The following is a 72,089-nucleotide window of genomic DNA, read 5'->3' on the forward strand; positions in this document are numbered from 1 at the left end:
ATTAGTTGTAATTTTCTTGACAATCTATAGATAAGTAATAACAAACATACCATGGAAGAGTTGACAAAGAGATCAAAGCCTCTTATTTTGAGAAAGTGCAGAATGATCAAGACGCTAAAATGGACTTTCTTGGAGCTTGGTGTATTGTTTGATGGGTTAAACCAAAGAGAAACAAAGGATGACAAAACTGATTTTCATTATATATTTATTTGAAAAGGCTCAAATATGCCATAAAACTATCAGAAATGGTTCATTTATGCCAATTGTCAATAATTTGGCTCAATTATGCCATCACCATTACCAAATGGCTCATCCATGCCATTTTTCATTAACGTCAGTTTTACAATACTAGATATGACATGTGATCTCCAATTTTTCATGATCAGTAACTTCAGGATGAATATGATCATACTATAGGCATAGAAAGAACTATATTTTGTATACGGAAAAGGCTCAAATATGCCTTCGAATTATCTTAAATGACTCATTTATGCCACTCATCAATAGTTTGGCTCATTTATGCCATCGACATGGACCTCTAATTGGAGGCCACATGTCATAGTTGGTATTGTAAATACGGAAGAAGGCTCAGGTAAGCTTCTTCTTCCTGTATTCTCTAGAAAAGAATATAACTTCTTGACTGCTTAGTGAGTTGGTGTCTATGGTCATTAAGCTCTAAGTCATAAAGGAAACTAAAGAATTTGAGAAGGAAAACTTGTATCAACCATAAATCTGTAAATGGTAAACAATCTTCCACGCTTCCCACTTTATAAGATCTTGGTGAAGGTATTTTTTGTTTAAGATTATGACAAAAGGGCTTCACTTCTGTTACTGTTGTTGACCAAGGTAGTTTGTAATAACTGTCTAAATAGGTTTCATAATGACAAAAACAGGAAACAAAGAAAAATAGTCATAGATGTTGAGGATGACATAACATACACCAAAAGTTGCATGTTTTATATTCTATAAGGTGATAATTTGGATGGCTAATGTTAATTTAGCTTATTTTGTTTGCAGTTAAACAACAACAACATACCAAGTGAAATCCCACAAAGTAGGTCTGGGTATTGTGGAATTATACAGTAATGAAAATCATGTTGTCACCCGAAATGTAAAACATTAATCAGTATACCAGTTTTTGTTTATTAATCAAAACTAGAAACAGAAATGTAGAAGAAGTATAAAATCTTCCGAGCCCACAAGTTGCTTGTGTATCCTTAAGGAATTATAACCCCCTCACTGTTGCCAAAGGAAATAGGTTACTTTCTCCCAGGATAGAACGGAAGAATGTTTCTGTAGTAGCGGCAATACAAACCACAGAACTCCGGCGATAACGGAGCAAATAACAGGACACTTACAGTGGATTGGTGAAAAAAAAAATGATGCAGAATAATTGTCACGACCCAACCGGGGGGCCATGACGGGTACCCAGAGCTAACCTACCGAGCACCTCTTAACATACTTCTCATAGTCATAACTAGATGGGCCACGAAATGTAACTCATAATATAATAATCTGTAAGGGCATGAGGTCAAAAGATAAATGCATATCTATATATAAACATCATCAACTTTGCCCATATGTGATAACGTCCAAATCTACTCCTCAAAGAGAAAGTGTACACGGTCATATGCAATATAATTTACCCAACTATGAGTCGGGGTCGATCCCACAGGGAACAATATGCTAGGCGATTTAAACAAGTTAGGAATTATCACTTTCTACGCTAAGCCAAACACTAGATAATAATTTGGTTTTTTTGATAAAATTATAACTAATGCAAATATATAAACTAATCTAGAAAGCGAATAAAATGATCAATGGCCACAAGCTTGGATACAAGGAACTCTCAAGTAACGATCCAATATATTTTATGATTTTACAACTAAGAGCGGGTTTATGTTAATAGATAATGGTTTCTAAAATCTCATTGAAAGTCTTCCAACCAAATCAATGAATTTCACTCTAAGATTTTCCAAGCCTTAGAGTGTGATTTCAAGCACAACTAATTGAATCTCAAGTAACTTTCCTTGTAACACCTCGTACTTTTAACGTAAGCTTTAACCATGATCCTAGACTTGGAAAATCAGATAAAGAATGTGAGAATTGGAATTTTCCTGTTCAGTTGTGAGATAGTGGTTTACGCCCATGAACAGTGGACGTATTTCAATTTACAGGCCGTAAACCAAGTCGTAAACTGAAGCCAAGAATTTCTGAACATTCTGGAATTTGGCATTTTGATGTCACATGGTTAAATACGGACCGTATTTCAGTTTACGGCCCGTATTTCAAAACTTATTTGGAATTTCGGAAAACTTCCTTGATTAAAGTTGTAGAGCTTTGAAATACCTTTCCAACGGTATATTATGGGGGTCAAACGGACATCTGTGCAAAGAGTTATGACCATTTTACTGAAGAGACGCAGTGCAGTCCGTATTGCAAAATACGGCCCGTATTTCAATTTACGACCCGTAAACTGAAAATACGGCCAGCACTGTGCTGGACGTAAACTACACTTTCCCAGGACAGTATATATTCGTCCATACCAGTTCAAGTCATTATTTTTCATTCCTTCAAGCCCTAGAACGACTTCCTACCCCCTTCCATCATCAAGAACACCAAGGTAAGCCTACCCTAATTATTCCAACTCAATTCTAATACCTATCCTTGTAATCTAAACAAAAAATTATCATTCTAAAATTAGGGTTTTCAAGAAAACCCATCTCAAGGTTCAAGAATTCAAGATTTTGGAAATCTTCTTCGAAGCTCAAGTCTTTAATTCAAGTTTTGGAACAATTAAGGTATGTAGAACTTCCATCCACGTGTGTGAATCTCTATGTTCTTCCCCATGCTCTGTTTCTTGATATCCATGAAGTTCAAACCCTAGGGCATTAAACCCAACATATTGGTAGCCCGTATTTATGTATTTATGTACATGAATTTTGTATCTATATTCGTTATTGTATTCCTAATTTTCCATTACGGTTATTAGGAACCCTAGCTTAATCCATGAATCATGAATTCTTCCTCATGTGTTCTCATTATGTTTATATGAAACTTTATGATTTTATGTAGCAAGTTACAAGCATGTTTTCAAGTCAATTATATATATATATATATATATAATTATGAACTATTGTTATTACTCATGAATCAAGAACATGTTTGCAAGACTATGACAAGTTATCTCATGAAACCATATTACAAGATATTTCATAAAACCATGTTTACAAGTTATTTCGTGAAATCATGATTACAAGTTATTTACAAGTTATTTCATGAAAATCATGGGCTTCTTAGCCAACTATATTATGTTCATGTTTTTGGGAATTGCTTAGTTAACCGAGAAGGCTCAGATAGCCTGAAACTACGTAGCCACCGTAGGATAAGGGTTGTCAGCAAGGAGACAACACCTTCATTATGCAGTTTGGATCCTTACATGCTTATTATTACTTAAATCTCATATCCCTGGCAAGGTTGTGAGTGTTCTGCTGGTAGGACGCAAGTACTAGACCATGTTATCGGTTATACTATAACATTCCCCACGTTACAAGTAGTTTTACACACAAGTATTTCTATTGATTACTGTTTTAAGACTTCACTCACGTTTCATGTTCATGTTCAAGTTACATTCAGTTTCAATTCATATCCTATATCTATGTTGTGCCATGTTCTTCATTTCAGCAAGTTTTACATACTAGTACTATTCACCATGTACTAACGTCCCTTTTGCCCGGGGCCTGCACTTCACGATGCAGATACCGGTTTTCAGGAGCATACATCTGCACAGTAGGATCACTTCAGATATCATCTTATTGGTGAGCCCCACTTCTCTCGGGGTTCAACATGGAGTCTGCATTAGTATTCAGTTTATGGTAGTCCAGGGCCATGTCCTGGTAGTTAGTATTCAGACATGTTTTAGAGGTTTCATAGACATATGTTAGTTCACAGAGTCAATTATGCTTTTATGTTTGCAAACTATTGTGTTTCCATAATATTTCATGCTATGAGATAATTTCAAGACTTTATTCCGCAAATTACATTTTCATGATTTATTTAAATTGCATCATATAGATTATATTGTTTTGATGCCCATGTTGACAAGCAAGCCATGAGGTTCGCTCGGACACATGCAAGCAAGGCCCGAGTGTCGTGTTACGCCCAGGCCATGGTTCGGGGCGTGACATTCCTATTCCTAGCTCAAGTTATTAGATGGGTTTAATGACCCAAATTCTTGTTAATTAATCTTTCTCAACCTAGATTTCCTCTTCCGAGCTCAATCAAAGTAAATGGGCGAGTCTTTTATCTAATCCCTTAAGAAACATTAAAGAATAAAATTAATTAAAATAACAAAGACCCACTTCAATAGCAATAAAAATCATTCAATACATAATCATAACAAAAGTTTTAATCCAACACTTGATAATGAATAATATCATAAACAAGATTCAAGTGAAAGAAGAAAATACTACACACTTAAATATTCAATACAAAACAAGGAATTGAAGAAATGTTTAAAAAATATCTCTTAAGGTTTAAAAAATATCTTTTTAAGGTGTTCCAATCTTCTCCTCCAATGGTGTAGATGAAACCCTAACTCTCCACGCTTGAAAATATGGCCAAAGATGAATATAATTGCTCCCTTGTCTTCCTTTTGTAGTTCCCCAATTTTTCCAAGTCCAAGAAATGACAAAATATGCCCCAGATTTCAATTTTTGCAGTTCTGCCCCGTTTTTGCAAATCTGTCGACAGTTTTGCAAAACTGGACAATTGTTTGTCCAATTTGGCCTCTTTTTGACTTTATATTCACTTGGTTTCTTCCGATCACTTCTAAATCACATAAAACCTGTAAAATAGATGTAAACGATGTTAAATGCACTATTTTATCAATCAAACATAGCAAAAATATAAGATTAAAGAAGAGATAAATTGGTAAAATACCAACTTATCAAACCCCCAAACTTAAACTATTGTTTGTCCTCAGGCAATTCAAAACATACAATCTCCTTCTAAGGAATCAACTCAATAGTGCACAAACATCATACCAAGTCAAAAAGTCTACTTTAAGCACAGACGCATGACTTTGATTGGTACCAACAATTAATCCAAAACATATGAATCACCAACTTCTTCGCAAAAACTTCATTTTCATTTCAAGTGCTCAAACACCAAGCTAATCAAAGTAGTAATCAAGTCATGACACTAAAGCTTCAAAATTTGCCCTCATTATTACAAAACAACTTTCTTTTGTTTATTCCTCTCAATTGGAAAATGGAATAAATTCACAACTTAAATTCTCATGTGCCCTCACACTCAAGAGAGAATCTCACAGTTAGAAAATGTAATTCAAACCACAAATGGGATATCAAATAGAAATAATTAACTCTTTCTCTCACACAAAGATGGTCAAATGCACACAACTAGTACCATAAGCTTGCTTTTCATGTATTTCTCCACTCATGTAGGCACACTTGGTTCAAAATCAATTATGACTTAAAGGGTTGTAATGTAGGCTTTTGGTTAAGGTAGGGACATAATTTGGAAATAGTGACTCAAAAATCTCCCTAAGCACTACAATTTTCAACAATCAAAACACACTACCTTTAAAACTTTTCCACCATTTTCTTCATCTTTTCATTTCACCACTTAGTCTTCCCATTATTCATAACTCTTTATTCTTCTTTTATTTTTCTTCATTCTTTTTGTTGTCGTTTGTTCTTTGTTTTCTTTTTTTTTTCTTTTCAAAATTTCAAGGAAGACCACTATTTTTTTTCACCTTTCAAGCAACTTCCACATCACACTTTACCAACCATCACCCCCAAACTTAGGCTTTTAGACTATGTTTGCACTTTCTACGCACTTAAGGAGGTAGGGTATCAAAAGATGGATCACTGAAGAACGGGGTAAAGCTTGTAATATGGTTGTTAAAGAAAAGGTTAAAGCCTCAAAAGGGTTTGACTAGGAAAAATATGCAATGGTAGGAAATTTAAAGCACAAAAACGGTCCAAGGAAGGTCTAACCTCATTTTTCAAATCAAGTGTAGTCTAGGATTTCGCCTTGAACCACATTCCGGGCAAGTTCTAGGCCACAAGTAATGCAAAAGAACTCACAAAAACCTCACCACACATGGCACATGCAAACTCAATTGAAATATGTATCCAAGAACCAATTGAACAAAATGAACTCAAAAAGTCACTCATAGGCTAAAGAGACTAATTAGTGAAAGTAAGAGCAAAAAATTAAGTCTAAAAGTCACAACAAGAATCCTTACTTCAATCGTATTTTTTTTCTTTCAGAAATCAAGAATTCATACACCAAGGATTAAATAAGTTGGTACCAAGCAAGCCAAAAGTTAGCCAAGGGGCAAAAAAATCACATCCCAACACCATTTTTACTCCTAAACTATCTAACTAAGAACGGAAATAAAATAATAAAAGTGACTAATCCACAACATGCCAACAAAAAAAAATTAAATTTTTTGAGAAAGTTCCATTTGTAACAACAACTATCCACAGCCACACCAACAATCACAAAACAAGCCCGGCAAGAGCACATAATATCCATACATAAGACAAAAGCCTGACAAGGGCACAAATCAAGCATAACCAAAATATAATGTGCTACCACATGCCACCCCTAACTACAAACATTGCAGTATCTTCACTGCACATAATCAAAACAAAACATAAAATAGTTTGAGGGTAATAATTTTTTTTTTTACTGTCACGACCTGCGAACAGTACCTCCGACTCGCAAGCATGACCTGCGATTCGCAGTTGATGTCACCTGACTTTTTTTTTTACTGTCAGCACCTTCGACTAGCAGGCATGACCTGCTAATCGCAGGTGATGTCACTTGATTTTTTTTAGGCATCTAGAACCATATTTCAGCAGTAGCTACTGGTTTGTGGCTGCACTGAAAACCCGACCTGCTCAAAACAATTCCAAAAATTCTGAAACTTTGCAGATTAGTCAAAAACAATAAAATAAACTATTCAAAAAAATAAAATTTCAAAAACGAGTTAAAATTTTGAAAAAGGTGGGTTGCCTCCCACCAAGCGCTTAAGTTAACATCGCGGCACGACGGTTATCTTTACCACTTTTCCCTCCACTTTGAATCAAGATTATGATGACGCTCATGGGGCGGTGGTAGAAAAGCAAAGAGGCCAACTCTCGGGTGTCGCATTTTGCACTTCTTGGCTCGTAAGTGAGGCATACCATTTTGTCTTCTTGGCATAACAAACTTCAAAATAAAAACGCTTTGATCTTCATCTCCAAAATTCTCCATAGTCTCGGTTAGTTCAACTTCCATATCACCCACCAAGCGCAACGTTGAAAAATGGTTAGAATGAGGTCTAACATGCTCAAATTCCAAACTTGCATGAATTTTGACATCCTCACCCAAAAATGAACTAGAGTCTTCAAAAACTATTTTATGAACTTTTTTATGCAACTATAGTATCATTTCTTCAACTTCGGCATCATTCACTATTTTTGAGTTAGTCGGTTGGCAATTCACCATTAGCTCATGAAAATTAATCTTGACCTCTTCTTCATTGGAAACCAACTCAAAACCACAATCCATGGCCCTTTGATAATGAGCATCACATGCCTCAATCTTTGCATTCAATTCGGCCTCCAATTTCCGGATAGCAATTTCAAGTAGCTCCACTTCTTGACTTTGCTCAACATGCATTTTTAGAAATTCTTCCATCATCCGTGAAATGCCTTCACGGTGATCTCCATAGGCTTCAAGTTGTTGAGCTTGATTCATTAGCCAATCTTGGCTCAAAATTTCCATTTTGTCAAGTTTTTCTTCATTGTGAGAGTCGTCCAACTCTTGTAAAAATCCATCCATTATGAGATATACCTTTTGGATAGTTTCATCATCTCCACGTTAAACTTCTTCCCACAATTTGGTCAAGACTTGCCCATAGTTTTCATTCCTTCCCATTATGCTTATCAAAATTTCCTCAACTTCTTCTTTTTGACAATTGGAGATTTCTTTTTCAAGATTTTGCTCTTCTTAAAGTTGAACCACTTCTTCACTTTCACATCTTTCGTTGTGGACACAAGAATTTTTGGGCTCATCTTTCAAATTTGAAATCTCTTCTTCAACCAAGTCATTTTTAGGAGTCGACACTTCCATGACAATTGAGGAATTGGCATCCTCAAATGAATCATTCATTCTTTTCTTAACTTCTCCATTTTCTAAAATGGATTGTTGGACGAGTTTTCGCTCTTCCTCCATCTTAGCTTCCCAATCTAAGTATGTTTGGAGCATTGCCATGATGCCTTCAAATCCGGCACTTTGTCCTTCACTTGTCATGTCATTGTCCCTACCAAACTCAAAAGCACAACTAGCATTTTCGTTAGAACAACTTGGGGGAGGGGGAGCAAATAATTGGGACAATCACCCCAATGTCCACTTTGACCACCACATATATTATAAATATTCCCATCATAGGATTGAGACGGTGCACACATCTCTCTACCAGGAGCATTTTCACAATCTTGCCAAAAGTGGGGTCCTCCAAAATATGGACATGGGTCATCAAAATATGGATTGCAACCATCAAACCCATTTTCATTCCAAGATGCCATAGAGACAAAAGTAAAAATAAAATAAAAACTAAACACAAAACACAAAAAAAAAAAAAAAAAATCACAAACACATTTTCACAAATATTCACAAGTTTGGATCAAAGCAAGTAAGCTAAAATCCCATACTAACCCAAATACGCTAAATTGTTCCCCGGCAACGGCGCCAAAATTGATAACGTCCAAATCCACTCCTCAAAGAGAAAGTGTACACGGTCGTATGTAATATAATTTACCCAACTATGAGTCGGAGTCGATCCCACAGGGAACATATGCTAGGCGATTTAAACAAGTTAGGAATTATCACTTTCTACGCTAAGTCAAACACTTGATAATAATTTGTTTTTTTTTTTTTGATAAAATTATAACTAATGCAAAAATATAAACTATTCTAGAAACCAAATAAAATGATCAATGGCCACAAGCTTGGATACAAGGAACTCTCAAGTAACGATCCAATATATTTTATAATTTTACAACTAAGAGCGGGTTTATGTTAATAGATAATGGTTTCTAAAATTTCATTGAAAGTCTTCCAACCAAATCGATGAATTTCACTCTAAGCTTTTCCAAGCCATAGAGTGTGATATCAAGCACAACCAAATGAATCTCAAGTAACTTTCTTATTCCTAGCCCAAGTTATTAGATGGGTTTAATGACCCAAATTCTTGTTAATTAATCTTTTCCAACCTAGATTTCCTCTTCCGAGCTCAATCAAAGTAAATGGGCGAGTCTTAGGGTTAGCTAATCCCTTAAGAAACATTAAAGAATAAGATTAATTAAAATAACAAAGACCCACTTCAATAGCAATACAAATCATTCAATACATAAGCATAACCAAAGTTTTAATCTAACACTTGATAATGAATAATATCATAAACAAGATTCAAGTGAAAGAAGAAAATACTACACACTTAAATATTCAATACAAAGCAAGGAATGGAAGAAAGGTTTAAGAAATATCTCATTAAAGTGCTCCAATCTTCTCCTCCAATGGTGTAGATGAAACCCTAGCTCTCCAAACTTGAAAATATGACCAAAGATGAATATAATTGCTCCCTTGTCTTCCTTTTGTAGCTCCCCAATTTTTCCAAGTCCAAGAAATGAAAAAATTTGCCCAGATTTCAGTGTTTGCAGTTCTGCCCCGTTTTTGCAAATCTGTCCCGTTTTTGCAAAACTGTCTAGTTTTGACAGTTTTGCAAAACTGGACAGTGTTTTGTCCAATTTCGCCTCTTTTTGACTTTATTTTCACGTGGTTTCTTCCGATCACTTTTAAATCACATAAAACCTGTAAAATAGATATAAACGATGTTAAATGCACTATTTTATCAATCAAACATAGCAAAAATATAAGATTAAAGAAGAGATAAATTGGTAAAATACCAACTTATCAATATGTACAAGCCGACAAGGCTGCCAAAAATGGTATACAAAGATATGAACTGATGAGGCTACAGAACATCTAACTACCTACATATGTCTACGAGTCTCTACATAGAGTGCATAACATCATAAGAACGGGGCAAGACCACAAATATGTACTCAAAAGAACAATACCACTAGACTGTAACTCCGAAGCAAATGGAGCGCTCCTGAGAAATCGCTGATGCAGCAGCTAAGGATCTGATCCATCTCCCTGCTTACCTACGGGCATGAACGTAGCATCCACAAGCAAAAGGATGTCAGTACGAATAATGTACTGAGTATGTAAGGCATGAATAACAACATAATAAAAGTATGAAATAAGTATGAGATAGGAGAAATTACCTGTACATCTGATTGCCTCTTGAGGCGGATGTCATCCATGCTTAGCTTCTAAAAAAAACATTTTTCATACATACATATATATATATTGCTGTGGAACGTGCAACCCCATCCATATATCATATCATCCTGCGTCCGGGGCATCCCGTGTCCGGGGTAACATCATAACTTACCCACTGCAGTGGTGTGCACATCTACGTACCGAACCCGGCTGACTATAGCGCGGCTCGGTGTGAGAAAATAGCTACATATATATAAAGCATGCATGAGAGCCCAAATGAAATGGTACTACTCTATCGGAGTGACGTAAGGTTGGTAAACCTCCGATTTCTATTATGGAATCATCATCATCGCTATATCTCACCTTGAAAGAACAATTACTATAAGATGAGCTCAACAACAATGAATAAAATCAATAATCATGGAACAAGCTCAATAATATCACGGGAACATCAAGAACTATAAGCTTTGGTATCTTTAGAAATGGAATCATCATTATCATTATCATCATCATCATAGAGAACTTTTATCAACAATACCATAGGAACTTTGAGAATTATGAGTTTCTAGCAATTTTAGGAAATAGGACATTATAGATATCATGTATGGGTTCACGATAAGGGAATCATGCATTTTAAAAGAAAGGGTTAGCCTTAACATACCTCGTCGTCTCCTTAACTACTCAACGTCTATCCTCCCAAGCTCGTAAATCTACATTCAAGATAATTCGCACTTCGGGTAAGTCATTGAAACACTTTATGAGGTCAAACTAGACTTAATAAATGAGCTAACGAAATTCGGGCAGCATTTCCCCTATACCACTTACTTGCTCCAAATCTTAAAACAACGCCCAAACACAACAACAATATCAACAATACCATAGCCAAGAGATTATATTCAAATTAAACTTAAATCATTCCACAACTCTCTTTAAAAATCAACCCATAATCATCAACTTCAACTTAATACCGCATGACTTCTCTATCCCCATTCTCTTGACTTTAAGACTTACTAAATCTCCAAATCAACTCAGCATAAGCACTAAGATGAAGAACATACCTTTTATTTGAAGAACTTCAACTTGTTTCAAGGCCAAGTTCACCACAACTCCATGTAGAAATAAGAGCAAGCACCTTTCTATAAACTAGTTAAGGCTTTAGGAGTTTGATCCTTTCTTAATTTGATTTGGGGTAGTTATGGATGTTAAGGGAAGCTTGGAGAGGCATTAGGGATTTATTTTTGGGTGAAAATGAAGCCTAGGTCAGGGAAATAGCTATTTATAGGCTTAGAAAAAAAATTCACCGACTTCAAATTCTGAAAATTTCGGGCAAAGTACAAGTTATTGTTCCTCTCATACTTCAAAGTACGGGTTACTATTCATCCCGTACTTTGGAGGTAAAAAATTTTCAACTTTCTGAAAAATTTAGTAAAATACGCCCAAAATGTACGGGACTACATTTTTGTATGGGCCGTACTTCACAGAAATGCGATCTGTCAATTGTATTGGAAAGAAGACTCACTGAACTTCAATTTACATAGGTTATGGATTCCGTAATTCCTCATATTCTAGGAGATATGCCTCTTTGAAGTTGGACCAAAAATCCTGTCCAAAATTCTGCCTAGTTTTTCCAAATTTTCAACGAACCTAAGTTCTTTGATTCGCTTGATCCCAAAACCTTTAAATACTTGTCTAACACTTTTTAAAAGTCTTCCTTAACCTTACAGGGGTATCATAGCCTCTCTGGACGCACGTTAGTTTGCTTATGACGACGCGAAAATTTATGAGGTGTAACAATAAAATTGCAATGCAAGAAGTATCAGAAATATTTTTCATTGTGAGTGCTGAAAATGAGGCGAAGCCTCTGGAATTTATAGCCAAGATTTTTGAACGGAAATGTCTGTTCCGAACAGGCATGGTGCCTATTCGGAGAAGACTTGCCTTTTCTTTTTAGAAAAATGGTCGTTGGGGTGAAAATTAAATTAATAAATTAAATCTCACGCGGAAATGATATTTAAATAATATCTGAAATGAAGATTAAATTATGAGTTTGGAAAAATAAATTTGGTCCAAAAAGATTATCAATCAATCAGATCATTTGACCAAATCAAAATCCAAATCCAAATCCAAATCCGAAGCCGAGCGACGACGACGGCGCGAGGGGAGGTCCTCTTCTTAATCCTTTATGAGCTAGAGGATGTGCTTTGATATATAAACACACAACTCTCTGTTTCCACTACCAATGTGGTACAAAGTGCTTTTCTAAAAGGAACTTTGCTCAAATTTTCAATTTTCCCTCTATTTTTCTTCCCTTCATTTCTCATTCACACCAACTTATCTTTAAAGCTTGAGCTTAAAATCCCAACAATCCCCCACATGAATAGGGAATGGCTATAATGAAAATAGGCATGAAAAAATTGTGTGATTTGCAAATAAGGATTAATCGCATCAGGATAAGTAGGTTTCTCTTTGAACTTTTCGTAGTGAACATATATCGGGTATACTCGGTCAATCGGTAGACTTGATATCTTTGAACCGTCGAGCTTTGGTGTATACCTAGACAACATATGTCACATAATTAATCCTTAACCGTCTTTGGTTATCATTGTTGTGTTCATTTCAGCTGTGAACACCGCCTGGTTTCATAAATGTGTAGAGAATTGACCTTACAAAACTCTCTTTGAAGCGGTTTCCACTTCTCACTTACATAGGTGATTCCTAAACGTGTAATCCTTTAAAAACACGATTTGATAGACCCTGTATCAAACTTAGAAACCATTAAAAAGCCTTAATACTTTATCCTTGGTACTGAACATTGTCTTCATCATGAGAATGGACCAAAGTTGTGGTTTGACAATGTTAAACCGTCAATCAAAACTTTGTTTGATCTCTTTGAACCTAGAGCTTGGGATCTCTAATATTTTAGGTAGACTTACCGCCATGATGGCTTATCACGCCAAAAAATATTTTTCAAATATTAAAATCGGCCATAGTCTCATTCCCTTTGATGATGTTTCAACTGCCTCTCTAGCTAGGCCTTTTGTAAGTGGATCCGAAACATTATCCTTTGACTTGACATAGTCAATTGTAACAATTCCACTAGAGAGTAGTTGTCTAACGGTATTATATCTTCGTCGTCTGTGACGAGATTTTTCGTTATACATAACGCTTCCAGCCTTTCCTATTGCGGCTTGACTATCACAATGTATGCATATAGGTGCCAAAGGTTTGGGCCATAATGGAATGTCTTCTAAGAAATTCCAGAGCCATTCAGCTTCTTCACCTGCTTTGTCCAATGCTATGAATTCAGACCCCATGGTAGAGCGGGCAATGCACGTCTGCTTAGACGACTTCCATGATACTGCTCCTCCACCAATGGTAAAAATATATCCACTAGTGGATTTAGTTTCGGTTGAACCGGTGATCCAGTTTGCATCACTATACCCTTCAATTACCGCGGGATACTTGTGATAGTGTAATGCATAATCTTGGGTATATTCCAAATACCCCAACACTCGTTTCATTGCCATCCAATGAGTTTGGTCAGGATTACTTGTGTATCGACTCAGTTTACTTATAGCACAAGCTATATCAGGTCGTGTACAATTCATTATGTATATCAAACTTCTCAACACTCGAGCATAATCCAATTGAGACTTGTTTTTACCTTTATTCTTTACAAAGGAATGGCTTAGATCAATTGGAGTTCTCGCGACTTTGAAATTCAAATATTTGAATTTTTCAAGTACCATTTTAATACAATGAGACTAAGACAATGCTAAACCTTGAGGAGTTCTTTGAATTTTAATTCCTAGAATTAAATTAGCAACTCCTAGGTCTTTCATATCAAATTTGCTAGCAAGCATGCGCTTAGTAGCATTTATGTCGGCAATATCTTTACTCACTATCAACATATCATCTACATATAAACAAACAATGACTATATGATTTGGAGTGTTCTTAATATACACACATTTATCACACTCGTTAATCTTGAACCCGTTTGCCAACATTGTTTGGTCAAATATTGCATGCCATTGCTTGGGTACTTGTTTTAGTCCATAAAGAGACTTAACAAGTCGACACACCTTCTTTTCTTTTCTTGGAACTACAAACCCTTCAGGTTGTTCCATATAGATTTCTTCCTCCAAATCTCTATTTAAAAAGGCCATGTTAACATTCATTTGATGGATTTGAAGATTGTACACGGCGGCTAACTCTATTAGCACCTGAATGGATGTAATTCGCGTTACCGGTGAGTATGTATCAAAATAATAAAGAACTTCTCATTGTCTAAATCCTTTGACAACAAGTCTTGCCTTATATTTGTCAATAGTGCCATCATCCTTTATTTTCTTTTTGAAGATCCATTTGGAACCTAAGGGTTTATTTCTCGGAGGAAGATCAACCAATTCCCAAGTATGATTGTTTAATATGGATTCTATTTCACTATTGATTGCCTCTTTCCAATATTGTGATTCTGAGGAAGACATATCTTCTTTAAAAGTCCGAGGCTCATTTTCCAACAAAAATGTTAGAAAAATCCGAGGCTCATTTTCCAACAAAAATGTTAGAAAATCTAGTCCAAAGGATGTAGACATCCTTTGACGTTTGCTCTGTCTTGGATTTTCCTCACTGTGAATATTGCCATTTACTTCTTCCCGAGGTCATTTAGATCTTATGCTAGACGTCTCACATTCATTTTTATGCGGATATATATTTTCAAAAAAATTCAGCGTTGCCTGATTCAATTACCGTGTTCACCTGAATCTCGAGATTTTCTGATTTATGAACCAGAAATCGATATGCTTTACTATTCGTTGCATATCCAATAAAAACACAATCAACTATTGTTGGTCCTATTTTTACCCTCTTAGGTTTAGGAACTTGCACTTTTGTCAAATACCCCCACACTTTGAAATATTTCATGTTAGGATTTCTTTCTTTCCATTTTTCATATGGGATGGATTGTGTTTTGCTATAGAGAACTCAATTAAGTATTCTATTGGCAGTAAGAATAGCTTCCTCCCACAGGTTCTGTGGTAAACCAGAACTTATTAATAATGCATTCATCATTTTCTTTAAGGTTCTATTTTTCCTTTCTGCAATCCCATTGGATTGAGGCGAATATGGAGCAGTTGTTTGATGAATAATATCATATTCCAAACAAATTTCTTCAAAAGGAGATTCATATTCACCACCCCTATCACTTCTAATCATTTTAATCTTTTTATTTAGTTGTGTTTCCACTTCATTTTTATATTGTTTGAATGCATTAGTCGCTTCATCTTTACTATTAAGTAAATAAACATAGCAATATCTTGTGTTGTCATCAATAAAAGTTATGAAATACTTTTTTCCACTGCGAGATGGTGTTGACTTCATGTCGCAAATTTCAGTATGAATTAAGTCTACATGATTTGAATTCCTTTCAATTGACTTTAAAATGATGTTTACCATACTTTGATTCCACACATATTTGACACTTGCTTTTATTACATTCATAGGCAATATTTCTAAATTAATAATTTTTCGCAACGTTTTGAAGTTGACATGACCCAAACGTGAATGCCATAAAGAATTTGACTCAAGCAAGTAAGAAGAAGCAACATTTTTATTCATTTCAATCGTTGTTATATTGAGTTTGAAAAGGCCCTCATTCAGGTAACCTTTTCCTAAGTACATATCATTCTTGCTAAGTAGAATTTTTTCAGAAACAAAAATGCACTTAAACCCGTTTTTAACGAGAAGTGCTACAGAAACTAAATTCTTGCGAATATCTGGAACATGGAGAACTTTATTGAGCGTCACCACTTTTCCTGACGTCATCTTCGAGCAGATCTTTCCAACTCCTTCAACCTTGGCAGTTGACGAGTTTCCCATAAAGATAGTCTCGTTTGGACCTGCAGAAGCATAGGATGAAAAGAATCCTTTGTTAGAACATACATGAAGAGTAGCCCCAGGGTCAATCCACCACAAATCGGAATATTTCAATGCTCAAGTACCACAAATTTCGCAATATCAGGAGTTTCCTCGGGCAAGATGGGAACGTCCTCATTGATGAACCTTTGTAGGCTAAGGGTGGTCAGATAGAAGAACATTTTCTGCTGCCATCTTTTGAAGTCAATACTGGTAAATTTTCTTGGCTTCTCTACCTTAGCAAATGCCAGTGCCGGAGTCGTGCTACTTGACAACGCAGTGGTGGCAGCATTCACAGAATCAGTTTGTTGTTCTGCTCCGATAGTCATTTTTCTAAAAAGAAATTGGCACACAAATGATATTAGTAAATCAATGAAGTTTTTAATCTTCAAATCGAATACAAACTCGATGAAGATTTTATATCTTCAAATCAAGGACAAAAAACTAGATTAAATCGATGAAGAGTTTATAGCTTCAAATTGATTACAAATGTTACACCTCGAAAAAATTTCACGTCGTTTACATTGTGAGTAAACTAAAGCCAGCTCGGAGAGGTCATGGAACCCTTATAACGTTAAGGAATACTTTTAACAACTAAGAAAGTGTCTAAAGGTTTCGGGATCAAGGGAATCGAAGAAAATAAGTTTGTCAAAAATTTGGCAGAATTTTGGACAGAAATTTTGGGTCAACTTTAGAGGGGTATATCTCCTATAATACGAGGAGTTACAGATTCCATAACCTATGTAAATTGAAGTTTAGTGTGTCTAATTTCCAATGCAACAAACTGTTCGTTGAGCTGACATCGGAGGGGCAATTCGCAGAATTGCCCTTCTTTTGGGGTGGTCTTTAAATTTTGCCCTTCATATTTGAAATCTTTAAATTTTGCCCTTCGCTAAATCCCATGGGTTTCAGGTTCGAACCCCCACACAGTCAAAATTTAAAAAACAAATCGCAAGGCAAAGTTTAAATTTCGCTATGCCCCCATCGGCATACACTTGTGAAAGAATTAGCAAAGTTATGCCGGACCCGGCATACTTATGCCTTATGGAAGACTTGGCATAAGTATGCCGGTTCCGGCATAAATTTGATAATTCCTTCACAAGTTTATGCCGGATCCGGCATAAAAGTTTGCCCATTAAAAGTATGCCCCCATCGGCATAAACTTGTTAAGGATTTACCAAACTTATGCCGATGGGGGCATACTTATGCCTTATGGGCAAACTTTGCCTTGAAGCATATATATGTATTTTTTCAAGCATATATACCAAAGTTACATGGAAAAGAATTATTCTGCAACCAAATGTCCATCCCATCTACAAATTCACACTTTGGCTGGCAATACAAGGTAGATTAGCAACTGTTGATAGACTTCACAAATTTGGCATTCAAGTGCCACCTGATTGCATCTTCTGTGGGCAGACCCAAGAAACATTTTCCCATCTTTATTTTGAATGCTCCATCACAAAAGGGTTGTGGTACAGATTGTTGGTATGGCTGGGGTACACTAGAAGAATAGGGGGCTGGCAAGATGAAATCAAATGGATCTCACACATTGCTAGACACAAATCAGGCCACTGCTCCATTACTTGCTCCATTTTTGGTATGCTAGTGGCATTGGTTTGGAGAGAAAGGAACCTACTCAGATTTCAAAACACTCAGTTTCTTCCTGATAGACTCTACAGAGAGATTGCACAACATATTCACATCCAAGGCAGGAACAACTTCAAATGGCAGAGAGCTCTTGCTGCTATGAATTGCTATCCCTAGCTAAGTGTAGTTGATTGAAACTGGCTGTTGTTTTTTTAATGTAATAGTTGCTCCTAGTTTGACTTATACAAGTTAGTGAGTAGGAATTTTACCATGTACAGTTGAAGGTCAGCTTCAACTTTGTGTTGTACAAGTTTTTTGGATGGAATAAAATAGACTTTCAACCAAAAAAAAAAGTTTGCCTTATAAGGCAAAGTTTAAATTTTGTATGCCCCCTACGGCAGACTTTTAGTTATGTTTAACTAAAAGTCTGCCGGAGGGGGCAGACTTTGCCTTGAGGGGCAGACTTTTAGTTATGCCGGATCCGGCATAACTTTAACTTTTTCTTAAAGATTGTATGCTGGATCCGGCATACACTCCCCCAGTCCTGCCTTGCGAAATTATTTTTTTATTTTATGCCTGAGCGGGGGTTCGAACCCAGAACTTCATGTATTCGCTCATCTTTCCAAGCAAAGGGCAAAATTTAAAGACCACAACTATGAAGGGCAAAATTTAAAGACCACAAATTTGAGGGGCAAAATTTAAAGACCACCCCAAACGAAGGGCAATCCGTGCAAAAAAATGACATCGGAGTAGAAAGTTATGGGCGTTTGAAAATGGGCTGGCAGAGGCTCTTCGCGAACGCGAGCCAAGGCTTGCGAACATGAAGGCCAATTTTGGAGTCGGTGGAACCGACTTTCCAGGGGTATAAATACCCCCATCAACCCCACATTTTCATCATTATACACCCTCATGAGTCCTAGAAACCTCCTAACACATCCCCCTAAACACTTATAGCCCATTAGATCAAGAATTCAACAAGATTACGCTAATCTAATCCGTGGAAAGTGATTGTTCTTGCTTCTACATGATGTTCTGGTGAGTTTGGTTGTGAAACAAGTTGTGTGAGTTGAAGTTATTCAAGTATAAGGTATGTTCTTCATCTTGACTTTGATATTAAGTTATTTTTGGAGGATTTTAATGGTTTAAAGTAAAGGAAAACGTGGCATAAAGGTCGTAGTTTGATATGTTGATGTTATTGGCTATGGACTGATTTTTGAAGGAAGTTTCGAATGAATTTGTATATGTTTGTCATGTAATATCTTGATTATGTTGTTGTTGATGTGTTATTGATGTTTGGGAGTTGTTTTGGAAATTGGAGGAAGTAGATGATATAGGGGAAATGTTGTCTGATTTTTGTTAGCTTACCAATTAAAGTAGTTTGATCTTATAAGCGTTTCAACGACTTAACCTTGGTGTGAATCATCTTGAATGTAGATTTGCAAGTTCGGGAGGATAAGCATTAAGTAGTTAGGGAGACGACAAGGTATGTTAAGGCTATCCCTTTATTTCTTAAGCCATGATCCTATTGTTATGAACTTTTACAAATGATGTCCATAATGATTCCTCTCATATAAATGCTTGAAGCTTACATTGTTGATGTTCTTACGATGTTATTGATGTTGATCTCACCTTATAATTATTGTTCCTTCAAGGTGAAATATGCCAATGATGTTAGCTCCATAATGGAAATTGGAGGTTTACCGACCTTAAGTCACTCCGATGAATTTAGAAATGTGTTCTTAAGGAATGTTTTGTAGGACATGAATAGTGAGCTAGTAGAAGATCCCTAATGAGGTATTTAATGCTAGAAGAGAGGTTTATGATCTATCTTATGATTTGTTTAAGGTTTAGTTAATCGGGAAGAAGTCCTAAGGGCTTAGAAATATGCGTATAAGTCTTATGTGATCATGTAGGCATTACCGGATAAGTGATGTCCATGAGAAGAGCTTAGAAGCTAATAGGTAAAGAATGAGAACTAGAAGTATATAAAGGGTACCTATAGGGGATATTTGGATTGGGTTGCACGTTCCGCATCACATGCATTCATATTTACCGTTGGTTTGTAGCTAGTTGGGCAGTTATTACCACCGAGCTATGGCCGGTTAGGCAGAGATGTATTTACCACCATGTTACGGCTGGTTGGGCAGTTACTACCACCGAGCTACGGCCGGTTGGGCAAATATGTATTTACCACCATGCTATGGCTGGTTGGGCAGTTATTACCAACGAGCTACGGCCGGTTGGGTAGATATGTATTTACCGCCATGCTACGGCTGGTTGGGCAGTTTTACCACTGTGCTACGGCCGGTCGGGCAGTTACCACTGATCAGTTGGGCAGTTAGCACCAAGATGATAAGTAAGTTAGAAACACAGTATTGTACATAGATGTAGTTAAATATATGAGGGTATAGAGAGATATGCATACTAGATTCTCATTGGTAAGTTAGAAGTGCCAGGTTGATTCTTATCCTTCTTCTTTGCAGTATATGTTTATTATGTTACATTTCCCGCCTTACATACTCGGTACATTATTCGTACTGACGTCCTTTTGTTTGGGGATGCTGCGTTCATGCCCGCAGGTATAGATAGACGAGACGAGGACCCTCCACAGTAGGCTGTCTCCAGGTACCAGATTTGATTGGTGAGCTCCACTTCTTCCTGGGGCATTACTGAGTATGGGTTTGTATATGTATTTGTGTGTTATGGGTATGTCAGGGACCCTGTCCCGACTTATGTACTTTGGTCGTGTTCGTAGAGGCTTTGCAGACAGTTTCCTGTATATAGCTTAGTCATGACTTGTTAGTTGCTATGTTGGCATCGTGGGCCTATTGTACATATATTTATGCATGATATCATATTCATAATTGGCCTCTTTGGCCTTATTTTGCCATTCGAAACATAGATGATGCGAGTTACAGTTTGATTCGCTCGGCCCCAGTAAGGTGTCGGGTGCCAATCACACCTCTCCAAGGTTGGGGTGTGACAACAAATGACTAAATTATCTCGATGAAGTTTTTATATCTTCAAATCGAGTAACAGTATGAGTAGAAAGTCACAAGGACTTTAATCTCAAAAAAGAGTAAATATATATACAAAAGAGTTACTGTTTTTTTTTTCTTTTTCAGATCATTAGACTGAATCTGAAGCCGAGCGATGATGATGGCGCGAGGGGAGGTCCTCTTCTTAACCCTTTATGAGCTAAAGGATGTGCTTTGATATATAAACACACAACTCTCCCTTTCCACTACCAATGTGGTACAAAGTGCTCTTCTAAAAGAAACTTTGCTCAAATTTTCAATTTTTCCTCCATTTCTCATTCACACCAACTTATCTTTAAAGCTTGAGCTTAAAATCCCAACAAATCAACCATCTTTGTATGGTAATCAATTGTTATTAGAGTTTGGACAATGAAAATGGTGAAAATAATCAGTTGCTTGACGCTGCAGGATGATCTGGCCCATTTACTGGCAGCTCGAGACTAAGAATTGCGCACACTTTCAGCTGAGGTATTTTCGATGCCTTGTGGTCTTTCGACCTATCTCTTTTCTTACAAAAATTAAGTGCCTGTAGAGATGGAAATACTTTTATCCTGTGCAGAACTAACATGTGAAGCAATTGTTTTAAGATAAGGACTAACTTGTTCGTATAGCTTTCTGGGTAAAAAATTGAACTTGTACAATCACGTCCAATTTCCGCAAATACTAGTCATGAGCATGTTTTGCATTTTTATTATTGTTGAAAGTCAAGAATAATATATTTACATATGTCTAGTAATCACACGTCTTGAAGAAGCTATGTAAGGCGAATATTATAAAATATTTTATAGAATACCATTGAATATGTTGTATATTCCCTTTTTCCACATGGTAAAAATGCTGCTACAATCTAGATGGAGCCTCAAGCAACTTCTATCTACGGTGTGAGTTTACATCATCTACTAGCTCAGAGTTTTTAAAAGAATAATATTCTTGCCTCTTTCTAGTGATTATTCTGGTGGCACCACTCTTATTTTCGACAATTGTTCTAATAGCACCATAATTTTTGGTGATCATCCTCCAACCATTAGAGCAGTCATTCTTTTCCAGATACTTTTCAACTAAAACATTCCAAAACTTATCCATCTCTTATTTTTCCTCATGGCATCACAGTCTCGTATTGAGTCCCTCCTCTGCATGAATCTGTTGTCACCTTTCCTGAAAGCTTGTTATTTTTTAGTTTTCGACTTTTCGTTATTGAATTCCTCTTCTAAACATTACATTTCTGGTCACTGATTCACTGTTCCAGACAAATCTTCTTCTCTTCTTTTTCTTCGTTTGAGTATTGAATCACTCCATTGAATATTGAATTTAACTGATTTGGAGATGTCTTCTCTTATTTTCTGCTCATGGATCAGAGTCCGGATATTTAGACTCTTCTCTAGATATTGAACTTTCGGTTACTATTCTAGAAAAAACCTTCTTCTCTTTTCTTTCTTTATGGCATCAAAGTTTGAGTATTGAGTCCCTCCAAAAAAAAAAAAATGTCCCTCCTCCGAACAACCGAGTCGCTATTAAAAAAATCTTTCCTCACGGACATAGTACCATCATTATCCAGTTAGTCTCATGGCTGTGAGGAGGAGATTAAAGTCTAGCCAGCTTACTCAACTTGATATTTTGGTGTTAATTTGGAAACTCGAGTTATTTTACCAACTTGAGTTTGAGAGAACGTGCTGAAAGTTAAGAAAATTAATGAAGTTATATGTGTCTAGATGCACATGGCATTTCTTATTTCAAGGTCTTGACTCTTGAGGATAAGCTTAACTTGGGTGTTTTCTAAATGGGAGTCCATCCAGGTGCTCTATGTTGTGGCATCTTATTTCAAACTCTTGAGAATAAGCTTTATCTTGGATCTGTTCTAAGTAGGAGTCCACTGCATACAACTCATGCCTTTTATGGAATTATAATCTCACATTAATGAAAAATATTCTCGCGGAGTTCTTTACATGAGGTGTGACCATTGCTTTTGAGTCCATATGTTTCATCTGTTGTTTCTCCCAATTCTGTTTCGGTATCTGTGGAGGGACTGTTTTTAAGGACAAATGTCATTTATTCGTCTCTGATATTTCTTTCTTTCCAACTAGAAGTTTATTCAGCATTTGTTATCCTTTTACTTTTTGCTCTTATCTGCTAAAACATTTCTGCTTCAGATGAATCAACTGCAATCTGAGCTTAGGCTTGCTCGATCTCTAGTAGAAGAGAAGGGTGCTGAGATGCAGCGCATCCACAGTACAAACAATCAGGTGTTTGAAACTCTTTTGGAAAATAAACGTTTTGCTTAGTTTAAGTGCAAAATATTTGGCGTATTCAGGGATGGGGTTGCCTTTATACATAAGTTGCAACTTCGTGCTGCTCGTTTGTCTCTTTTGGTGCAACGGTTACCTCTTTGCCATTAAGAATGAACGATGATGTATCAAAAGAAAAGTCAAAGTATTTGGTTAACCTTGTAAAATAAGGTCAAGTATTTGGCTAAGATGTAGGCATTAACAGCCTAAAAGAACAATCCAAATTTGGAAGGCATCAACAATCCAAATTTGGAAGGCATCAGTCACCAATGAGTTATACCGTGTTGCATTTTTTCTGATCTTAGGAGGGTATTTGCTTCCGCTCTCGCTTGTGGCTGTGCCCCATTTTTATTAGCCATCTAGGTGGTCCATTCTGTCATGAACCCACTTTAATGAGTGGTCACATGAGAGGCACGTGTCATTGACACTTCAACATAAATACACCTGAAACTATTGTGGAACGGATATTAATGAAAATCAGGTTTCACTTCTATTTCCCAAATTATTCTTCTTCTTCTCAAATGGAGCTCAATCTATCTTCCATTTTCTTAATTAGCTTAGTTAGTTGTAATCACAATTCAGTTTTATCAATATATAGAAAATCGTCCCAAAAATGGGCGCAATTTCCATTTAGTTCGTTAATTTCTGTTTTGTGTGATTGAGATCATAACACATTCCATGAGTCCTACAAGGCAAGTCTGATTCGAGTGAAACAGCGAGAGTTATTCCAAACCTACACTGATTTATAGCATGACTCATCTATTATGATCAAGACTTTTTGCTTTCGTCAGAGAAACATTTTGAAGTTCATGTCTAAGTAGAGATTATTTTTCCAAATCGGCAAGTAAATTCTTGTAGTTTTGTATATTATGCAAATCGACTTCCTCTGTTTTTTTTTAATTTTTTTTCCATGTAAGGAAGTAGTTTACAGTTATTACTAAATGTTATTCTAACTCCATTATCCGTCTTGTTTTAGTATTTGGCTTTCCATAGCCTTGCTAAGCTTCTTTTACACCGAAAGGTCGGATGATATTTCCTTTTTACCTTTTGTTTTGGGTGTTCTGTAACAGTATGTAGAGGACAATGAGAGGCTTAGAGCAACTCTAGGGGAATGAAGCAATCGAGCAGCTAAGGTAGTGTTTTATCATTATTACCATGTAGCTAAATAGTTACTTATTATTATCATTTCCCTAAACTAATGCATATAGTATTATTGTCGGAAAAGATGGAACGTTCTTTGGAGCTCGAAAGGATATCAAACTTGGAATTGCAGAAAAAAGTCACCACACTGAAAAACCAAACGCATGAATAAGTTCAACCAACATAGCCGCTAGGTTAGCAACTTGTTACTTCTCAATAGACTAGCCAATTATTTGTTCTTTCAGATCTTCCGAAGAGAATGATAGTTTCGACAAAGATACTCACTTGTCATCTGGGAAGGTTGTTGTGCTCCATGCTCCAACCCTCTCAACCCCAACAAAGATGATATAAAAAGCGAACATAGCAATGTGAAGACGACGCTGGAGAGTCTTCCAAGACCCTAAATAACAGAGCAAAATAACTCTAATAGACCATGGAGATATGATGCATCTCTGACTCCGAAAGAGTTGTGGAAGAGGGAAGGGTCGGTGAGGCAGTTCTGCATAACTCTTTGGTGGTGTGATAAACTAAAAGCTCTAAAATCCAAACTCAGACCTACTTTTCCATAGATTACATGGTGTACAAACGACTTTTTGCTTGTATTATTCTCTTGATACACTTGTTTAACTCAAGAGTTCTACACTGGCATCCAAATAACAGTAAAGAGCTCTACATGCCTGGGTTTCACTCACAATTGGGAAACATGATTAGTTTCATTTAGGAAGAGACAGCCAAAGATATAGTGGTAGAAATCTTAACAGTTTCTCCTCCACCAACGACAGCTTCAGTATCGTATTTGACTGCCCTAGTACAGTCAGGGCTCTGCATCCAAAAAAAATTATCCATCTGGTTTTAGAGTTCATCATTGCAAATTGAGCTTAACGAGGGAGAGGGTGCATTTCCTGTCTCAATAAGATGACAATGACACAGGAAAATAGCAAGCAACAAAATCCATAACAATATCGACAAAAGCAAGATGACCAGTAATAAGGTCATGCTTTGAGCAGTCATCTTTCAGAAACTACTAAACACTGAAAGTGCTATAATGGAGACAGTATAGCTGTCATACCTCCAATAATTTAGGCTGAAAATGGCAATCAAGCATGACATCAACCCCATAAATTGCCCTAGATTCGCTATGATGCATTTCTGGATGCACAGCAGCTGCTGCTGCAAAAGGCAATTTAAGCATACTTCTAATCCTTGAATGGATATCCAGCCAGTTAACTACAACAAAGACGAGAGTGAGATTAGTAACTAAATCACGAGTCCGGAACCAAAATGCCCCAAAAAAAACCATGTGGAACCAAAATACCCCAACAAAAAAAAAAGTGACAAAAGTACCTTTACCGCAGTAATTTACTGCGCTAAAGCAGTTCACGGAGACGGAGCCATTAACTGCTTTAGTGCAGTATTTTACTGCGTTATAGAAGCAGTTAAAAAAAAATCTATAATGCAGTAAAATACTGCGTTATAGAAACAGTACCAAAAAAAAAAAAAAAATTGGCCAACTTTATTTTTTGCAACACTTAGTGTTTTTTTCCATACTTTGACCAATGATTAGTCGTGTGTCAAGACTCCGAAACGTCAATATTTTATATAGAACCTGATATTTTTTTCTGCGTACAATAATTTAGGCTCAATACATCAAGGATACATAAACGTTCGGATCGTCATTTTAGGGGTTGAAAAGGTGCCTGAAGTAAGTTTTGTTTGTAAACTTTAGGTTCAAGTGTTCTATATACATAGACGTCCATTTTTGTTTGAAGACTTGTTGTCATTAGCTTAAAGTTTTTTATTTTTAGGGTTTAGATTTAAGTGTGTTATTTTTTAAAACGTAACTTTATTTTGAATGTACGCAGTTTTTTGCGCTCGGACGTCCGATTTACGAGATCTTTTTTTTTTGGAACATATTCGAAATAAAGTTACGCATTAAAAAGTAACACACTTAAGGAACACTTAGTGTTTTTTCCATAAAAAGATCGCAACATCTTATTTTAATAAATCTTTTCTTTGCAGCACTTAGTGTTTTTTTCATACTTTGTCCAACGATTAGTCGTGTGTCAAGACTCCGAAACGTCAATATTTTATATAGAACTTGATATTTTTTTCTACGTACTATAATGTAGACTCAATACATCAAGGATACGTAAACGTTCGGATCGTCGTTTTCGGGGTTGAAAAGGTACCCGAAGTAAGTTTTGTTTAAGGTTTAAGTGTTTTATTTTTTAAGGTTTTGATTTAAGCGTGTTATTTTTTAATCAAGACATAACTTTATTTTGAATATAAATATAATTCTAAAAAATATAGGGAGAAAAACTAGTTGTAAAGTGGTCAAACTTTAGATGGTCATAACTTTGTGTTCGGACGTCCGTTTTACGCGTTTTTTTTTTTTTGAACTTGCGTTTTTTTTTTTTTTTGAGATCTATGCGGACAAATTGCCGCAAGGTGGTTTGGCCAAGCCGATTTTTAAAAAAACACCTTTTATCCCATTCAATTTCAATTTTCCCCCAAATTGGCATGAAATTTTCAGTTTTATTTACTTATAAGATGATGATACGCAATAGATTTCAACGTAAAAATCCCGGGGTAATGTAGCTGTGAATGTTAATTTCACTTCTGCGGTTTCAATTTTTGAAAATAAAGCTAACTAATTTTCTCGACATATAAAGTTGACTAAAATAACCTTATAGTCAAACACTAAGTTTTTTCAAACAAAACTTACTTCGGGCACCTTTTCAACCCCTAAAATGACGATCCGAACGTATACGTATCCTTGATGTATTATGCCTACATTATTGTACGCAGAAAAAAATATCAGGTTCTATATAAAATATTGACGATTCGGAGTCTTGACACACGACTAATCGTTGGTCAAAGTATGCAAAAACACATAAGTGTTGCAAAAAAAAAAAAAAAGTTTGCCAAATTCAAACTTTTTTTTTAGTGCTCGCTATTTTACTGCGCTATACAAACAAACAAACAAAAAAAAACATTAGTGCAGTATTTTACTGCGCTAAAGCAGTTAAAAACCTTTTGGCAACGGCTTTATTTTCAATAAATCTAAACCCTAAAAATAAAAAACCTTAAGCTAATGACAACAAGTCTTCAAACAAAAATGGACGTCTATGTATATAGAACACTTAAACCTAAAGTTTACAAATAAAACTTACTTCGGGCACCTTTTCAACCCCTAAAATGACGATCCGAACGTTTACGTATCCTTGATGTATTGAGCCTACATTATTGTACGCAGAAAAAAATATCAGGTTCTATATAAAATATTGACATTTCGGAGTCTTGACACACGACTAATCATTGGTCAAAGTATGAAAAAAAACACTAAGTGTTGCAAAAAATAAAGTTGGCCAATATTTATTTATTTTTGGTACTGTTTCTATAACGCAGTATTTTACTGCGTTATAGAATTTTTATTTTTTTTTAACTGCTTCTATAACGCAGTAAAATACTGCGCTAAAGCAGTTAACGGCTCCGTCTCCGTGAACTGCTTTAGCGCAGTAAATTACTGCGCTAAAGGTACTTTTGTCACTTTTTTTTTGTTGGGGTATTTTGGTTCCACATGGTTTTTTTGGGGGGCATTTTGGTTCCGGACTCCTAAATCACCATATCCTGCTAAATCCACAATAGGACAGGAGGAAATCAAAGTATTGATATTGAAAGAAACACCTCTCACCCCCATGTTCTTTCTCAAATTCTTTTACAAAATCTGGTGTATTCATATGGTTCAACCTGCCTCTGTAGTTCTACAGGAGAATATTACGCTAAATGTCATGAACCGAGTCAAGGAATGAAATCATGCAATTACATCAAATAAAATACTCAAATAATAACGGAGCTGCAAAATCAACAAATAGGGAGATACGTCAGTGCTTACCATAACAGTGAAATGAGTCTCATATTGATCAAAGCTATGTTTCTCCAAAGTGTATTTATTGTTTGCCAATCTAACCTGAAAGAAAAATGGAAATAAAACCAGCCAGAGACGAGAAAACAATTTTGGATATCATTTTATTATACATAACGGAAAGTATCTTAGTGAAAACAGTTCTCGTTTCAACTTCTCGACCACCCAAGAGAACACCTACACCATGAATATACATGCCCAGAAAAATCTGCAAGGAAGATCTCCAGGGGATTCATACTGCGAACCAAGACAATATAGCGGAGATCAAATTTTCTCCCTTGAAATAGAGCAGGATGCTCAATGTACTTCTGATGGATTTTAGGGTTCCATGAGACGAATAATAGCAGATAAATTGCTAGTTATTGTTGTATTAATAGTTCTTGCCATGTTCCATGGCTTCAAGATCCACAAATTGTCTAGTTTTTCCCTTTCACGTAGGTGAAAATCTCCAATAAGTTGACTTATTTGTGTCTCAAGATTATAAGTAGGCTGAAGCCATTCGACCAATCCATGAGCCCGTTAAGTGGACTAATTTTAGCATCAGCATTCTGCATAAAGAACAAGTGCTCAACCACTAAATATAAAAAACATGATATCCATGATGACCTTCTGAATAGTTTCCACTAAATGATGTTTCATAACCAGGCAAGCCTCATGGAAATTGATTTATACACTGTTCATCATTTATTCCTGTTGCCTTCTTTGTCTCTTCATCTATCTGCATGCTTGTCCATATAATGTCGGCATCTTTGGGCTCAGTTGCTACAAAAAAACACCAGTAATGTTCAAGGTATTTTACAAGTAGTCTTTAGCCAATAAAATGTTCATAAATTGCACTCAAAGAACCAGTACATATTTTCTTGACTGTAAGCAATTTGAGTGCACGGAACATCAAAGACCAAGACCAGACAGTGATAACTACAGAGAAATAGTCAACAATCTAATAAAAAGGAAATTTTAGTGGCATCAAAATAGACATACTGATAAAAATCTCAGGACGAGTCCGATATTCTTCCACTTGAGGTATGTCAGAGTACACACATAAAGCACTTCCATCACCACGAGACAGACTACTTGTAATTGATGACCACTGTATTGGGCTAGCAATTTTGATCGATTGCAACTTGTTCTTGTATTTTTCATATTCCTGAAGAAATATGGTAAACCAAATTTCTCCTTGAGCATCTATTCAGTTAATAAGAACTGAACTAAAAAAAGTAAATACGTACTTTGATAAAATAGTTTGGGAAAATGCATAAAAACACCCTCGAACTTGTTCCGAATTATTAGTAACACACCTATACTTTACGGAGGTCCTATAACCCCCCTGAATCATTTTAAACTAGAATATTGACATCATTAAAATGTCACACCCAGATCTTTATGTTGCAGTGTATAAACGCGTCTTATTTTCCAGTACTTCTTTATCCTTTTTTCTTTCTTTATTTGCATTCTTCTTATTCCGCCCTCTCTTCCAATCCCACCGTAAGACAACTGTCAAACTGCCATAGCCCTATTTTATTTTTTCCTCGACAGGGAAAAGAAAAAATAATCACAAATTGATCTCTTTAAACATGCTGCTAATTACATAAGCTTTTTCGTTGATGTATGTCAATATTCTTGTTTCCAAAGCTTCGTTGCTGACATTGAATGCCTCCCCTAAAATATTCTTTTTTCTCCATTTTTGTGTTTTTACTTGCTCGTTCCCTTTCCTTCTTGAATCACTTCCTTTTATAGTATTGCATTTCTTGAATTTTTTTATCAACAAACCCCATTTTTTCATAGAAAAGAAAAAAAGTTAAACTATAAAATAAAGAGTTACTACTGAGATGTCAATTGATTATGATTCGTAAAGCTGCAAAAATATTATTCATCTTGATTTTCCCTTTTCACGTGTCATTGTTCGATTTGGGTGATAACTGGGTGGGACTAATTAGAATAAAGTTTCATGACAAGTGAAATCTACAAGCAAGCTATCCATTTGATTGTACTTTACATTACACTATTTTTTTTTTTTTTTTTGAGAAGGTAACAGTTTACATTACACTATTAATATATTAGGTGTTGATAAATGATCGATCAAGTGGCCGGAACTTTTTTCCGGCTAAGTGAAGAAATTGAAGGATTGTCTTTTGTTTCTTTTGGTGGTGTTGTGTGATTTTAGGGGAAGATAACGGAGGTTCATGAGAAAAGAATATTGTGGATGAAAAATGAAAGGAAGAGAAGAAAGAGATGGCTGGAGGGGCTGGTGGGTGATAATTTGCCTGCCATGGCTGTTTTGCAGAGGTAAAAAAGAGGGGAAAGGGTTAAGAGGGAGAGAAAGAGAGAGTTATTATAGTATCCAATTAAGAAATGACACTTGTATATCTTAGACAAACTTTGACTTATTTTTTTGTCTCACACGCCTACACGAGAGTGAGCACACTTGCTGTGCCACATCATCACTTAAGGGTTTATATATTCCAATTCAAAATAGTCCAGGGGGGTTATAGGTCCCCCGTAAAGTATAGGTGTGTTACTGGTAATTCGGGACAAGTTTGAGGGTGTTTTTATGCATTTTCCCAAATAGTTTCTTGGTGTATGGAACCAAGCAGTTAGGCGAGCAGATCGTTGCTTCTCTTCCCCAATACCAAATAGGTAATCACGAGTGCACTCGTCACCTTCTCGAATATCATCAATCGGCCAAAGAATTGAATAACTAAATCATCAATAAAATTAGTAAAGTTTCAGAAATATATGGCAGTTCACAGAGTTAAAAGTTTAAATGCATAATAATTTCATCGGAGAAGCAGAAGAAGGGCGTAGCAAACTCTGTTTTAACTTCTTTTTTTATTTTTTTTTATTTTGAACTGGTAAATATTGTATTCCTCAGCATTAAGGACATGCTGGAAACCTTCAAAAAGGAGCAAACAGAGTAAACAGCAATACTTACAGTGATCTTAAAAACATCTATCATTTCTTTCTCTGTTTTAATTTCTTCATCAGCCTTTCCATTGAACAAAGACCTTCATCCTTAGGCCATAGAAGAGACTATGAGAAGGAACAATATTCCATTGAGTAGGATACACTTGTTCTACACAGTGGATTTCATTTCACTCGCTAAGCTTTTCCCAAGGAGAGTTACTTAGCAACAAACATTTTTCTAAGATCCACCTACTTTAATTGGAATACAAAGGAAAAATAAGTGATTCGTTATTTACTGTTTCAAACCTAACAAAAATTATTACCAACATTTTTTATTGATTAGAAACAGTGGTTCAAATAATTAACAGATACTTGAACCGAGTAGAAATTAGCTTCTTTCTCTCTTTCCCCCTATTATTTTGGATAGTCATGTAAGAAATATATTCACCAAAAGGAAAAGCCTGTGTACTACAATGAGTACCTTAAAGACCGGGATTACTATCTACTAGTTCCAACCAATCATCCATACAAGTGATATCTCTTGGTACCCCAAAAAAAGGTTCACAAAATCCCAATATGTAAGCAAGACACAAGGTGATTTAAGTACTTTTTCCAAAAATTCATTTATTACCAAATCATGGGAAACAATAGTTTTCAAATAAACAATTGAGACACTTGAACAGTAGAAGGACATATACTTTTTAGTATTTTTTTTTTTGGAAAGGTACCTTTAGAGATTTATTCACAAAAAGGGAAACCCCTGAAGCCTGGGACAAGAGGTATACAATCAGAGTACTTCAGAGACAGGCATTCCAAGCTACAAATTCCAAGTAATCAGCTACGCAAAGTATTTTCTGTGTACTCCAATATATACAAAATGTAAATTTTTTTAGAATGAATATATACAAAAAAACAGTTCACAGAAGAAGAAGATCCCAGTACGTAAGCAAGAAAGCAGATGGTTTAAGAAGAGAACCTCACAGCTGATGCCAAGTTCCCCTCCGGCATGTAGAGCAAAGGAGATACTCTAAAGTTTGGCTTGTCAATATGGCGCAAAGCTGAACCAAGTTTATCCATTAAATACCTATGAACACAAACAAATATGTTGACAAGAGGATAATACGTATATAAGCATGAGTTTAGAAAACATTGCTCACAATCACAAAAGGATAGTATCATGATAGTCCAGCAACTTTGGCACAACCAAGTTGAAAGACTTCTTAGTTGCAATAGCAACTCTCACCAACTTAGTCAAGGAGCCAAGTTAAAAATTTGACAAAACAAGAAGTTAATAGAACTAGATATACCAAGTTATGGGAGCTTCTGTACTCAAAGACATTTTTAATTCCCAATTGCTAAAATTACAAGTGTGTAAGTTTTCACAACTAGAATCCCAGTGACTTCAACTCACAGAAAAATGTGCTTCTTTTTCTAGGTTCTGTCGAGTCTGCAGATGCAATTTTCAGAACCAAACAAGAGAAAAGCTAGAAATGCAAAGTTTCTAGATGTCGAGAATGGCTAAAAAACTGAACTATTCATGTTGCTTAGAGCAGTTGTCTAATGGAAGCAGGACATCACATGGAGATAGCAACTTTGGATATGATCAAATGTAATGGTAAATTTCAAGCTCGCATACCATACAGAGGTTTCATCAATCTTTCCTCATCAGCAATTCTATATGTCATTAAGTACAGCCACATAGCATTTATGACACAATCTGCTAGAGGTTCTCCAGCTGCCCATTCAGGAAGACGTGGTTGCAACATTGAATTGACCCGAGACTTCCCGGACTCCAATATTTTGGACGTGTTTACTCCATTTAGTAGAGAAAGATTGGGCAGGGCTTCAACAATTTCAGCAGCGGTTTCTCCTAAAGGCCCTGGAATATCCACCTGTTTCATAGATTATATAAACACCATTATGTGCTCACACTAAAGCAGCAGCAGTTAAAAGAGGAACCTCCAGAGAATGCAAGCAGCTGAATCCTTTAAGAAGCTGCAATAGATCGCTAAGAGAATTCTGGTCCAATGGATTTCCATGCAGATTTAAGTAAGAAAGAGATGGCATCTCATCAGGATTAAATGCCTAAGAAAAAGAAGCAGCATGAACAGGGGAAGATTAGAAGGTTAAGGAAAAGACCACAACATCCATAAAGGCAGCCATAGTTTTACATTATCTCAAAGAATCTTACTATTCTTGGAAAAGAAGGAAAGACCTGACCTTGTTGATCAGATTGTGAATAGACCTGTTACTAAGGTCTAGAGATGGCACCCAGAAAAAATTGTTCTGCATAGTTCTTTAATTGCAAACTCCACACATGTATAGTGATTCAAATTCTAAGATAGGAAATATAGCACCCTACAAACAGTCTGTCTATTCAAAAAGCATATTCTCCCATGAATCACCACAGAGATTTCAAAGAGCACTCTCTCACAAGCACCATCAATAACCAATTTTGCAGTGAAAGAATTACTTCTTCTTCAGGAGGAAAGAATGTAAAGAAGGCATCTAATACAAGGGGATTTAAAAACATTACACCTGGGATTTGAACACATGACCTAAAGCAATTTTTGAACCCTCTTTATCACTTTACTAGAATTTTTCTCATGTCAAGAGGAGTCAAGATTTCAACAGCTTATATATAACCAAAAAACTTGTTCTGACCCTATTTGGACAGTATAACGAAAAAACCAGTTTTAAGCCAAAAATTTGTTTTAACTTCTCCAAGCTAGCTCCGCCACTGCACGGAATATCCTACCATCTCACAATAAGGAAAGGAAATGGAATAATATAAACAGAAGAGGGAAGCAGATAATTCTATCCATAGCTTGCAATGCTTAAGAAAGAGAGCCTTCCTGAGTTGCAGCGACCATTTGCACAAGCACTAATTGTCGTTCTTATTTATTTTAAAGCCTAACAGTAGCCAAGAGAAACAACTCTTTGAGGTGTCCCATATCAATTTCTCGTGTAATCTACATATTTGGGGATTAATGATTTTGATAATGTACGAGGAAGATGACTAGAAGAAACTTAATTACCTCAATTAGCAGTTAACATGGCTCTCTGAGGCAAAAAGATGGATGAAACTGATAGGACCACCAAATAAGCGTTTCCCTGAGACAGGAAAATTGATCTGAAAAGCATACTCAGCAAATGGTTATTCCAACAGGTATCAACCGCCCACCTGCCCCACCAGGGTCTGTTGCTTAGCTCTTCCATCTAAAACGAACAAGACGAGTATTTTCCAAAGCAAATGATGCAGCAACATAAGATATATGAATAACTAGCATAATCCAGAGCTAACGTAGTGCCTCTTGCAATCAATCATGTCAGTCACACAGATCCATGGATAAGAGACAACAGATCAAGCTGTCAAAGAAAGGGAAAAAGGAAAGAAACATATCAATGTGTTAATTTTTGTCCAATGCTTTCAAGTAAAAAAGTTTAGCTTTTCTGCCAATACGCCTTGGAGCTTCCTAAGTTTCTGATGCCACTTGATCAGTCTCATGTTCACCCTCACTGTGCTTACATGAAGCAACAGCTTATCAGGTCTAAAAGACGGTGAATACCGTAAAAGTTTATCAGAAAAGGAACCATGAGTTCCTATAGTCTTGAACTACAACAAAGATGCTTAATGAGTTTCACTTCCACAAGTCCTTGCAAAATCATAGATATCCTCCTATACAGATCTCTAGCACCAGAGAAGCTCTATTTTATCGGTAAAAGTAGGAGATATGATGTACCTGATTTGAACTCTGTTTTAAATATAACTACTATTCACTTCACCTACATTTTTTAATGAACCCAACTATCTTAACTCATTCTCAAGTGGCGAACTCTCTTTGCCGGGAAGCTAAACTACTATGAAAAATGAACTAGTATCATTTTAAGCATGAGATCAAATCTCTTGAACAAACTATTGTACTTCTTCTATTTCAAACTATTACATTAAAGACATTATCTAACTCAAGTGCAATAATATGAATCAATTTCATTATCTTAGTAATATCTTTTGACAGAAGGAAATCTCAGAGGATAAAATACTTCATAAGAACAAATTTAACAAAAATATTGTTGGATAAAAAAGATAAGAAATTGCAATATTTGCTCTTCTTTTTATAAGTAGCATATTTAATAATATTAGCTAGTCAAAACTCATATGGGGTTCATTAAGGGACCACAACTTAGTCCTTGTTCACATTGAAATAACTTATGAACATTGCACCACAAACGTTTTTAAATCCCTAGCACCAAAAGGAAATTGAGAAGAGAAAAACAGTAATTCAGATGAAAAATTGAAGTTTGACTGTGGACATCCAAATTTTCTTCAGGAGAAAAGGAAACTTGCATCATGCTGATAATGATGCAGAGATTACATATATGCGCTTAGTTTCTTGGCTTGTTGATGGAACCAATTTGGCTAAGATAAAAATCACGAGTAGAATAAGCAAGTCTTCAGGAAAGATCATATGACAAAAAATTGTAATGACCTCCATTGACAACAGCAAGGTATATCCATATTATTTTAAAATTCTCATAATAACAAAGAATAATCAGTAAAATAATTGGATTACATACAAAAGTATGGCTTCACATGTAGGTTAGAACTCAATCACCAGTAGTCACCACAAGAACAAGTGCCATTCTTGAATCGATGAAATCTGCTGGCATCCCTAACAACAATTTCTCGTTTAGTAATCATGGCTATCAACTTAATTGCATTGTGGCAATCGTCACAAATCCTATGGCTCTGAACAAGTTGCAGTGAGGTTGAACTGGATGTACTTATGAGCCCAAAAGATATTGCCAACTTTTCACTGTGATAATGTGGCAAATTTTGTTCCTGTTCATCTACGTCGGGTAGTAAGGTTTTTCGCCCCATAATATAACCATACTTAGAGATCTCCAGCATAAGCTCATCCACTTTTTGATATATCTCTTTGGTCTGCCCATGGCACTTATCTCCGGACAGGAAAACATGTGGCTGCTTCTTTATTTCTATCCATGTGCATGCAGGCTTTATTCTGAGTCCTTTTCTCTTCAATGTTTGAACGACTGCAGCAGCTTCATCTTGCTTGTCTGAGCTGTTATAGATATTCAAAAGCATCACGTAATTGCTGAGTTTTTCTGGTTCCATCCCGTAAAGTTTCTCAGCTGCAAATTTCCCCAGCTCAAAATTCTTGTGGACTCTACAGGCTGTCAGTAAGGCCGCCCACATATTTATAGTAGGCCTAAAAGGAGCATCTCTGATTAATGCAAAAGCTTCATCTAAAAGCCCTTCTCTACCCAACAATTCAATCATACATGCATAGTGCATTGCTCTAGGCTTCACCTTGTATTCTCTATGCATTGATTCAAATATTTCCCACCCATAATCTGATAAACCTGAATAGCGACATGCAGATAAAACAGCCAAAAAAGTAACATGATTGGGCATCATTCCTTCGCGAACCATTCGCTCAAATAGTTCGACAGCCTCAATCCCTCGGCCATGATTACCATATCCACCAATTAAGGCATTCCAAGAAATAACATTCTTTTGGGGCATCCCCTCGAAAACATTACGAGCATCTTCTATCCTTCCCCATTTGATATAGAAATCCACTAGTGCTGTGTTGGCAACTATATCTAATCCAAATCCATGTCGAACTAGCCCAGCATGAGCTTGTTTAGCATGCTCTAGTGAAGCTAATCTCGTGCAAACTCTGATAATGATTGAAAATGTGAAGTGATCCATCTTGACACCAGCATTTCTCATCTCATAATACATACGTAAAGCCTCCTCACTATGCCCATGGAGAGCGTACCCGGCAATAATCGTATTCCACCCTACTGTGGTCTTCTCTGGCATCTTATCAAAAACAAACTGCGCGTCCTCAATGCTACCGCACTTGCTGTACATATCAATTAAACCACATGAAATAAAACGATTATCGCCTTCCCCCATTTTCAAAGCACAACAATGCAATTGCTGCCCCAAAGAAATAACTTCCAATCCAGACGATGCTCGAATCATCGTCGCAAATATCCGAGAATCAGCAGCAGAATTCTCTTCCCACATCATGAAAAACAACCTAAACGCCTCTACAAAATCCCCCAAATCCACTAGCCCTCCAATCATTGTATTCCAAGAAACCGAGTTCCTTTCAGGCATGTCATCAAAAACCACACGTGCATCTAACATCATCTTACATTTCACGTGCATCGACAACACCCTATTCCATAAATACTGATCTAACACCAATCCAGAACTAACCATATGATTATGCACCCGTTTAACCCCTCTAATCGACCTTAACCCGATACACGCAGTTATCAAAGCATCATAAGTACTACTATCTAACTGACATTCACCTTCACATTCTAACAACTCGAAAAAATCAAGCGCCTCGAGATACCTCTTATGAAAAACTAACTTCTCTATTTGAGCACTAATCCCTGAACTTGGATCCCCAATTTGAGTAACTTCCAAAATGGGTTCTTCACTTATATTTTCCTCCTTCTTTAAAGGTCTCATCATGGGTCTTGGTTTTATAAACCCATGTTCAGAAATGGAACTTTTGATCTTAAAGAAGGCATTTTTGTACCTTTTCTTGGTGAATAAAAAGCAATGACCAGAAAGGAAAAGTCTTTCTTCTGGGTCTGTCAAGAAAGCTGCATATTTATAGCTGTTTCGTAGCTGATCCAGAGGCAATGATATGTCCATTTTCAGGATTATTGAGCACCAAAAGGATAAAAGGTGTTTCAAGAAATGAGTTAAAAGTTACAGTTACCTCCAATTCTTGAATTAGATTTGGAGAAATTGCATCAATCAACCATCCAGCTCTCTGTTAGTTTAGTGTGTATAAAAGTGAAATGGGTGAATTTGGTGATTTCCACAACCAACTCCGAGAATGTTGGAAAGAAACAGAAACCTTATTAAGTGTTTGAGAAGGTAAAATTGGTATGTCAAAAGGGGGAAGTGTTGTTTGCAGCTTTGGAAAATCCGCAGCTTGGTTTATTTGTTTTTATTTTTGGACGTTGGGCAGTTGATAGTTGGTAGAGAAGATTTTTGGGAAAACAATACAAAATACCCATCAAAAGCAAAATATTTACCCAAATTCGCCCCCATGACAATTAATTATACTACTACCCAGACGGCAGAAACAATTTGAGTCCTTCCAATTAGGGCTTCAGTTCTTTTGAATTGAATTACGTGTCTGCATTTCTCCTTTCCGTTCCTATTCTTTAGATTTTGTTCTCTTTTATCCCTTTTTCTCTTAGTTGGCTTTGTTTTTTTTTTATTTTGTTTTGTTCTCTCTTAATTTCTTTTTTTTTTTATTAGGTTATCTTCTTCTTGTTTTGTCCCTTTTTCTATTTTGATCTTTTTCCTTCTTAAAGATAAAAATACAAAATAAAAATATTAACTAATTATTTTTAGATTAATAAAATTTGTAGGAAAATAAAATAATTAGACTACAACAAGAATACTAAAGTCTCTAGCTTATTTATTAAAATTTAAATTAATAGAAAATATATTTTTATAATTTTTTCTCTTTCGCATATGAAAACAAAACTTATACTCCTATCTAGAATATGCTCTACTTTTTATTGAAAAAAAATTATAAAATTTAACTTGCTAAAAATGATATAAAAATTGAAATATCCAACTTTAAGTTTAAACTTTATTTTTTGTATTTTTTATAATCTTTTTTTTTTCTTTTAAAGGAATGAATCTGTGCTTTATATATCATGTCAGTATATATATATATATGGGTCACGTGAACACATGGTTACCGGACTAAACTCAGTAGATTGTGTGTATAATTCTTATAAATATGTCTAATATTAACTGAATGAACACATGGTCAAACTAAACTGAATAAAGCACTAGTTAGACGTCAAGCTCAAGTGCTCAAGGTTGAGGGATCGAATCCCTGCTGACCTTTTGTTGCACGTTCTATTTCATTTATTTCTTCATTTCCCTTCTTCTAATGCAAATAAAAAAGTAGTGCTTGAGATTTAAACTTGGAACCTCAACGTAAATTTTGAACCTCCTAAACCACCGAGCCAACTTCTAGTCTTTGGCTTATGGGATTCAAAATTTATATGTGCATAAAAAATAAAAATATTACCATATATATATAATGTGTAATTATCGAGGGGGTTCGGGCGAACACCTTTCCGCCCCTGATGGTGAACTCATACTCTTAAATTCTTGGATTCGCCTCTGCATTTATATACACACCACGTGGGTATCATTAGAGGTTAAGGAGTTTTTTTTTTTTTTTTGAAGGAATGGATCAGTCCTTTCTGATACTCTGTTAGTCTATGATATGTATACAATGGGGTATCATAGAGGACTGAGAAGTGTTTTTTTTAGTGTTTAAGAAATGAACTAGTCTCTATGATACACTATCAGTATACGATATATGCCACGTGAGTATCATATAGGATTGAAAAATATTTTTTTGTTTGATAAGGAATGAATTAGTCTCTATGATACCCCGTCAGTATATGATATATACCATGGGGGTATCATAGAGGACTGATGAGTATTTTTATTGAAGGAATGAATCCTTCATAAACGATACCCTGTTAGTATATGATATATATCATGTGGGCATCATAAAGGACTGAGTAGTGTTGGAATGAATCTATCATATATGATACCATATCACTATATGATATATATCAGGTTGGTATCATAGAGGACTGGGTGTTTTTCTTGAAGGGATAAACTGTCAGTCCTCTACGATACCCTGTCAGTGTATGATATACCATGTGGGTATTATAGTGGACTAAGTCGTTTCTTTTGGATGAATGAATCAATCTCCTATGATACCCCGTCAGTATATGATATATACTATATGGGTATCATAGATGATTGAGTTGTGTTTTTCTTGAAGGGATGAATCAGTCCTCTGTGGTACTCTGTCGGTATATGATATATACCAGGTTAGTATCATAGAGGACTGAGTGTTTTTCTTGAAGGAATGAACCGTCAATCTCGTATGATATCTTGTCAGTATATGATATATACCATGTGGGTATCATAGTATACCACAACAGTATACTTCAACGGCTACTGATTTGTTATACTATATGCTAGAATAAATTATTTTTTGAAATATAAAAAAAATAAAAAAATATAATATATCACTTATCCTTTTAATTGATATAAGAAAAAAACAAAAATAACTAAGACAAAGGTGTGTACAATTAGATTATTAAAAAAAACATGAAATAAGGAAAAAAAAATTGGAAAAAATAAAATTAAAAAAGGGAGAAAAAAGTAAACAAAAATCATCAGAAATAAAAAAGAAAGAATAAATAAAAATAGCAAAAAAGGTGAATGAAATTAGATTATGGAGATAAAAAGAAAAAAAATGAAATTTAAAAAGGAACAAGAAATAAAAAATAAAAAAATGAAAAGAACAAAGCTAGAATTAACTATGGAATCAGATTACGGTGAAAAAGAAAATAAAAATAGTGTGATTTGAAAATAAAATGAACAAAAAGGAGAAAAAAAAAGAGAGAGAAAAAGGAGAAGAAGAAGAAGAAGAAAAGAAGTAGAGAAATAAAAAAGCAAAGAAGCATAAAAAGACAATTATCTATAAAAGCTACAATAGGTAGAAAGAATAAATAGTTTTGAGGGTATAAAAGTAAGGGGGCATCGAAGAGTGATTATTTTATGTGTAGTGGACATTAGCGTTCTTTTCCCAAGATTTTCCTCTTTGAAGGAGATATCATAATATCCATAGTTTTTTTAAACTTTGGGCTGAGTAAGGAATAAATGGATTGGGCTCCTAACCGTACAGCCCATTTCAAGAAAAAGGAATATTACATATGGCAATTTGCACGATCGCCCTTATTCGGGGGTGGTCTTTAATTTTTGTCCCTCAAATTGCTGGTCATTACTTTTTGGCCTTCCCCAAAAAAAATATTGTTCCGGGTTCGAATCCTCGCTCAGTCAAAAATTTTAAAAAAAATCGCAAGGCAGAGTTTTGATTCATAAGGCAGAGTTTCAACTCTACCTTAAGTTAGAGTTTTGTCTTCAGGCATAAGGCAAACTCAACCTTCATGCAAAATTTTTGTAAACCTCTGCCTTAAGGCCTAACTTTTGCCCTAATAGACCTAATTTAGGCAAAAGTTAGGCCTTAAGTAAGGCAGAGGTTTGCCTTAAGGCCTAATTTAGTTTGTCTTAAGGCCTAACTTTTGCACCAATAGGCCTAATTTTTCTCCAAACCGCTGCCTTGTGATTGTTTTTTTTTTTTTTGGACTGAGCCGGGGTTCGAACTCAAAACCTTAGGGTATTAGGCAAAGGGCAAAATTAAAGACCACCAATTTGAGAGGCAAATATTAAAGACCAGTGCCTTTGAAGGCCAATACACGCAAAAAAAAAGTATTAGATGTAGAGCATTCTCTTACGTTATACTTCATCCGTTACAATTGATGTGAACCCATTTGACTGGGTACGGAGTTTAAGAAAGAGGAGAATGCTTTTTAATTTTTGGTGTTAAATGAGTCACATATATTTGTGTTGGTATAAATCATTTCATAAAGGTAGATTGTTTACAAATATAGAAAGAAGTATTCTTTTTGGCACAAACTAATAAGAAAAAAAGTTCACATAAATTGAAACAGAGGGAGTAGTAATCTTCAAATTTTCTAAATACTTGAATCAATCTATCCAATCCAAATGGTGCTTGTGCCATTGATTTAACAGTAGCTCAAGGTCAATTTTGCAGATGGATGCTTACAATGAGTCTCAGATGGGTATATTCTTGGAAAATCTACATGGTATAGAGAAAATTAGGCCTTATTTGTATTTAGTAGCTATACTTTGCCTAAATTACATCTCATAGTGAAAGGTGTATCTCAATTACAATACATAACTAATACAGTAAAAATAAGGGTATGAGTAAAAGCAACCGTAACAGGAAGCCTGTATGCACAAATCACCCCCTATTCAAACCATTTTCTCTCTCATTGTCCCTCAATATCTTCCGTGTTTTTCTCCATTTTCCTTCTCCACGATTCCCAATCAGATTTGTTTACCTAAATACTAGCTGCGCACTAATAGGTAAGTTTTTTTAGTTGTTTTATACGTTTATTTTGTTAAATATCTTCTTCTATTTTTGTGATTTTAAGCAAAAGGGTGTCTGCCATTGTTAGGGTTTTTGAACAAGCTTCAATTTTGGATTTAATGGCGGACAGAAGCACTCCAACTAGAGTCACTAGAGGTATACCCAATTATGTACAACATTTTTATGATGCTCCATCTGCAGGCTCAGTTGCTAGAATGGATGTAGAGAGTAGTATTAAGATGAGACATAACCCGATAAGTATGGAAACAATGGAAGAGGAAGGTTCAAAATCTATCAAACGAAAGATGTCGTTCAGCCATCGAATTCCGAAGCCCCCGTACCAAGTACTGAAAAGCGGAGAAAAGTCATCGATGGCGCTTTCAGTTAGCAAGGGCAAAAATGTTGTTGAAGATGGACCTTCTAAAGAAATGGAGGTACTGTATTTCATTCATGTTTTTATGAATACACCGTATATTTCTTAGTAGTCTATTTGGATACAATTTGACATTGCATTATTTTAGTGATGAATACAATGTATATTTATTTTGTACGAATTTTGTATATGTTTTTAATAGTGAATACAATGTGAATAGAATGATTTGTTTTGGATACACTTAGAATAGCTAACTTTGATTTTGGCAATAGCATATGTATATACGGATACATTTGTTTTGGATACACTGTATACTTGATTATAATTTTGAAGACAGTGCACCAGTAGATGTATTGTTGTATATGATATAAGTGTTGAATACAATGAAAAATAGATATACTTTATAATTGAGTTTAAGTGTGAGTTTCCTTAGCCGCATACTGTTTGATTAGGATGTATTTTTTTGTTAATTAGCCGCATTCTGTTTGATTAGGTTGTATTTGAGTTTATGTATGATTTTCTTTAGCCGTATACTGTTTGATTAGGCTGCATTTGTTGAACTGAAATAATGCAGAGTAACTTCTTTGTGAAAGATCCTCCTACTCATCCGATGCACATGAGTTGTTACACCATTACCGAAGTATTTAAACAACTAAAGGACAAACTAACTGACAAGCAGTACAAATTATTTAGGGAAACTTTCTTTGGTGTATTCCTCCGGATGCAACACTGTGACATTCAAGCACAGATGTTGAGGTGTTGCATGGTGAGAGATCTTATGGGAAGTACTCCAGATGCTTTTTTTATTGATATAAATGGTAAGGAATTGCGGTTTTCTATTAGGGAATTTGCACTCATAACTGGGTTGAAGTGTATTGGCAATGAAAATGCTTTTAAATTTAACCGAAAAGGAAAAAACAGGATTTTGGAGAAATATGTTGGTGGGTCTAAAAAATTGCCTTATAAGACAGCTTTGATGGATTGCTTCAAAGACAGAAATTGGGGCCTCAATGATGCTGATGTCGTTAAGATTGCCATATTGTATTTCATACATACGTACATCTGGTCCAATGAGAAGAATGTTATAAAACTACAAAGGCTACATTTTGAATTGGTAGAGACTGGAAGATACGCAGATTACCCATGGGGTAAGAAAGCATTCAAAGAGTTGATTAAAAGTATGACACACAAGATGAATTCTGAGAAAAAAATTATAGGCTTCACGGAATGCGTCTTGCAATGCAAGTTTGGTTATATGAGTGTTGTTCATATGTTGACGACACTCTTGCAGTCATGTCGGGCAACAACATTCCTAGAATGCTAAATTGGAGGACCATAGAAAGTCAGCCAACTTTCAAAGACCTGATGGGCGGCATGTTTAAAGAAGATAACAGCCCGGTGATTTGTTATGATCAACCTTCTTATATCATTTTTACCTTTTCATGTATCTGTTGTTTTTTTACATATGAACCGTATATCGTGATGTATTCATTTTGATGTATTCAAGTTTAAAGATGATAACATGTATCTATTTTTTTTTCTACATATGAACTATATATCGTGATGTATTCATTTTGATATATTCAAGTTTAAAGATGATAACAGTCCTGTCATGTTGTTGATACACTGCAGTCAATGACACAGTGTATCAAAATAAGACAAAAAAAAAACAGTATATACAGTGTACCAACTGTATAATTTGACTGTGTATATGCTATATTTATTGTTGTATTCACACTTATAATTTGACTGTATACATTGTATGTTTTGTTTTCATGTTCGATACACTGTATACTTTACACATTTGTATTCAAAAAATAGTACTTGCTGAATATACAATGTGTATCTTTGTATTTTATTTTTTTGATACAATTTCTGATAGAATTAAAATGCTGCTTTGGAGATACGTGTTGACACCTAATTTTCACCTCATAAAACGAGTATTCTAATTTTTAAATTTCCCAAGTCCAAGATGGAGTAAGGAGGCCTTTTAAAAATTTTAAAATTAAAAAATCCCGAGAAATTTGCCAAAATTGACGTTTAATTATTATTCTGTAAAAATTGACAATTACGAGAAATTACGAGTTATTTACTTTCATAAAAAATAATTCAAAGAGAAAATACACATTCCGCTCTGTCTAACTCGGGAAAATTGTTAATTAAGATGACGTATGAATTACGGCTCATTTTGACCGCATTTTTCACATTTTTAAATATTCTCCCGAACTATATCAATTTGCGAGTATTAAATTTTAAATTAGCCTAAAATAACTATTTTATTCAGTTATGTGTTGTTTATATTTTTTAGTTATTAGTTGATTTAAATTAAGAGGGGGTGGGGGAGGGGGGGGATTCAATTAACTTTGTTTAAAAGCTTAAGGGGGGATTTGTTTTTAAAAAAAAAGGATGAAAGTTTGTAAAATACAAACTCTCAACCCCCCCCCCCCCCCCCCCCACTTTCATTTCTTTTTGCCCGACTCCCTTTCCTCCCTTCAGGCGATTTGAGGCGGTTCTAGGGTTCTGCCTCCATGGCTATTTCGCGGCCATTTTTGGCCGGATTTTTTAGGGTTTTCACCCTTCGTCTCATTTTATCATCATTTCACGTTTAATTTCGTTCAAATTGGATCAATTTAATGGGTTGTTGCTCGGGTCCTTGTGGTCTTTTGGTTGTCATAGGCGAGGTTTAAAACCTTTAGCCATCTTGTGCACCAAAGACCCCAAAAGCAGGGACCTAGGATAAAAACCCGTTTGATTTGGGTACTATTTCGGGGTTTCTATCCATTTTAAGTACTGTGTTTTGTTATTTGTTTGTCTTATATAATGATTAGGCGACCTATTCGGTTATTCTTCAAAATTTAGGGATTTTGAATTAGGGTATAGTACGAATTGGCTGGATTTTTATTTGTTTGCATGATGTGTGCAATATTTGAGTGGATAATAGTACTAACTGTACAATTTTGCAAAAGACTCCCTGATCCTATATCCTAAATTTCGAAATCTTTGAATATGGGGGAGAGGGGGGTGGGGTGGGGATTCTGTTTTGGTATATTTTCCCTACCATTTTCTACCCCTAACTGATGGAATTTGCCTATAAATAGAAAGTTTTGTTCATTATAGAGGGAGGATTTTCGGATACCCTAGAAAATACTAAGTACACTAGCCTATACATCACTATATTCCTATAATATACCCTGGATATATTATAATATACAATATACAATACTAATATACTTTACTATATAGCCTACACTACTAAAAAATACAAGATTTTCTGGAAAGTTGAAGAAAAAGTTTAAGGTCTTGATTGGTGTTGAAGCTTTGGATCCCAATCTCCCCTTTGATCTGTTGGTTTGCCCCATAGAAAGACCTCTCCAAACCCACTGGTGGATTTCCACGAGGCCCACCAATGTGTATAGATCGAGTCAAACACGAATCATGAACGAGCAAAGCATTTGGAGCGGGATTTGGAATGGGCTTAGAATTTTGATGAGCAGTTTTCTGTTGGGCTTGGTAGGCCCAACTCCCTTAAACTTTTGCAATTCATGCTTTATGTTGTCATTATATGCATTTTAAATTTCATATTGGAACCCATATGATTAAACTGCTCATTAGAGTTGCCTAAAATAATTTTCATAAGCTAATTTACCTAAGTGTGGTGTAAAGTTGGAACAATGGACTGTTTGGATTTTTAAAGGACCGAATCTACTTAATTTAGGAAACCTTGGGACTGAAATTGACATTTTACAATTTAAGGACTTGGATCGACATGGACCGTTTTGGAATTGTTCGACTGGTTTCGATATTCTTAGACTTGTATAAAAACTTGTATAGAAAAGGATAAAAATAGGATAAAAGTTGGAATAAAAATTGGATAACTTAAGTACAAATAACTTAGTATGAATAACTTGGTATAATTATGGTTTATATATGATTACCATATTATATACAAAAAACTATTTTTCGTATAAAACTATTTTCTATACTTAAAACGCTTTTTTCAAAACTTTTTTGAGTGGACTTACGTAGGGTCCTACTTAGGCTAAGAGCCTTCGGGTATTAGCCTAAGTGTTCTAGTCCGACACCCCAAACACCCAATTTTGGGCATAATTCTATCACTTTTGATTCTTGAAACGCGCTATCTTTTGCATAAATGACTAATATTTATTTGCGGAAGTATTAAACGGAAAACTTTTTTCTATCGCAGACCAGTTTATATCTATATGAACATATTATTAGAACTCATAGGTAAACCACAATTGAGCGGATTCTTAATACTGGGGTGCTGAACACCTTCCCCGGGGGATCACCAGAACCCTTACCTAGACTCTGTGTAGATTAGATTTCTTTTAAAATAACCATAAAATAATTGTTTTAAATGAACCCTTTTCGACTCTGTTTTTCCTAATTTCCTAAAAATTAGGTGGTGACTCTAAAAAATAAGTCCATTTAGAGTACCATTACGTAGAAGTATATTTTTTCCTTATTTCCGGTACGATTGACAACTGTACTTCCCCGGGACACTTTCCTTTTTAAATGAGGCAAGTGCAAATACGAATCGGAAAAAATACGACATGCTACAGATGGCGACTCTGCTTGGGACAATCTAAGGTTCTAACCATAAGGGTTCCAATTATTTGTGTGTTTGTATGATATAAATTGTTTAAGTGATATAAATTATTTATGTGTTTAAATTTTCGCAAAATATAACTGTCATTCATGCATGCATACTCCGCCACTCCTGACATCTATTTTATATTTTTTCTAAAGGATGATGACGACGCGGGATGAACTGTGGTCATAGTGAGATGAACCGTGATCATACCTTCACTAAAAAACCTTTAATACATTCTTTGGAGGTCTCCAAGGTTGAGTGGGCACGCGGTCATCCCACAGCCTTAGAGACCCCATCCCCAGCTTGTCCGCTTGGGTAACCTGTGTCATTCGCTTAAAAATCACTCTAGAGTAATTAGCGTAGAGCGAAGCCAAATCCCTACTGATATAGCGCATGCCGACCATAGACCGGTTTGGGTATCTCAGACCTACCTGAATCGGACAAGAAAGACACTTTACTGTGTTCAGATGGTGTAAAAGCCTGAAGACACTGCATCCCACTATTTGCTATTTGGAAGCATTATTGTGCCAAGTGTGAAATAAATTGTTGTTCCTGGGGGCGGGCAACTAACAGTATTTTGTCTTGCAGATGTTTCCTGATGTACAGTTTGATATGGTTTTGGGCCCACCACCAGGTTTAGTGATATAGTGGAAAGAATTGACTAATGATTAGAAGAAAGAGATAAAGAGTTGTATAGGGCATCTACCTTAGTTGATGGATATGACTGAGGATCCGGGTTTGCTAGAGATCATTACTGGTTATTGGGACATCAATAGAATGGTGTTCAGATTCGGAGAGATGGAGATGACTCCCACTTTAGAAGAAATTAGAGATGCCTTGGAAAGTGTAGAAAGTGCCATCAGAACCAAAAATCAATTAACCCAAAATATCCTTATCCCTCACAAACCTACCCTAAAAAAATCAAGGACATGTTTGCTGTCAACAAAGCCGATTGGGCACGGGGGCCCACTATAGCCTTTTCAGAGAGTTATATGGGAGGTATTCATCCAAACATGGGTACGAGAACCACATCCTTGAGTTTTCTTCGCCCCAATCCTGGGAAACCAATCAGACACTAGCCTTTATCATTTGCCTATTGGGGAACATGGTATTTCCACAAAATGCCTCCCTAGCTATTGACACTCGGGTTGTCTTTGTTGCCCATGCTGCCTTTAGGGGAGTCACGATAAATGGGCTTACCAAATATTTTGACATCATCCCTATTATCTGTCAGACTTATACCGGGCTTTAGGAAAGTGTCGTGACCATTATTACTACTTCCAAGGTTGCAACATTTTAGTCCAATAGTGAATACTTAAGCATTTGGATAGGAATGGCTTATCTACCCGCCGAAATCCAGCCCTGAGAGAGGATGACTTAGGAGTCGATGCTATGCCTTGTGGGGTTCAAGATGCTCATATCTTTTCCAGATTGAGAGAAGAGCATATCAAGTGGAGGCTACATGATTTTCACTCCAAGACTATATGTGTTAAGAGTCATAGACGGACATATTTACCCCTTATGGGCATTAGGGGAATCAGACCCTACGCACCATTGAGAGTTCTTAGACAGTTTGGTATGAGACAGGTTATTCCGAATATGGGAAATATGGGAGAGTTTGTACAACATTATGAAGAAGGTCGTATCGAAGGTATAAAAGATGCTCAGAAAGATTAGAAGAATGTGATAAGGGAAAATGAGTTGGATAAGGATCCAAACAATCCAAGTCATGATGAAAATTACTATGAGTGGCTTAGAGCTGAGTTAGCTGATACTGCCACTCCAGGACTATATCTGTACAAATTTCCTAAGGATAGGGAAGTCGTGAATGAAATCCAAGTTAGAAGAATGAAACAGCGAATGGAAGGAAGAGAAATGGATTATCAAGCAAAGATAGAATATGATCAAAAGATAATTGAGAGTTTGACAGACGAGGCAAACGCTTCATTGAAAAGCTTGGAATGGCTTGACACTTTTGTCAAAGGAGCCATAGATATAGGGACGTCCTTGACTGACGATCAGAGAGGTAAAAGGATCGGGATAGCATCAATGCCAGCCTATGTAGCCATTCAGACTGCCCTTCGAAGGGCCAAGAAGGCACGAGATGATATAGAGCAGATTTCTATCTGTGGAGTAGATTTTTTTCTGATTATTGCATTTACTTTTAAAAGCCTTGTAATCCCACTTGGAAAAGTATCATTAATAAAAAGCACTAGGATTTTATCTTCGAGAACAGTACATTTGTTTTACATATGGCACAATTTTGTTTCATACGCTAGTAGCCTAGGAGCAACGAGGTATAGGAAAGTGAATTATATATTATCTATATGCTTACTTGATATATCTGCTTTGTGTGAAAATCATGTAATTCGTTGAAACTCTTGATTGGTCCACATTCCGGCCACTACCCAAAAGAAAAACAAAAGAAAATAACCATAAAAACAAATTTAGATCCACTTTTAAAATGTTGATTTGCTAATAGGAAATGGAGACTCCAGATAGCATGAGTGCAACTTCGCCTTACGTTAACCTAATCAGTGACTACGAGGTCATAGAAGCAACAAGTGAGAAAAGCCGATAATGGGACGATAGAATGGCCCTAGCCACTGCTAGAATGAAAGAGGCTGTGCAAACCACCAAGGCAGCCAATGAGAAAATGAAGGAAGTAGAAACTCTTCAGGTTTATGTCGAGGAACTAATAAAGCAACACCCTGCCAATCGGGTAAAAAAGGGAAAGGCACCGGAAGCTCCACTCGAGAGTTATGTCCCGCTCAGTCAACAAGAAAGGCTTGACCCCGTACCATATGGAGAAGGCGAGCTACTTATCCCCAATCTAAAAGTCTATAGAGACCCACACGAATCTCAGTTTGAGGAGCCTTCTGTTTCATGCACAATAGTTCTTAAAGGCTCAAGATCATATAATTGGGGTACACCAGTATAGTTGTCAAAACAAAAACTCTTGGAAACTTTGGGAAGAATTAGAGTGTACGCACAAAGCCCAATCTGTTGCCGCCAATGAGTGTGGAGCATTGGAGAGAAATCTTATACAATGGATTAATCAAGGGAGAATTAGCCAACTGTGGGCCCTCCACTCTTTCCTGACTCATGACCAAGGAAGAAATCATCCAGAAAAGATATCAAAGGTTAGGTTCTGGAAGAGCGACTTCTCTAAGTTTGAGGAGTCATATGCCAGGATCAATTCACTACTGTACAGTGTGAAGAAGGAAAGAACAGTGCCGCAAACCTATCAGGGTCGCCCAGGATCTCCAAGAGAAAGGGTTTGCGTGTATCACTATGGCCGTCCTGGCCACGATATTGAAGAATGTGTGGATTTCAAGCTTGAACTAGAACGCCTCGTGAATGAAGGCCATGTTTGGATTGACACGGGAAGACAAGGATAGAAGATGAAGATAAAAAAGAAAGACAATGAAGACCTGCTTAGTATGGTTGGGTAGAAAAACATATGTGCCCCTTTACTGCTTTCAATAAGATAGAGTATCCCTTTCCCTTTTTATGTAAACAGAACCACGCCCACTTGATGTCCCGTTGGGGATATGTAGGAAGCCTATATAAGGCATGGTCCGGGTAGAAAAACTAAGTTTCGGGTAGCATAGGAAAAAACTTTTTCTATGTATACTTGAACTACGGATGGACCTGATTTCCCTTTGGTGGGATACGTAGGCAGTCTATTTAAGACTCGGTCCTTTTATAATAAAAACCTAAAATCCCCCTTAGTATCGGATGGGTAGAAGCAAATTAAACATACAAACTACTTACCAAAAAATTAGTATTCCCAAAAAATACAAAAAGACCAAAATACCCTTGGAATGTGAATCAATCAAAAAGGCGAAACAAAATATATGATTCTATGTGCTATAAACTGCAAACAACGTGATATTTTGTGTTTCGTGCTTAAACCTAACGCTAACTTAAGAGCTTTTGAGTTGTTTTCTCTTATAGACAGGGGTCGTTCTGCTGGCACCAGTTACTCGATCAAAAGCTGCCGCAGCTTTCTTAAACCCTCAAGAAGAAAACATGCCTGAAACTCCACCACCAAACAGAAATGCTTTAGTCGAAGGTACCCCAACAACTGACATAGCTGGAATGTCTTTAGAAGAGGTTGTCGGTCTGTTGAAGAGACAATTGGCTGAAGCCAGAGAAGAAGCGGATCGCCTAAGGACCGAGAAAGAAAATCTTACTAATGCTTAGGGTAGGAGACCTTCACCCACTTTCCCAAATTTGGATTTACCAATTCCTGACCATTTCCCTCAAAACCAGACTGGGGCTACCTTTCAAACTCCACTACGCCGAAATACCACCCATGTGGGGGAATTCATCCCACCAAAACCCAGATTTTTAAACACCTGCCCACGCTACAAACGCAAATGCTTATCAAGCCCCTCGGGTGACAGGAGTTCCCGTGATTCACCCTGTGCAACCAAATGTCACTTTCCAAGACCATGTCACCCACATTGACTCTTCGCCAAAACTGGAGAACATGGAAATGTTCTTTGAAGCAAGAATAGACAAGATCGAGAAAGAAATGGGGAAAAAAATTGCTGAACTGGAACATGGCTATAAAAAGAAAAAGGGGTTGAGATACTCATATATATACACATTTATGAATGCATAAGTAAAAGCAATGTCATCATCATCATCACTATATGTTTCCTTAGAGGGTCAACGACGATGAATAAGATGAACAAGATCATGAGGACTTTGAGAATCGTGAGCTTCTAGCGTTTCTAGGAATTACAACATTATGAATGTCATAGATGGATTCACGATGAGGGAATCATGCCTTTAGAGAGAAAGGTTAGACTTACATACCTTTATGTATTCTTAACTACTTAACGTTCTCCTTCAAAGTTCGAAAAATCTACATTTAAGAGGATTCATACTAAGGTTAGGTTTTAAAAGCACTCTTAAGTTTAAACTAGAATAATCGACGAGCTAACGAAATTTGGGCAACACTTTTTCTATTTTATCGACTTCCACCATATTACAAAACAACTCCCAAACAACAATAATAACATCCTCAATATCATAATCAAGTGATTACATTCAATTTAATCTCAAAACTCATTCTCATACTCAATTTATATCAACAACTTCAACACAACCCCTTGTACACTTATATATAACACTCCCTCATCATCACTGTTACCCCTCATAACATGATTATACTCAAAACGTTCTAACAATTATAACTGAAGTTAATTTACTACTCAAAATATCATCAAATCCATATTTGAACTTCTTCTTTCACTTTCTTCCCTCAATCAAGTTGTTCGACAACCAAGCATTCTCAATAACATGAAATAGATGTAAAAACTAACCTTTTATCACATAAGAATAAGCTTTGGATCAATTTATTCCACTTGATTGAAACCTCCAACTTCAACACCCAAGGAATTCTTGGACTCCACAAACCCTAGTGAGCCTCCCAACACTTAAATCCCTTGATTTGCACCCTTCAATCCTTGATTTTACTTGGGTTTGGTTGGATTGCTTAGGAGAAGGTTCTAGAACATTTATGGCTGTGGGAAATGTTGAAATGAAATAAAATGAACATGGGTTGAAATTATATATAAAAAAAACTAGCATCGACCCAGATTTATGGTCCACTTTTATGGACTGTAAAAATTATACGGTCCGTATACTTGGACCGTAAATTATGACCAGTGGTTCACCCCCCTCTGGAATCAATTTACGGTGGGAGTCAGCCAGTTATACGGTCCGTAAAAATTATACGGTAAGTATATCTAACCGTAAAACCCACTTTTTCCTGAAACATACTTTCGTCGATTTGATCAACCTTTAATCCTTTCAATACTTACTAAACATGAACTTAACCCTTTATAACTATAAGATAAAGTTGTGTAATCTCATTTACCCTTGTTAACCTCGTATCCAAGACTAGAACCACTAACGCATGATGAATCTCAATGTACGAAATCACGAGGCGTAACAGTATAAGATTGAGCAATAGTTGTCGGCAATGAGATTTTTACTCTTAAGAACAGCCCAAGCATTGGGGAAGGGCATCTCATCCATTTGGAACGTTTGGGAACTGCAAGTTTTCTCACAAATACAAACTATGAAACAATGCCCTTTGTCAATTACTGTGTGCAAGTATTCGGTTGACGGTATTACCTAAGCAAGAATATACAATCAGATTTGCATCAATGTTAACCTCTAAACACAAATAGTCATATCAATATACAATTGGAAATACAGATGCATAAGAATCATACATACGGCTATATCCTAAAATTCCAAATCATGAAATATAGCCAAATAAAATAAAGTACATAAACAGATACACAAAAAAAAAACCTTCATGCGCGTAGATTTATGCTCATTAATGGATAGCAATTGTTGGAATTTTTTCCCAAGCGTCGTGAATGTATATGAACCATTCTATCGGTTAGTGCAATTCCATCGTCCATACATCAACCTAACTTCTTCCAGAAAATCAAAATTGGCAATTCTGTTGCAGATACGATTTTCGAATTGATAGACTCAGCAATATTTGATGTCAGTGTCTATGCTCGGTCAACTAAACAATAAAGCCTCACCCACTTTTCCCTTCCAGCTAACTCCAAGTACTCCTTCACATGAATATCCTCCTTCTCAACCATTTCGATTAGCATATCAAAGTCATTTTGCGTGTATGCTTTTGCCAATTTATAGTACACCCCACTCAACACTTCATGACTTTTCCTATATCTATTATATACATTCTTCCACATATGCCATATACATGCTAAATGGGGAACATTAGGATAAATTCTAGATATAGCCTTGATGATGCTTTCATGCCTATCAGATACAATATATATGTTATCCCGTAACCCATAAGCTTCCTTGAACCATTGAAAGAACCATGTCCAAGACTTATCATTCTCAGAATCAATCACGCCATATGCTAGTGACAGTATATTCCCTGCAAAAACAGTTGAATACAATCTAAAAGCTATTGATTTTATTTTGTGTTTACGTAACTGTAAGCATGTATGCAAAAAAAATGGTAAATTGTATATGGAATACCTGCACCATCCAATGTGCTTGACGAAACAAATATCCCATTATATGCTGTTTTGAGGTGGCTGCCATCTACAATAATGATTGGGCGACAATAGTCGTACCCTTTTATAAAGGCATACAGTGAAACAAACAGATACAAGAACTCGTTTTCAGGCGCTTTGTGCATTCTTATATGAGAACCTGGGTATGTTTTATCCAAAATGTATACATATCTAGGTAATTTCTTGTATGAATTTGCTGGCTTTCCCCTCAATTCCGTCATAGCCTTTTCTTTAGCACGATATGCCTTTATGTAGTTCACGTCCACACCAAATTAATTTTTCACATCATCTACTATATCCTTTGGCATATACTTTCTCTTATGATTTGTTATTCTTGGTTTAATAATGCCTACTCTAAAACCACTACTTGCTTGATGTTGCGAATACACCTTATCCTTCAATTGACATGTATGTTTGTCCACAAACTCTCTGGCTTTTAACATTTTTGATATGTTAATGCTCGAAGATTTTAATTTCCACTCACGTTGTTCAGATAGACATACGATGGTATAGCTGCAAATCCCAATTGTATACATATACATTCAGTGGCCAATACATATGAAAATATTATGCAAAATTCACTTTAGAATTCATATACCAATCTAACATAGATAGTCTGACATGTATAATAACAACTAGTTAAATACATAGATATTATGTGTAAATCGATACAAATTTATAAATATATATATAATACATCAAAAATATTATTACCACACTAACCTTATAGAATTTGACCGCTCCGTACAGAATTGAAACCTATTGTCAATTGCATACTTAGCCATGACAGCCTTCAAATCCTTATCATTGTATACCTAATTTACCATGCTCTCTTTGTGATTATGCTCTGAAATGATCAAATCATTGTACACAACTATTGTCTGACCAGAATTTGATGCTGCCAGTGCTATCGAATCATATGTATTCATAGCTTGTATTTCATGAATGTATTCTATTTGCACTAATTCACCTTGAACAACACTTTCACCCGACACACTGTATTCACTCACCTTATCAATTGTAGTGATACATAAAGGATACACCCCGAACTGCCTATTATTTATCTTCAGTTCAACATACACCCTTACACTTATGTCATTGTGTATTTCAAGAGGCATAGAATCACCTTTGATCATGTACTTGATATTAATTATTTTGTTACTAGTATCTATTCGCACCTGTTTTGTTATTACATCAACCAAATCCTCATACGAGGCATAATCCTTGAAAACTATTGCATCGATTGTGTAATTCACAAAATAATTCTCAGCGTTCCAAAAACCAGAATATCGAATTATTGCCATTATTTTTGATATTTTTTTGTATTTTGAATTCAGGACTGTAAATGATCAGCAACAAAATCAATCTAAAACTACTAGTTTTATCATGAAAATCAACTAAACAATTATTTACCTTCAAAATGCAGAATCAATGTACGTATCTAATGCCGACGAATACAATCTAACAATTTCGGTGCACATAAACTCTAATGAATTATGTAGACACTCATACGAACAATAACAAATTTGATTTCGATAGCCGAAATAGACTCGCAATTGAATTTTGAGATAGTTTTCTTGATGTATTTGTGTAACAACCCAATTGGTTATTATAGCCCTTTCAGTATTTTTTCTCTTTCCCGAGTAGTAATTAGCTCATTTTGACCACAGGGAATCATTGGCACGCTTCTCGAGGTGTCTAGACCAGGATTCAGGAAAGTTTTGTGAAATATAAGCTTAAAGTGAAAAACAGTTGACCTAAAGTTGACTCTGTCAACGAGAGATCCGCTGGAATTCCAAGGCCCCGGGCGCGTTCGTAGCATGTTTTTATGTGTGTCTATGTGTATGGTATGTGAGCAGATGGCTTCGGGAACTAGTCAGAAAATCGGATCAAATAGTGAAACTTGGGAAAAATTGCTGGTGTTTGGTGTCCGCCGCAGCGGCACCAGGACTGCTGTAGCGGTATGGTTGCCGCTGCAGCGATAAATGGAGACTTGGCCTCGATCGCTGTAGCGGTCTGCCTAGCCGTTGGGGCGGTACCGCTGGAGCGGTCGACGAGCAGTGTTATAAGTTTAAAACCCCAAAACCCTAGTCATTGTTTCTATTCCGACTTGAGATCTTTGTGGAGGTGAATTGGATGGTTTTCAAGTGATTCCTTTCCTAAGGTAACATTCCTACGTTATTATGTTTCATTAACCTCTCTTAATCATCTAGCATAATCTAGAATCTAATGGGTCTTCAAATAGGTTCTTGAGTTAAGTTCTAAATTATTTTTGGTTCCTAGAATCTTCCTAAATAGTAACATTAATGTTGAATATCCTTGACTGGGTTGAGAACAAACTAGCTTGATTCTTATTTTCCATAAAAAGGCTTAAGATCAAAAGAAAGGTTTTTATGGGTTTCATGTGAAGAAGGGTTAAAAACGAAATTGATTCTTAGATGATGTTTAATGATGAAATTGTTGTTGTTCATGCTAGATAATGTCATATCTAGGCTTGTTAATCATTAATCTTCGATTCTAGAGTTGATTTTCATGAATGAAAGTTAGGGTTCTTAGATCCAAATTTGGGGGTTTTCATAATAATGATGATTTTGAGAATTAATTGAGTATTCCTATGATTAAAGTAATGGGTTTTGACCTTTTGGTATTGAATTTGGCATTTTGATCATAAAATTCCCGTTTTGCCCTTGGGACCCTTTTTTCCTAAATTAAGGGTTGGAATTTGACCCGAATAGAAAGTATCCAATAAGGGTATCATTATTCATGGTTTCTTACATTGAATTCATATGTGATAGAGTTTTGTTATTTGGAGAAGCATCGAAAGACAAGGCAACGTGTCGGTTCGTGGCACCTGTTCGGCCATGAGGTAGGTTATGGCTTCCCTTCGGTAGACTCCGGTTAGTTTCCCATATTTTTGTATTAGAAGGAACGGAGAATTCATGTTTAGGAAATCGGATATTTGGGATGGAATCCTAGGATGATATTGTTGTGTGACTTGTTTGTTCGGGCTTTTGGCCTGTAGATTCCTTAGGTTGTTTGATGTGATTTTTCTTGAATATCAGTGGATTTATGTGACTTGGGAGTAGCAGACGAAACTTATTTTTGTGCCTAATGATGAAAATTTCCTGTAATATGTGATTACTTATGTTATGCCATTAATAGTGAATCTAGTGGATAAATGGGAGGACAAAATGTACCAACGATTGTGATTGAGTCCTAAATGAGTTGTGACGATGGATTTTGAATGTAGGGTGAGATTCGTATTCTAAGCTAATAGGCTGTTTTAAAGAAGTGGTAATAATGTATATCGATTGATTGACCTGTTGTGTGTTGGGACTAGCCACCATGTTGTGTTTGGTTTGACTATTCTATTGTGTTGGCTTGATGCCATGAGTTGTTGATAGAGATTAGATCCTGTTATCCGTCTTGGTTTGGATATATTATTGGCATACCTACTGTGGTATTTGTGGTTCAGATATATTGTTGGCATACCCACTGTTGGTATTGTGATGTAGATACATTGTTGGCATACCCACTATTGGTATTGTGATATTGATATATTATTGGCATACCCACTGTTGGTATTGTTATATGATACATTATTGGCGTACCCCATTGTTGGTACTTGTGATATTGAGCTTGGGGTTGATACACACATAGCACGCATTCTCATTCATTCATGATGCATGACCGATACCCGGTGATGATCCGGTATCGTTGATTGAGTGAGACTATTATTTGATAAACTCTTATACTTGAGTGATTGTGAGAAGGCCGATGTCCGATGATCAGTTACAGAATAGTTGATTGTGCGAAACTGATATTTCATAAACTCTTTTACTTGAGCGATTGTGAGAAGGCCGATGTCTGATGATCAATTCCAGAATCGTTGATTGTGTGAAACTAATATATGATGGTACTCTTATACTTGAGTGATTGTGAGATGGCCGATGTCCGATGATCCATTATGGCATCATTGTTGCATGGCTAATTCTGATGATATTTCCAGAATCGTTGTTAGTGTATGGACTCCGCGGGTCCCCCATAGTGGTGCCGGTGAGAACCCCCTGTGGGCAAAGATCCGAGGTACCGTCTGTCTGTTGGGGAAAGATCCGGGACGGGTGGCACTTAGACTTTGCGAGTCACGCTGGGTTGTGCTACCGAGACGTTGATATTTCTGTCCGGAGTACATGTGTTCACCTCATTTTCATTGCATCGCATTCATACACTATTGCATCGCATTGCATTAATACACTATCGCATCGCATTGCATTATTATTGATTTTAAGATGTTGGTGTTGTACTTGTGGTGTTGGATTCGAACTTGATATATTCAGACTTGGCACATTTGGGATTAGATGCTTTACTTAGGCAATGACGTGTACTTGGATATGGATTTATTGATTAAACTTGTTGAAGTATCCCATATACCGTCCATAAGATTAGTTATATGTTTGGCTCTATGTAATGTAGGGTAACAGGTGTCTCGATGATGAGTTGACTATTAGACTGAAACGAACGATTTAATGATATGTGGGTTTCGAGATCGTTGTGAGATTGATTGGTGATTACTAGAGTGAAATTAATGCTTAAAGGTATTGATGTACAGTGTGTGGTAGATAGATGTATGACTTGATTCGGTTTTTATCATGTTTATCTGTGAATTCTTTTACTGATATGTGTTACTAACCATTGTCGACCTATGATACTTACTCAGTACGCGTGGATTGTACTGATATTGCACTTACTACACCCTTTTTGGGGTGTAGATTGTTTCAGATGGTTGATTGTGATACGAAGCGGAAATGTGGGGTACCTATCTGGAAGGCCTCCTCCCATTTTATTTCGGGACGGAGGTTAAGTCTTAGAATATAGTGGAAATCAGAATTCATTTAGTCGCTCTTGTACTAGTCTTAACTTGGTCATGGGAAAATGAATTGAGTTGTTAATCGTGTATTTGTTGTAATCATATGAATACTTAAGTATATTAAATATATATTATGATGTTCCACTGTTATTTCTAAATATCTATTAGTTTAAATGCATAATCTTTATTTCATTGATGTGTATTCAATGAGAGAGTTCGCATACCGGGGTGGAAAAAGTAGGTGCCCGCGCGATCCTGAAATGGGTCGTGACAAGTTGGTATCAGAGCTTAGGTTACCGGTCTACTAGGTACAAGAGCAATGTGTAGTAGAGTCTCGTGGAATGGTACGGAGATGTCTGTACCCATCCGCGAGAGGCTATGAGGCATCCTAGGAAAAACTCCCTTCATTCTTTCTATTCGTGCTACTTTGGTCGAATTGGTATCTCGGTAGGGTCCAATTGGTATCTGTGTATTCTTGTTGTATTCTCCCTCGAATGGCAGAAACCCGTTCTAAATTCTGTGTGATTGGTTTCGTATGTCGGGTTGCGATATGATATGAGATGTGCCGTCTTGATTCAGACGCTTGACCAAGTTTAGTTTTGGTTATTATTTAAGTTTCCATTGTGGGAATTTGGTTAAGACTGTTTCATTGTTAGTTCATTGAGAGATGGGAGTTGGTAATAAGAGCCGAAGGATACTTGTGATCCTAGTGGTTGGTTGCTCGAAAATGGTTAATGCATGTAGGCTTAGTAAAAGCGATCTGCTTGTTGATGGGATCGATTTTGGGAAAAAGTGGTTTTGACTTCGACAAGGGTCGTGATGGTATGCGTGGCACGTGTGAATCTATGGCAGATTAATTATTCTTCAATGGTTCAGCTTTTAGCATTGGTAGGAGAGAACGAGTGTGAGTTTGTTAGGGACTACCAGATTCGATGAGTATAGTGATTGCGTGTGGTAGATAACAGGAGTTGAGAGTAAGTAGTAAAGGGACGATATAGTGAGAGATCCTAGAGAGTCTGAATTCTTAAGGGGATTAGTATTGGTACTTGTTGTGTACAGGGAATTGAGTCGTGATAAAGAGGATTTGGATTGAAAATTCTTGAGCACTAAGAAGGAAATAATTGGTATCTGGCATGCTTATGAGAATGTGTTTGTGACTGTTACGAGAGTGAGATTCTAGTAACCAAGCAACTATTAGGAGTTATGTCCAGTATCAGATTGAGGCTGAGAGCCTTTGTACTTGTTGTGTGGCTTCGGTGAGTTTTGTTGTTTATCGGTGTTGTTATCTGGTTGAATTGATGGTATAGTCGCTTGAATGGTTAAGTGTGTTTAGGTTAAAAAATGGAGACGTTCTAATTTAGTGAATCAAAGATGAGGTTTAAATCTATTCAAGTCATATGGATCATTTTGGAATTCAAAATAATGAATGTAATAAGGGAACCTTGGTAGAGAAAAGTGGGTCATTGTAGATCAAGTATGTGCTTCATTGGATTTAGAGTTTAGTTGGTTTAGACTCCGATGCGTTGAAAGATAACTCTAATGTGTAAAGGGTGTGGTGTGATTCTATCCCCAAGGTTGGTTCGGTAGTGTGTAAGACTTATGATTTAGCGGCTTCGAGAATTGGTTAGTGTTAGTCGAGGGTGGCAAGAATTAGGTACGCCCTTAGGAGTACTTGAATCTATTTGAATGGTGGTATTGTTGTCTAGTATGGAATAGACGAGCTTGTGATTGTTGTGTGATTTGAGGAAGTAAGTTTACGGAATGGGTAGGTAATAAGAAGTTGTGACCATTAGTGGTTGATTGAGAAGTGAGATTTCAGATAACCGACATGTTGGATTTATTGAAAGTGGCTTGTATGGTACCCCTATGGATAGTTTCGCAGTACTTTGCAGTAAATGAGTTAATCTGTGTATTAGAGAAAGGATTTGTAGAAATTCTTAGTATGTTATGGCTATCAGTGTTTTCGAGATGGGATCGTGTTATGCTAAGTGTTTCATGTTATGACCAACATTGATGGAAAGACTTCGGATATTATGGGTCCGAAGTGATTATGCTTGTTAGCGCAAGGGATTATGAGATTTTGATGGTTTTGGAAGTATTATGGGTTATTGAGGTATTACAATGGAAAGTTTGATAGTTAAAAGATTGATTTATGAGTACATATGTCCTTAGTGTCGGAAAATTCAGGTTGTACCAGGTGTGCGTATGGGTAATGTTAAGGAATTTGAGGTTGCATTCGCAAGATTTAGTTATCCGGTACCTTGAGAACAATTTGGATAAGTTTCAACTTTTAGAGCCGAGAGCGGTAACTTATGGTTTGCTATGCGCAGTAAGAGTATGATGGGTTTCAGATCTTGGGATCAGTTTGTGTGATTACTGATATATTTTGAAATGGTCATTATGGTTTGAATGGAAATGGTTAGATCGAGTTTGTAACTCCAAGGGAACTTATGGGTTCCAAGTAAATCAGTTTAATGGATGTGATAAGGAACGCCTGACTTTTGAGGTTTGTTATTAGTTGTCCTTATGGTGTCTCACCAGACTCTGCCTTTCGGTTAGTACAATGGGTTGTAATGATAATGGCGGTGCTTCGAAGAGATTCTAGGATTGTGATAAGGCTCCATTCTGATCATTGGATGTTGGCAAATATTTCTCTACGTGGTACTCGATGGTATGGTCCTAAGTAAGTCAGTTGAAGAGTTAAGAAGACTTAAGACTAACCAAGTTGGCTATGAGAAAGATAAGTTTCAAAGAAATAGCTTAGAGTTTTCTGGAAGAACTAGGATCCTCTTTTGGAAGGGGTAAGTCATGGTTTCCGTTTGCATTGTGCACCTCTAACAAATTGTGATTCAAGGGACGACTTGGAAAAAGGGTGAATCAAAAGGATTAGCTAGCTTAGAATATCTTACCAATTCGGAGTGTTTTATGATTTAGTTATGTCTAAAGGTTCGTGCTATTTGAATTTTGTATGTGAGATCCGTGTTCATTTTAGAGGTATGGTAATTGGGTCTTTTGGCTAAGTGCGAGCGAGTTGCAATATGGGTTTGGTCTTGTCGTAAGAGTTTCGTGTTGGTTGTGATATGATTTCCTTGGTTACTGTAAGCTTGCCCTACTCTCGTTCTTCGCTAGAGGATGAGCGATTGTTTAATTGGTATCTGATGTAACGACCCATTTGGTCGTTATAGCCCTTTCGATATTTTCGCCCTTTCCCGAGCAGTGATTAGCTCATTTTGACCCAAGGGAACTGTTGGCACACTTCCCGAGGTTTCTAGACCGGGATTCGGGCAACTTTTGTGAAATATAGGCTTAAAGTTAAAAAGAGTTGATCCAAAGTTGACTCGGTCAACGAGAGCTCCGTTGGAATTTCGAGGCCACGGGCGCATTCGTAGCAGGTTTTTATGTGTATCTATGTATATGGTATGTGAGCAGATGGCCTCGAGAACTAGTCGGAAAATCGGATCAAATGGTGAAACTTGGGAAAAATTGTTGGTGTTTGGTGTCCGTTGTAGCGGTGTGATTGCCGCTGCAGCAGTAAGTGGAGTCTTGGCCATGACTGCTATAGCGGTCTGCCCAGCTGCTGGGGCGGTGTCTCGACCGCTGGAGCGATCGATGATCAGTGTTATAAATTTAAAAGCACAAAACCCTAGTCATTATTTCTATTCCGACTTGAGAGCTTTGTGGAGGCGAATTGGAGGGTTTTCAAGTGATTCCTTTCCTAAGGTAACATTCCTATTTTATTAACCTCTCTTTTAATCATCTAGCATAATCTAGAATCTAATGGGTCTTCAAATGGGTTCTTGAGTTAAGTTCTAAATTATTTTTGGTTCCTAGAATCTTCCTAAATAGTAACATTAATGTTGAATATCCTTGACTGGGTTGAGAACAAACTAGCTTGATTCTTATTTTCCATAAAAAGGCTTAAGATCAAAAGAAAGGTTTTTATGGGTTTCATGTGAAGAAGGGTTAAAAACGAAATTGATTCTTAGATGATGTTTAATGATGAAATTGTTGTTGTTCATGCTAGATAATGTCATATCTAGGCTTGTTAATCATTAATCTTCGATTCTAGAGTTGATTTTCATGAATGAAAGTTAGGGTTCTTAGATCCAAATTTGGGGGTTTTCATAATAATGATGATTTTGAGAATTAATTGAGTATTCCTATGATTAAAGTAATGGGTTTTGACCTTTTGGTATTGAATTTGGCATTTTGATCATAAAATTCCCGTTTTGCCCTTGGGACCCTTTTTTCCTAAATTAAGGGTTGGAATTTGACCCGAATAGAAAGTATCCAATATGGGTATCATTATTCATGGTTTCTTACATAGAATTCATATGTGATAGATTTTGATTATTTGGAGACGCTTTGAAAGACAAGGCAACGTGTGGGTTCGTGGCACCTGTTCGGCCATGAGATAGGTTATGGCTTCCCTTCAGTAGACTTCGGTTAGTTTCCCATATTTTTGTATTAGAAGGAACGAAGAATGCATGTTTAGGAAATCAGAGATTTGGGATGGAATCCTAGGATGATATTGTTGTGTGACTTATTTGTTCGGGCTTGTGGCCTGTAGATTCCTTAGGTTGTTTGATGTGATTTTTCTTGAATACCGATGGATTTATGTGACTTGGGAGTAGCGGACGAAACTTATTTTTGTGCCTAATGATGAAAATTTCCCGTAATATGTGATTACTTGTGTTGTGCCATTAATAGTGAGTCTAGTGAATAAATGGGAGGACAAAATGTACCAACGATTGTGATTGAGTCCTAAATGAGTTGTGACGAGGGAATTTGAATGTAAGGTGAGATTCGTATTTTAAGCTAATAGGCTGATTTAAGGAAGTGGTAATAATGTATATCGATTGATTGACCCGTTGTGTGTTGGGACTAGCCACCATGTTGTGTTGGGTTTGACTGTTCTATTGTGTTGGCTTGATGCCATGAGTTGTTGATAGAGATTAGATCCTGTTATCCGTCTTGGTTTGGATATATTATTGGCATACCCACTGTGGTATTTGTGGTTTGGATATATTGTGGGCATACCCACTGTTGGTATTGTGATGTAGATACATTGGTGGCATACCCACTATTGGTATTGTGATATTGATATATTGTTGGCATACCCACTGTTGGTATTGTGATATGATACATTGTTGGCGTACCCCATTGTAGGTACTTGTGATATTGAGCTTGAGATTGATACACGCATAACACGCATTCTCATTCATTCATGATGCATGGCCGATACCCGGTGATGATCCGGTATCATTGATTGAGTGAGACTGGTATTTGATAAACTCTTTTACTTGAGTGATTGTGAGAAGGCCGATGTCCGATGATCAGTTCCGGAATCGTTGATTGTGTAAAACTGATATTTGATAAAGTCTTTTACTTGAGCGATTGTGAGAATGTCGATGTCCGATGATCAATTCCGGAATCGTTGATTGTGTGAAACTGATATTTGATGAAACTCTTTTACTTGAGTGATTGTGAGATTGCCGATATCCGATGATCTATTCCGGCATCGTTGTTGCATAGCCGATTCCGATGATATTTCTGGAATTATTGTTGGTGCATGGACTCCGCGGGTCCCCTAGAGTGGTGCCGGTGAGAACCCCCCGTGGGCAAAGATCCGAGGTCCCGTCTGTTTGTTGGGCAATGATCCAGGACGGGTGGCACTTAGACTTCGCGAGTCGCGCTGGGTTGTGCTACCTATCTAGAAGGCCTCCTCCCATTTTGTTCCGGGACGGAGGTTAAGTCTTAGAATATAGTGGAAATCACAATTCATTTAATCGCTCTTGTACTAGTCTAGGCCAGGTCATGGGAGAATGGATTGAGTCTGTAATCGTGTATTTGTTGTAATCATGTGAATACTTGAGTTTATTAAATATATATTATGATGTTCCGCTGTTATTTCTAAATATCTATTGGTTTAAATGAATCATCTTTTTGTTTTTTGATGTGTATTCAATGAGAGGGTTCGCCTACCGAGGTGGGAAAGGTAGGTGCCCGCGCGATCCTAAAATAGGTCGTGACAAGTATGTATAATTGAATTGAATTTTTTGAAAGGATGTGCTCGATTTTTTTATGTTTTTGATGATGAATTTTTGAATTCGAATTTGAGTTAATTGGAATAGTAAAGAACCGTGTGAAATTTGTCAGGTCGTTAAGAGTGATTTTAGGAAGATTTTATTTTGTTTGCCATGTTTAGGAGATTGCATCCCATGATTTCAGCAAATTTTACTTACTGTATTCATGAATACAATAAGAAACATACGCTAGAACAAGCTAAATGTTTGCTACGAGGTGTAAATAGCTAAAATGTAGCTACACCCAAAAAATTACCCTTAAAAGGTAGTCATTTATGAAATTTTCCCTATATTCTTTGTATCTTGAAGGGCTGGTCCAGCCCAGTTCTAGCGGGTTGAAGATTACAATAGCCCAACCTAGCCTAGCCCAGCTCAACCCTTCATTTAAAAGGGCCTACAACATGTTAGCCCAACCTAAGCTAAGCGGGTCGTGGGTTGACCCGTGAGCCAACCTTGCAACTTCTATTTTTTAAATTATCTATGAGATAGTTATTTTTTCGGATGTTAGATGCAAATAAGATTTATTTATTTAATATTTTTAAATATTAAAGAATAAATGTGCTAAAACTTATTTTCTTAGCATCACTACTAATTTTCTAGGAGTGAGCACTTTCTTAAGGGGTGTGGATAAGCCTAAAAAGTCACTTATAATGGAATGGAGAGAGTAACAATTATTATTACTCCCTCCGGATAAAAAAAAGAGTCCACTTCGCTTTTATTTCTTGGATCAAAAAAAGAGTCTACTTAGCAAATCAAGAAAGAATTAACCTTGTTTTTTCATATTTGCCCCTATTAAGTGTTATATGATCAAATTCCAATGCCTATTTAATTAGGGGTAGTTTAGTCAAATTATCTATTTTTATTTAGGAGTTAATATTTTCTTAAGGGGTGTGCAAATGATTAAGTGAACTTTTATTTTATTTTATACGGAGGGAGTATTATTAAAGAGATAATGATGAAAGTTAGTTTAGAAAAAAAGAAAAGAAAAGAAAAGGATATGGAAAAGTGTGAAGATCGTGACATTTTGATAAAGCTTTTAATTAATGAAAGTCAATTAATAAAAAGAGCTGCAAAAGTTTGAATATCGGGACACATTATGAAATGTGACTAAATGTTAACTAAAAGATAAAGCTTTTAATTAGGTACTGGTAGTTTTAGATTTAAAATCGAAATCTACACTCGTATTCATCCTTATCGGAATTTGATTTTAAAGATAAACACATTTATAAAAACAAAACTTACTACCCTATCTTAACCAATAAAAAAGATAAAGATAAAAATTTAAAATTTGAATTTGAACTTGAACTTGAGAGATAAAATTATTTGAATATTGTCATATAGATATAGAGAAAGGAGGATGGTTGGCTTAAATTGAGATAAAATTTACTTGTTTTCTAAACTATAATTTTTTTTATTATTATTTCATTACTGGATCTTCCTCTGTTATTGTAAATCATCGATACGGTCTTTAAATTTCTTCATATTAGTTGTCTTCTCTTCTTTGTTATTTGTCTCTCGCAATTGATTGATCATTGAATTATCTTCTTCTTCTTCTTCTTCTTCTTCTTCTTCTTCTTCTTCTTCTTCTTCTTCTTCTTCTTATTTCATTCCGAAAGGTATCAAGTCTATATATATGAGGAAACTGAAGAGAACAACAAGGTTACGTCAAAGTGGATCCACAGAAAAATACTCAAGTAAAATATATATAATAAAGATTGTTTACCCCTAAAAGAGCAACAATTGAATTTGTACGCGGTTTAAAGGATATGTGACTTAAGCTTAATAACAAATGTAGAGAGTTAACGAGTGCGAATGAAGAATTAACGAAGCAAAAAGCAAACAAAATAAAGAGCCTGAGTTCGTGATGATAAATCCGGTGGAAGAAGGTCCTTGTTCGGACTATGCTCCCTAGGTCCGATTGGGGTAATTCCTTCCTCGGACTATTGTGTGGGCAATTTATACTTGGAACGGAACAAAAATGATGAAAATATTAGGACAAAGGTTTTTAACGAAGAAGAACTTATATTAGCCACTAGAATGTATTGTATAGATTGTGATGCCCTATAATGGGGCTGATACATACGTTTAAATAGTATAAGAGTCCTACTCGAATTAGGAGGCACGAACCCTCTCGTGGATAAAAACAACTGCGATATAGTCGGATACGTCCGTTGGTGGCGCGATCTCCAGCGATAAATCAGGTGAAGATAACTTTCCGTTGATTTGGGTTTATCCCTTCGGGCATTCTTCGGGTTCTATCTCACGAACTCACTAGCTCGGTCACCCTCGGTTTGATTTCACTAACTTATTATAACAGACCTTCGCTGAATTGGAGGGAACAAAGTTCTCACCGTACACAGATAGTCCCTCCATTTTTCGGAGTCAAGAATTGGAATCGGGAAATGGATCGAAGAGACCCTGTTATTCTCGTATTGAAACCCTACTACGATCGAGTAACTGTATACGATTGGGTAACTACCCACGATCGGATAACCACCGGTCACGAGCCCCAGCATAGTAAATGCTGCGCCGTTTCATGCTTTAGTAACGTGCATTCCAAAGCTCTCTTTGGTCTTCCATATTCTACAGTTACTAGAAGTTTCTCGAAGATTCTAGAAGTCTCTTCAACTTCAACTTCCTCCCTGTATAAAGCCATGCATAGCACCCCTTCTTCACACTTTCTATAAACTTTGGCCTGGCTTTGCTTTAAGATGTCTTCTCCTTCATTGCTGTTATCTGACGTTGTTCACTCTCCGATCTCTACCACATTCCCTACCGAACCAACTCCCGAAACTTCCGTCATGATTGAACTCGAACTTCAAGCGGCCAAAATCTCTCCGGCTCGGTTTAATTTTGAGGATGATTATAAGGTTGGTCATCACTACGACCATGTGAGGAAGTTTGCATCCTTGATTACCGAAGATACAATTCCTAAGGTTCGACGAGAATGTGACTTAAGAAGTGATGTGGAGATTTTGCCTGTCGGGCAGGGAGTGCGGATTGATCACCATATCCGAGGTTATTCCCTCATGTATACATACCCTTTTGCCATCGGATTTACGCTTCCAATTCCTCAAGTGATCGAGGACATGTGCCGACGTTATCGGATTTGTGTAGGGCAAATTGCTCCTCAAGTGTGGCGACTCATTTATTGCATTCAGTTTCTGGCTGATATGGCCGGAGTCCTATTTACTCCGGACCATCTAATCCATATTTACATACCCCATGTCATTCATGGGGGTATTATACATCTGATCCCATGGGGCCTGATTGACCCCAAAGATGACTATGATCGGGGATGGTTGCATCGATTCGTCGTTATGAGAACGGCCCAATTGCAACGTGCTGACTCCATTCCTTTACCGGAAGAATGGAATCCCGGACCAATTGCTGTTGAACCCGAGCTCCTGCCCGTGATATTTGAGTGGTTGATCTCCGTGTTGGGCATTGCCGAGCACGTAGGCCGGTCTTGGAGAGACTTAGGCCCGATCGGGTGGAGGGGCAAGAATCATGGTAAATTTCAATCCTTAATATGTATTCTACTTTGTACATACGTTCTCAATGATCTTGTTTCTCATGTCAGGGCTTCCTGTGAAGAAAGCTTTGAAGGCAAGGGCTGCTCAAACAAAGACCGAGGATGTAGCCGAGGGAAGCACAACCAGTTCCGCGAAATTACCGAAGAGAAGGGCCATAATAGAGGTATTAGCTGGTAGTTCGGGAATTGGTTCCAGGGTAATATCTCACCGGATCTTTCGAAGTGGGTCCTCTGGGGAAGGTTCGACACCAATAGTGGAGATTGATAACGACGAGGAGGCGGCTGTGCCCCCGGCTGATATTCCCCTAACTCGGACGCCTGAGAAGTTTCTCGAAGAGATCGCCCGTCTTCGAGTGGAGAATGACTGACTGAATGCAGCTTTATTGGGGAGTCATGAACCCAAGATCGATGAAGCATAGAGCTCAGAGTTTTTAGATTTTGTTTTGTTCAATCTTTCGACTGATAGCTATAGTTATGTACGGTCGTTTAGACCGGAGTAGGTTTGCTTAGTTTTCATTTCTGGCTTCAGACAGATATAAAATTTATATTCGGATGTTTAATGGACCCGTTTTCATGAATGGTACGCTCAATTTCCATTACCAAACTTAAACTCAATTTATATTGCCGAACTTAATTTTTTCGGAGAGGCTAGACTTGAATGTGATTCATCGGGAATGCGCGGGAAAACCAAATGTTGCATCACGTCATTTCATTGACACGAAGGACGCGTCAGTTCCCGATTGGTCACATTTCGGCACGTGTCAACTCGTGACCGGTCGGGCAAAAGGCGCCGAACGGGAAGCGTGTCGCTTCTCCCTTATATATATGTCTTCCTCCTCTTCATTTTTGCCTCTTCTTCCTTTCTTGATCACTAACAGAATCCCTCCAACGATTTCACTCCATATTTTCTTCAAACGCCCAAGAACAAGTTCTGTTTCTTTGCCTTTTCTTGAAAAACTTCTAAAGTAGCCTTTTGATCGTCACCCTCTTCCTGTTTGTTCGTTCATCCGTTTGGCTTAAGAAGCAAAATATGGCTTCAAGTTCTAAGCAATCATCACGAGAGAATACTCCGTCCGATTCCCCTCGTGCCTCCGATACTGTTGCCGATGTCGAGGCCGAAGTATTCCCCTATGAACCTTGGGACAAGATGCAATGCCGGGGGCTTTTAATTTCAATTCTGAATTTGCTCCAGAAAAGCCACCAAAGGGAGACAACGTGGACCGAGGATACGATGTCCGGTGTTATCCTTCGGCCATCACCGAGGCTCTTATACCACAAGTTCGGGTTGATTGTGGTTGGAACGTAAATCCGACTCCTCCAGCTTCTAGCGAGTGGCGGCACGGCCCCACGAAAATCGTGATCCCAGGCCCTGATGAAGATGTGACCACGTACAAAGAGGGGTATTCGAGTGTAGACACCTTTCCCTTCACATACAATCTTGATCCGCCAATTGACAAGGTCATTCTAGATATGTGCCGAACATATCAACTCTGCCTCAGACAAATTGGGCCGAATGTTTGGCGTGTCGTTACATGCATTCATTTCTTAGCTAACGAGGTCAATGCTCCATTTACGCTCGACCATTTGATCCGGCTCTACTCTCCCCGTTTCTTTCGCGGGGAATTGTGAAATTTCTGAAGCGTGCCAAGTACCCCATACTTTCTAGTGTGGATTATAAGGATCGAGGGTGGTTAGTGAGCTACGTCCGTGTGGAGAATGAAGAAATTATTCCTTTGAGCCATCACCCCTTCCTCGAAAAGTGGAACAAACGACGTAACCCCATTGTTCTATTATATATATATATATATATATATATATATATATATATATATATATATATGTATACATATATATATGTATGTGTGTATGTATATATGTATACACACACACACACACACACATATATATATATATATATATATTATGCGTTCGTTTTGCCCTGCAGCCAGGAAGTGGATCCCTCGGGTCATTGATGACCTCGTGGCCTGGCTTGAGAACCTCATGGCCCAATAGTCCCACCTATTGCGATGTTGGGCCGAACTGTCGAAAGGCAAATGGGTGACAAAAGTCACGGGAGTGAGTTTTGTTTGGTCCCTTCCCCTCGTTTTTCTCTTTTTTTTTTTTTACATTTCTATATTTGCAGTGAAATGGGACATGGCCCAGCTAAGGGATCCTCCGCCCCCCTCTCCGAGAGGAGGTTCGCTGTTTGACCCGGCCAACTCCGAATAGCTCCAAGCTGAGGTAGCTCCGAGTAGAAAACGGAGCAGATCTTCCAAGCCCTCTTCTTCCAAGGTAAAGAAGAAGAAAACCATCACAGCTTGGGGTGATTCATCACGGACATTAAGAGAAGAGTTGGAAGAGGACTTCATGATCATTGTCCGAAGGCACCAACCTACTCCACTTACACTCCCGGTTAGTCCAACTATGATCGGAATGGAAGTACCGCCTGCAACCCTTCCGCAACTAGCCAAGGTTGCTTTTGAACAGCCCATCCGGAGCCCGATTAGGATTTTCGGCGATGTTATCACCGTCCACGATGATCTGTCCGGAGAGGAACCTGCCGCGGACATTGCTGATTTGCTCGAGACCTCTTCCTCACACAGGGAGGATCTTAAACGGATGTTAGGTGAGGCTTCTTCGATCAAAGTCGTTAGGGCAGACCCTTCGGGTTTTAACCTGCCAATTCCCAAGGTAGGCGACGACCTATGAATGTTACTGAATAGGGCTCTCGACCCCATCTTGTAGGCACGTTCCCAGCTCCGAGTGTTGACCCGAGGAGGACTAGGTCTACCGTTGTCTCTGTGCCGGAGGACACGTACTTTCTTTCACACTCGGTTGGTGTGGCCAGCTACCTTCATCCCTTAGTCTCCTAGGAAGATCGCGAAAAGATGGACGAGCTATCGTGGCTATGCATTTTAAACGAAAGCATGCATGCCAGTAACCGAGTAAGCGCTGGTCATTTTCTCAATGCCCCGCGTTTTAATTTTGCTCTCATTTTTAACATGTTGTTGATCGCAGGCTGTTATTTTACTGCACGAGGGTTTTCTCCGAGGCTCGAATGAGTGTACCGAGCTGCGGACTCAGTTGGAGGATGCTAAGGGCCAGTTGGATGCTCAGAGCCGAGAAACCCAGAAGTTCGAGTCCCTACTTCATGATGCCGAGAGAAAGCTTTTAGAGACCCAAAATGTTTCCGTTCTTAAGGCGAAGGTCGATGCCATTAAGGCCGACCTGGACGTTTCAAAAGCCGAGCTCGAGATGGCAATAACCGAACTTGCTATTGCCAGGGAGGATAACTT

General features: G+C 36.9%; 1 protein-coding gene and 1 pseudogene across 8 annotated transcripts; both read right to left on the bottom strand.

Annotated features, from left to right (window-relative positions):
- Positions 1-24,480: 24,480 nt before the first annotated feature.
- LOC132618324 (pentatricopeptide repeat-containing protein At5g50390, chloroplastic) lies at positions 24,481-38,495 on the bottom strand. Of its 8 annotated transcripts, none has more exons than XM_060333394.1 (9): positions 35,739-38,495; positions 34,345-34,529; positions 34,199-34,274; positions 32,797-33,052; positions 32,137-32,244; positions 28,227-29,018; positions 28,019-28,095; positions 25,401-25,558; positions 24,481-25,153 (listed from the first exon to the last, which is right to left on the bottom strand). In XM_060333394.1, exon 1 carries the CDS (start codon positions 37,864-37,866, stop codon positions 35,773-35,775), a length of 2,094 nt encoding a protein of 697 aa, XP_060189377.1. In that variant the 5' UTR covers positions 37,867-38,495; the 3' UTR covers positions 24,481-25,153; positions 25,401-25,558; positions 28,019-28,095; positions 28,227-29,018; positions 32,137-32,244; positions 32,797-33,052; positions 34,199-34,274; positions 34,345-34,529; positions 35,739-35,772. The 8 variants fall into 8 exon arrangements, with proteins under 8 accessions (XP_060189377.1, XP_060189378.1, XP_060189375.1 ...); XM_060333395.1 differs by lacking the exon at positions 28,019-28,095 and adding an exon at positions 27,505-27,569 and having other exon boundaries at positions 28,227-28,301; positions 28,863-29,018; positions 34,199-34,529; XM_060333392.1 differs by lacking the exon at positions 28,019-28,095 and adding exons at positions 27,057-27,121; positions 27,505-27,569 and having other exon boundaries at positions 34,199-34,529.
- Positions 25,395-33,452, bottom strand: LOC132619692 (uncharacterized; annotated as a pseudogene).
- Positions 38,496-72,089: the final 33,594 nt, after the last annotated feature.

The sequence above is a fragment of the Lycium barbarum genome, chromosome 11, assembly GCF_019175385.1.
Source record: "Lycium barbarum isolate Lr01 chromosome 11, ASM1917538v2, whole genome shotgun sequence".
Taxonomy (NCBI): domain Eukaryota; kingdom Viridiplantae; phylum Streptophyta; class Magnoliopsida; order Solanales; family Solanaceae; genus Lycium; species Lycium barbarum.

Excerpts from the sequence above, each read along its gene's own strand:
- LOC132618324 (XM_060333394.1), bottom strand. The coding sequence starts at position 37,866 with ATGGACATATCATTGCCTCTGGATCAGCTACGAAACAGCTATAAATAT.